Genomic DNA, 71,516 nt, shown 5'->3' with positions numbered 1-71,516 from the left:
TGGAGGAGCTAGGGTGTAACAGGGGGAGGGAGGCAAGGAAGCTAAGGGTACTTGCAACCTAAGCATAATAAATGGGCCATGGACTCTAGGCCGAGTGGGGACGGGGGCAGAAGGAAAGGCAGCATCAGTATGACGTGACCCTGTGCACCAGGCCTATTGGCAAGACTTGCTGGGACCACTGAGGACCGTGTGCCCCATCCAAGTGCAATAAGCCAGTTCCTCACCTGAGCACTGTCAAGGCCACCCTCCTACCTGCTTCCTGGAGGGGGAAGGGGACAGGCGAAAGCAAGCAACTGTGTGTCATGATCATAGGGGAGATTTTTACAAGTCATTTGTGGCTAATAATGAAAAATTGAAGCCTGGGAATGAATTTCCTTTCATTGAGCCTATTGGAGGTTATTCCTATCAGGTCACTTTATCTCACTTACATTCAGCTAAGCTTTCTTGAACAGGAGAGAAATGACTGGAGTTACAGCCAGCACTCCAGATAGTGCACAAAATCTGCAGTGTAGCTTCACAGGCAGAGCTCGCCCGGAGCGACATCCAAGTGACTCTGGGGCTTTTGTCCTTGTGAATGGCAATGCTTTAGGGGCCTTTGTGCCTGGCAAACGACTCTTGTTTGCTGCTCCTGCTGCCGAGTTTTGTGGGGCATGGAGTTAGGGCCACACAAATTCATAATTAGAGGTTGTCATGGAGACTCCTGACTGTCCACCACCATCTCTTTTCCGCTTCTTCCGAAGTAGGAGTTACTGCCTGGTGTGGCTGCCCGGCTGCATGCTACTTCCCAGCATCCCTGGGGTGGTGTGTCGCCATGTGACTAAGTTTAAGAGACTTAGTGGCGTGGCGGACGTGAGGCATGCCCTTCCAGGCTGGTGGTGGAAGGCACTCGAGCCTCCTCCTTCACGTTCTCTTTCCAGTTCCTACAAACTGGAGCATGGAGAGGCCTGCAGCTCGGCTTCTGCCAAAGGCAAAGCCAAGGGGATGGTAAAGAAACAAGATGGAAAGAACCTGCCCACCAGGAATGCTCGCCTCGGACGGTGTCTCAGGAACAGATTCTGCTCTGGAGGTTACTGGGGTGCACTGTCAGGGACAGCACCAGCCAGTGGCAGAGCAGAAGCTGAATGGCAATGAAGTGAGATGAGAGGCCTCAGCTGGCCCAGCAGGGAGCTCTGGAGCTAGATGGCCCTTCAGAGTTGTCCTAGACTGGGACAGGCGGACGGGACTCTGTCCTCCATATCTACCAGTCCTTCTGACATGCAAGCTGCCCCTGCAAGGGGTGTAGCTTGCATGAGGCAGCTTCCTTTGACCAAGGGCAATTCTCAGAGAGGGACCTATGAGCCCTCAACAACCAATGCCTCCTCAGGAAACTGGGGAAATGGCACCTCAGTCCTGAAGGAGGGGTTGGATGCCCCACAGCACCCACTGCAGCTGTCACGATGGGAGAAATGTCTGTGTTCTTTACGCCATTGATTTCTCCTTGGGTCTCTTTATCACAGCAGCCTCTTCTTACCCCCATCTAACAAAGCTCTCTATGCTCCTTTACAGGTGCATAGCCTGTCCCGAGACACACAGTAGGTCAGTGGTTTGCAAAGTGAGGTCCGTATACCAGCAGCAGCAGCAGCAGCAGCAGCAGCAGCTGGGAACTTGTTTTAATTACAAATCTCATGCCTCATCCCAAACCTACTGAGTCAGAAACTGTGGGGATGGGGCCCAGCAACCTGTGCTTCAACAAGCCCTTGAGGCACATCCAAGATGGAGAATCACTGCTCTAGATTTTTTTCCTTCTATTTTCAGAGCACCAACCACTGTGCAGCACACATGAGGCCTGGAGGGTAAATTGGAGCAGCTTCTCTGTCAAATCCTGGGGCTGCTCACAGCCTAATGATGTTACACCTGCTATCTGAGTCCTCCCACCCTCCCTCTGACACTATTGGCCCCCTTCTCTCCTCTGCCTTGGATCCTCACAGCTTCTGGTCCAGTCCAATCTGGCTTCCAGTCCCAGCTGTGTCTGCTACTGGCTGACTGACTTTAGACAAACTGTTTGCTGGGCATCACTTTCCTCATCTGTACAATGGGGGTAAGACCCACTCTACATAGTAGTTATTGTGAGATCAACATAAGAAAACATATCTGGGTAAACACCGGAGACTGCCGCCGTGGACAACCACTTCAAAAATACAACTAAAAGTCGGAGCGGACATCAACCAGAACCACGGGAAGGCTGGCTGAGGAGAGTCTCTTCAACTAGAAGCAAAAACAACAGCATTCCACGCTCAGCGGAGGCGCAGTGTAGAAAATTTAAAGGTACGGCGGTGCGGTGGTGAGGGTGCGCGCGCAAAGCGGGCTGGCGGCTGAGGGCGCGATTGTCGTTTTCAATCAGGAGCGAGTCTCAGACTCTGGGCTACAGATCCGGGCGAGTCTCTAGGGACCCAGACTCAAACGGGAGAAGCGGGACTGTCTGGCTACGGCCCCTCCGAGGTTTGCAGCGATTGCTGGGACAGAGAGGCAGAGCCCCTGGGGACGGACTGAGAGCGGCCATAGCTGCTCCCTCCCCCCCCCCCCCCCCCGCCCTGTTGAGCCCGCCCCGCCCAAACCCTGCGCAGAGCCATTTGCCTATCGCCTCAGGCAAGGGCTGGACTAGCACCTCCCCTGAGGACTGAAGTTTTCCCACAGCTGATTTCCACCGCCAGTCGGCCTGGTGGTCAAATCCCTCTAGTGTTAACTACAACAATTAAGGCTTCGCTAGAACAAGACTGCGCACAGAGACCACAAGGGGGTGCACCAAGAAAGCATAAAAGATGCGGAGACAAAAAAACATGACGGAAATGGAGGATATGGAGCTAAGAATCGCAATTTTGAGGGCTTGCCATAAATTTGTGCAGAGCCTCATGAAAACTAATGAGACCCTCGATGCTACGATAAAGAAATTAGAAAGTAAGCATACACGGACTGAAATAAAGAATATTATACCCAATAGCAGACCAGAGGAGTGCAAGAATCAAACCAAAGATTCGACAAAAAACACCCAATTGGAAAAGCATATTGAAAAAAGAATCCGAAAGTGTGAAGATAGTGTAAGGAGCCTCTGGGACAGCTTTAAGCAGACTAATATCAGAGTCATTGGAGTCCCAGAAGATGAGAGACAGCAAGATATTGAAAACCTATTTCAAGAAATAATGGCAGAAAACTTCCCCCACCTGGAGAAAGAAATGGACTTACAGGTCCAAGAAGCGCAGAGAACCCCAAACAAAAGGAATCCAAAGAGGACCACACCAAGACACATCATCATTAAAATGCCAAGAGCAAAAGACAAAGAGAAAATCTTAAAAGCAGCAAGAGAAAGAGGCTCAATTACCTACAAGGGAATACCCATACGACTGTCAGCTGATTTCTCAACAGAAACTTTGCAGGCCAGAAGGGAATGGCAAGAAATATTCAAAGTGCTGAATACCAAGAACCTACAACCAAGATTACTTTATCCAGCAAAGCTATCATTCAGAATTGAAGGTCAGATAAAGAGCTTCACAGATAAGGAAAAACTAAAGGAGTTCATCACCGCCAAACCAGTATTATATGAAATGCTGAAAGGTATCCTTTAAGAAGAGGAGGAAGAAGAAAAAGGTAAAGATACAAATTATGAACAACAAATATGCATCTATCAACAAATGAATCTAAGAATCAAGTGAATAAATAACCTGATGTACAGAATGAACTGGTGACTATAATGAATCAGGGACATAGAAAGGGGATGGACTGACTATTCTTGGGGGGGAAAGGAGAATGGGAGATTCGGGAAGAGACTGGACAAAAATCATGCACCTATGGATGAACTCAGTGGGTGGGGAGTGAGGGTGGAGGGTGGGGTGGGAGCTGGAAGGAGGGGAGTTATGGGGGAAAAAAGAGGAACAAATGTAATAATCTGAACAATAAAGATTTAAAAAAAAAAAAAAAAATCAACTGGTATAAATACAGATGTAACAAGACAACAGAACACAGAACCTAGAGAGAGAACCTAGCAAGAGAGCATGGCAGGGGATCCTGGACAGAACCTGGCAACAGAACTTGGCTGGAGAACCTAGACAGAACATGGCACCAGAACTTGGTTGGAGATCCAAACCAGAACTTCGCTGGAGATCCTGACCAGAACTTGGCTGGAGTTCCTGGCTAGAGATCCTGGCTAGGCTGCTGATCAACTGAATGCTGTCTTCATGTCATTCCTTCTTCGCCAACTCCGTCCACACCTTTGGGGACCTCTGGACCCCCTGGGGCTGGACCCCAACAGTTGGGGGAGAGCAGGCCGGCAGGCAGAGTGGTTAAGGGCAATTAGGCAGGCAGGCAGGTGAGCAGTTAGGAGCCAGCAGTCCTGGATTTCAAGAGGGATGTCCGACTGCCGGTGTAGGCCCAATCCCTGTGAGATCAGGCCTAAACCAGCAGTCGGACATCCCCCGAGGGATCCCAGATTGGAGAGGGTGCAGGACAGACTGAGGGACACATCCCCTCCCCCCGTACATGAATTTCGTGCACCAGGCTACTAGTTGGTATATAAAAATGCTACTGATTTTTTAATATTAATTTTGTGTCCTGCTGCTTTGCTGAATTCCTTTATTAGATCTAGTGGTTTTTTGGTGGCATCTTTAGGGTTTTCTATGTACAATATCATGTCATCTGCAAATAATGACTGTTTTACTTCCTCCTTTCCAATTTAGATGCCTTTTATTTCTTCATCTTTTCTGATCGCTGTAGCTAAGACTTCCAGTACTATCTAATCTAATAAAAGAGAAATATGGTAATTAGCATACGAAAAAAAAAAAAAAAACATATCTGTATCTTGTTAGCTATTATCAAACCTTATTTTTTTTTAATATATTTTATTGATTTTTCACAGAGAGGAAGGGAGAGAGACAGAGAGTTAGAAACATCGATGAGAGAGAAACATCGATCAGCTGCCTCCTGCACATCTCCCACTGGGGATGTGCCCGCAACCCAGGTACATGCCCCTGACCGGAATCGAACCCGGGACCTTTCAGTCTGCAGGCCGACGCTCTATCCACTGAGCCAAACCAGCTTCGGCTTATCAAACCTTATTGAAACAACATGTATAGTGGACAAAGACTTCATTTTGCTTGCATGTAGGACCATGAGTTAAAAAAAAGTGGTTGATTTAAAATATATATATATTTTACTGATTTTTTACATAGAGAAAGGGAGAGGGATAGAGAGTTAGAAACATCGGATCAGCTACCTCCTGCATACCCCCTACTGAGGATGTACCCGCAACCAAGGTACATGCCCTTGACCGGAATTGAACCTGGGACCTTTCAGTCTGCAGGTTGACGCTCTATCTACTGAGCCAAACCAGTTAGGGCAAAAGTGATTGATTTTTCGCTTATGTCGGATCAAAAGGAGTCATGGTTGAGTAACAGTATGATTTAAGGGAGGGTCACTGGTCCATCCCTTCAGTGGTCAGAGACCATCGGATTTAAGAGATGGACATGCCAGGTCAGGCCAGCTCTTGGTTACAAATGAGCCTCTAGCTGATCTTAGGTTCACATTTTCTGTCACTTCGTGTTCCTTGAAAGACTGAGATGCCTGTGATCACATGAGATAAGGGACAGAGATATAATCCACCTCGACTTCTGATCCATCGGTTGTTTGTATTATTATCCTGAAACAGCACTTCTCAGAGTTCCTAGACCTACTCTTAGGAGTTTCTGTGCACCCCTTCCCCAACTTCCATGTGCCTTTACTTGAACAGCCCCCACCAGTGACTATCTTAGGCAGACAGCCCTGGTCCTTACTTTTCCCAGCTGAAAGTTTGCATCCCCCTGGGGTAGCCCATAGCCAACGACAGACCCGTGCAGAAATGGGTAAGATTACAGTTTCCAAAAACAGTCATAGCAACATCTCTGGTCCCACATGGTCTTCGGGAACCGTATGGCTGCTCCGAGAGCTGGAGTCTATTTCCCCTCCCCTGCCTTTGAAATCGGGTGGGCCTCAGTGAGGACCTCATCACAGAATGTGGAGAAAGTGACACTGTGATGGATGAGACTAGGCCAGGAAAGGCAATGTTGCTTCCATCCGCCTCTCTCTCTGTTCACTGGCCTTGGAACTCGCCACCATGTTGTAAGGAAGCCCAGGCCACAGGGAGATGGTATGGATGAATTAGTGGGGATGCATTGCAGCCGGGATGGGATGCATTGCCAGACATGAGAGCGAGTAAGTCTGCAGGGGGTTTCATGTCAGCCTTCAGCTGACACAAAGTGCAGAGGAGATGTGCTGTCCCTCCAAGCCCGGCCTACATTAAAGACTCATGAGAAAAATGTGTGGTCATTGCTTTAAACTACTATGTTTACAGATGGTTTACTGTGCAGCAATAGCTACCTGATTTAGATTAAGGTGCCTGCGTGAAAGGTGCTACATAATAAAAGCCTAAAAATGGAACGTTGGCACTGGGTGACGGATGGAGGCTGGAAGGACCTGGAGGAAATAGCTAATAAAAACCTAAATAGCTTCAAAGGGACTGTCAGGGCAAGCTGGCGGCCCACAGCAGCGCTTCCAGTCCCACGCGCTCCTCCCCTTGAAATGAGCACCACCCCCCCCCCCTTGTTCGCCTGATGGAAGAGGGCAACATTAACACTGTCACTGTTTTAAAGCTACTGCAGGGGAGGGGCAGGGGAAGATTGACTCATGGGCTAATCTATCAGTACGCTAAGCAAACACTTTAAAAACCAAACAAAAAGTGGTTGATTTTTAGTTTATGTTGGGTCCCGGGTTCAATTCTGGTCAGGGGCATACGTCCCGGTTGTGGCTCAATCCCCGGGGCGGAGTGTGTAGGAGGCAGCTGATTAATGATTCTCATTATTGATGTTTCTATCTTTTCCTCTCCCTTCCTCTCTGAAATCAATAAAAATATATTAAAAACAAACAAACAAACAAAAGAAACCCACAAATATACATAGGCCAGGGGTGGGCAACTCCTGGCACGCGTGCCAAACATGGCACGCCAGTAACTTTTGCTGGCATGCGAAACCCTCTCTTAAAATCTTCCATTTACAATTTTTTTCTTAATATCGACTTTTTTATTTTTCAGATAAATTCAGTGTAGGTGCATCTTAGATAAATAAATAATTTTACATAACAAGTTATCTTAAAGACCATAGACATGGATTGATGAGAGAGGGGAAGAGCAATTTCTATGCCTCTGCCTTAACTCTCCCTGCCTTCCTAGATCCAACCAGTGTTTTGGTTTCATCCACATAGGCTTGTGAATCTTTGTTCTCAGTGATGAATTTTGTTAAGTCTCATAATAGGAGTAGCCTGACGGATGAAAGTAGTAGCTCGTGCATATCTCTGAAGGTCACGAAATATAAACCTGATGTAAAATCTCTGTCATCAGTGATGCAGCAGCAAAAGTCCCACTGATAATATCAAACGGAGTCATAAAGTTTTCTGTCGGACTATCAGTATACATTAAAAAATAAATGTATTTTTCATCATCATATACTGTGTTTTTGTCACTCGAAAGAATTTTATTATTTCTTCAAGGTTCTTCACATATGTACACCTTAAGAGATATCAAGCAGGCGTAACATGTTCTCAAAAAATTAGGGTTGGCACGCAGAAGAATTTTGAGTCAGAGATTTTGCTGGCTTTGGCACACACTCACAAAACGGTTGCCCACCCCTGACACAGGCTATGTCTAAACTTTATAATAAAAGAAGCTTACTAATACATGATTTTGATTTGCTTTTTCATGGTCATACTTAATTCTAAGAATTTCCTGGGTTGGAAACTCCAAGTCACTAAGGGAACAATGATTTTGCCATTCCATGCAAACTGGGGTGGCTTTCTTGCTAGGCTGAGGTTACCCCTAGACCACATTTGGGGCTGGAACATGAGATCTGGAGCTATAAACTCCTAAGGAGATTTTTCTCATGATAATAGGGACAATTTGAGCCCAATTATACAGTAGCTTTGCTTAAACTGCGATTCCCAGTTCACACTCTCCTAATGGGGTGGTCTCAGCTTGTGGGCCCTGGATTACACCTTCCCTAATTATCAAGTTTGGTTTGAGCCCCCACCCCCATTCCTTCCTCATTCCGCTGAAACTCCTGTAATGCTATTTTGAATTCTTTTCATGCTCTTCCAAACTGGCAGGGCCACATCTCTCGAATATATTTAAATTCAGTTGGATTCTGAACATCCCTCCTGTCTTTGTCTGGCTCCCACTAAGGCCATTTCAAAGACAGACAGCATGCACAAAGATGACCCTTGCTGCATCATTCATAATAATAGTGTAAGAATTAGAAACAAATGAAACGCCCAGTAAAGACACTTGACTCTCAGGTCACACTCAGGGCGAGGCAGCAGGGAGGAAGCATGCCAGTAGCTCTTCCAGGCCGGGAGACCACAGGCCAAATGCAGCACTTGGCATCTATCACCCACACAGCTCCTTAAGCCAGTGCCAGATGCACGATGCAAAGTCTACCAGCTGCCCGAGAGGGGCGAACAGCGGTGGCCTGCGGCTGTTCATTGCACACCTGCTCCCAGGTACACAGAAGCTCAGGACATAGGTGACGAACTTAACATCACCTCTGTGTCCAGAGCTTGAGATGCAGAAACCCAGCAACTAGAACAGGCCTGCAACCTGTCTCCCACCCAGGGAAAGGCCAGATAAACTTATGTACACTGAGGTTTGGAGGTGGCTCAGGGATATCTACATAGAAGGGCTTAGGAAGAGCCATCTGGTTGAAGAGGAAGCTGGTGGACTTGGGCGGAGCTGTGTCAGTGTTTTTATTTGTAAATGGAGATTTTAGCTCACCACCCTCACAGCTACCAGTAGGCACTTAGACCAGGAGCATACAGAGGGCAGTGCCTTACTCTACCAAAAAGACCTGCTGCCCTCTCATTGGGGGGGTTCAGGTGACAGAGTTATTGGACTTGATGTGGGAGGCCCTTTAAGAGCAGAAAATCATGCTCAAATCCCTCATAACAAAATATGTTCTCTGGCTTAGTGCGTGAATAGGTTGGCAAGAATGGCTGGGGATTGCTTTCCAGGTAGGAAAGCTGAAAGGGGGGCTCACACCTGGGCGGGCAGTGCTCTCCAGAAGATCCGAGGCTGTCACCTGCTCCTCCGGTGTCGAGTCGGCAGAGGACGGCAGGCCTCATTTAATCCAGTATCACCTAGCCGCGGTGCTGTATCAGCACCAGCCCCAGACTTAATCAGCCTTCGCACCTATGGCTGACACTTTTCGCATGGGAGTTCAGGAATCAAAAGAGAGTAGGAGGAAAATTCAAGCAGCTTCTTACAGCTTCACACTCAGAGAAAACCCCAGTCCAGGCAGTACCACCTTGGAGAGGGTGCAAGCCCAACCCCCGCAGAGCCTGCATATGGGAAGCTACACGCGCTCAATTTGCTGATGGCTTGACCTGCAGAAGGCTGAGCAGGGCCTGCGGCTGGGGCGATAGAGTCAGCCCGAGCCCTGTCTACTGATCTTTAAGGAAAGATGAGATTTGGGCAGTTGAGTGTAGGGACAGGCAGGACAGGCACACATGAGCAAAGGCTTAGAGGTGGGAGCATGCCGGCACCAGTGAGAACACTGGTCTAGCTAGAACAGAGTATTTGGGGCACATGGGGAAGGACCAGATGTTGGGCTTCCTTGACTACCAGGCCAAGAAGTTTGGCCCTTACCCTGAGGGTACTGGGGAGTCACAGATGGTTCGTGAGCAGAAGATCAATTTCATGCATATAGTGAAGTATAAGGATAAACCCAGCCCACTCCATGCAGAAATTATTTTCAGTTGAGAGTCTAAAAGCAAGGAGGGCAGCCTGGCATCTATGGCTTTAACCCAGCATGAGCTGATGGGGCCTGGGTGAGGGGAACTAATTCATCTTAGAAACATCCGGTGGAAGAATCCCCAGAAGTTCTTCTGGGCTCCAGACTCGCTCTGACACCACTACTTCTTGGCTTTTGGCATCAACGGCACTGGTCTGGCTATTTCTCATCTGTGGGTGTTTTCCTGGAAAAACGTAGCGTCGTCTCTAAGAAAATGACTCAGTGGACACATGCAGATCTGAGGTGACGAGCCCGTATCAGGAAAGATGTGCACAAAGCTGACTGAGAGGAAGGCGCAGGCTTTCTGCAAGACAGGCTCAGCCCTGCTTCCGGGGATCTGAGTGCCAGGCTTGGGTTGGGGATGAAGCTCCAAGGAATTTAGGCTGATCTTGCAGTTCTGCAGGATGGCAGCCAGAAAGGCTCATCAATCCCCAAGCGGCAGCCCCAGGGTGCTCTCTGGCAAGGAAAATGGGCAGTTGCTGATATCACATGTTTATTCCTAGCAGGTGGCCCCAGAGGTGTTCTGCTCTATCAGTCAGCCAGAATGACGATTGCTACAGACCTGGAGCTTACCTAGTCGGTGACCATCCCATGTTAAGACATGTGAGAGCACAGATACCCTGCAGAGACCTGCACATTGAAAACTACAAAACATGGTTGAGAGCAATCAAAGACCCAAACGAATGGAGGGACATACTGTGTTCATGGCTCATAGGACTCAGTGTTGTTAAGATGTCAATTCTCCCAAATTTTTTTTATAGAGTCAATGAAATTCCAATCAAAATCCTAGGAGGTTCTTTTGTAGAAATAGACAAGCTAATTCTAAAATTTACATGGAATAACCAAAACAACTTTGAGAAAGTTGGAGGAAAGCTGCCTGACTTCAAGTTCACTATAAAGTTAATCTGGACAGGGTGGTATTGGCATAAAGATAGACAAATAGGTCGATGGCACAGAATAGGAAGTCCGGAAATAAACCTAAATGTATAAGGACAAGCGATTTTTAACGAAGGTGCAAAGGTAATGCAGAGGAGAAAGAACCGTTTTTTCAACAAATGGCGCAAAAGAATGAACTTCACTCCATACCTCCCACCATATAAGACACACACCAACTAACTCAAAGTTGATCACACACTTAAATGTACATCGAAAACTAGAAACTTTGTAGAAGAAAACAAGAGAAAATCTCATGCCTTGGGTTAGGCAAAGTTTTCTGTAACACCAAAAACATGACGCAAAAAAGAAAGAAACAAAAGAATTAAATTCCATCAAAATAAAAATTTTCCTCTGTTTGAAAGACATGCAAAAGAATGAAAAGATAAGCCACAGGTTGGGAGAAAATATTTATATATATCTGATAAAAGCCTTATATCTGGTATATAAAATGAACTTTCAAAACTTAATAGTAAGAAAACAAGCGACCCATTTTTTTTTTAATTGGCAAAAGATTTGAACAGCCTTGGCCGTTTTGGCTCAGTGGATAGAACTTTGGCCTATGGACTGAAGGGTCCTTGGTTCAATTCTGCTCAAGGGCCCGTACCCAGTTGAAGGCTCAATCCCCCGCCCTCTTCCTTCCTGTCACTCTTTGTAAAAATCAGTGGAAAAATATCCTCAGGTGAGGAATAAAAAAAAAAAAATTAAAAAAAGATTTGAACAGACACTTCTCCAAAGAAGACACAGATGGCAAATAAACACATAAAAAGATGCTCAACATCACTAGCCTTTGAGAAATTCAAATTAAAACCCCTAAGAGCTATCATTACATCCCTACTAGAATGGGTAAAAGAGACTGACCATCCCAAGTGTTGGAAAGGATGTGAAGTGATTGGACCGCTCATACGCTGCTGGTGGGGGTGTAGGGAATGGTAGAATCACTTTAGAAAACTGCTTGTTAGTTTCTGGTAAGTTAAACTATAAGATCCAGTCCACTCCTAGGTGTTTACTCTAGAGAAACGAAAGCATATGTCCATTCAAAGACTTGTGCGCTCACACACACACAAATATTCATATATTCATAGCAGCCTTATTTTGTGCACATATGGTCATAGCAGCCTTATTTATAATAGCTCCAAACTGGAAATACCCCAAATGTCCATCAACTGGGGATGGATAAACAAATTGTCATACATTCTTTCAATGGACAAGCCATATATATCCAGCAATAAAAAAGCATAAACTATTAGTACAAACAATAATATAAATTAACCTCAAAATAATTATGCTAAGTGAAAGAAGCCACACTAAAGAGCACACTGTTTCATTCTAGAAAATGTGTCTAATTTGTAGCTTGATCAGTGGTTGCCTGGGGATGGGTGGGGAGGAAGGGAAAGGAGGGAGGAATTACAAAGGGGCACAGGGAAACTGGGGGATGACGCTCACTATCTGTGGTGATCATGTCATGGGCACATACACATGTTAGATGTAGTGACGTTGTACACTTTATATGTGTACAGTTTGTTGTTTGTAAATTACACCTCAATATAACTTTTTTTGGGGGGAAACCCCCAAGTCCTCTATATTCCATTCAGAGTAATAGCCAAAGTCCTTACAGTGGCAAAGCTCCCACTGACCTCTGCTCAGTGCTGTTTCCCCAGCTTCCAGAACAGTGCTCGGAACAGAGAAAAAGCCAAATAAGTATTTCTTGAATGATTGCTTAGCAGGCCCTCATTTAACCATGGACAACAGTTGTTAAGAACATGGTGGGGTTCCCTAAACAATTGAACATAAAGTTGCCACCTGACCCAGTAATTCCACACCTGGATATATTGCCAAGAAAAATAAAAACACATGTCCACGCACAAAAAGAATTGATCATAATAGCCAAAAGGTAGAGACAACCTAATTGTCCATCAAGTGACAAATTAAACAAAATGTAGTGTATCCGGCAATGGAATATCATTTGGCCGTAGGAAGGAATGAAGCACTGACACATGCTACCACATAGATGAACCTTGAAAACTTATTGCAGGTGAAGGAAGCCAGGCAGAAAGACCACACATTATACAATTCCATTCACACAAAATGCCCATATTAGGCAAATCTATAGAGATAGTGCTGCGGAGATGGGGGGTGGGGGTGGGTGGCAGGTAAAAGCTAAAAGGTACAATGTTTCTTTTTGGGGTGATAAAATGTTTTAAAATTGTGGTGATGGTTGCATGTATTTGTGAATATACTAAAAAACGTTGAATCATAAACTTAAATGGGTGAGTTGCATGGTTTGTAGATTATATCTCAATAAAGCTATTTAAAATCTAGAACATGGCCCTAGTTGGTTTGTCTCAGGGGCTAGAGCCTCGGCCTAGGGACTGAAGGTCCTGGGTTTGATTCCGGTCAAGGGCACATGTCCAGGTTGTGGGCTTGAACCCCAGCAAGGGGCGTTCAGGAGGCAGCCGATCAATGATTCTCATCACTGATGTTTCTCTCTCTCTCCCCCTCTCCCTTCCTCTCTGAAATCAGTAAAAATTATATTAAAACTAACTAAATAAATAACTATAGAACACGGTGGCGTGTCAGGGGAGGCACTCTTGTTCAGGGTTTGAGTGGAGAGTGCTAATCTCTGATTCCTGTCAGTTCACAGGCAGGGGTAGAACCCTATCAAGTGCCCCCTGAGAATGCAGGTGGCACAATGTGCCCAGCAGAGAAGGGGCTAAGGGCCCAGAGAGGGTGCTGGGCTTGCTTGGGCCCCTGGTGGTGAGCCCTGAATGGAGGAAGGGCTCTTTCTTTTGGGACAAGCAAGTGAAAGCAGTAACTCGCAGCCCTGCAGCCCACGGCTGGGCTCCAGACTGCCTTGAGCTCTGCTGAGTGACAGGACGTCCCCCCACTGCCTGGCAGAGATAATACCTTCTATTTATAACAAACACCTCTCCTCCCAGGAGAGCACTGTGTTTCCCCAACATTGATTCAATAAGCCAGCTAAACGGAATTGAATTAAAATTCACAGCAGCCACTCACAACAAGCCTACCGCTTTCCCCTGCCTCTCTGCTCCTCATGCACTGCGGTGCCACTCACAGCAAAATAAGTTAGTCTCCTACAGACCTGTCCCAATCGATCGAGGGGCCTCCACTCCCCCCTGCTCCAGGCCTGGGGATGGGAGATGTATGACTCCAAGAGCCTTTCTTCCCGAGGAGAAACACAATGCCGAAGACAGGGGTCTTCAAGTGTTACACTCTCCTCTTTCCATAACCATTTAAACCATTAAAACCCAAAGGTGAGAGCTGCTACTGATGGGATATCAGGAACAAAAGAGGCATAGACTGAGGGTGGCACAGACCCTTTCCTACGCCTTAATCATACCCCATAGGCAGCCACCGGCTTTGCCTCTGCAGAAGGGCACACAGACTCCTGGTCGGCATGATCGGAGGGTCCTCCACTGGCCAGAGACCCCTGACTCCAGGGAGAGTGGGAAGGAAGGTTCTGATGGACTCTGCTCTCTCTTTCCCCTTCGTACAGACTGACCCTCGTCCGTCCATACCCCTGGCCCGAGGGACAGAGAGCAGTGAGGGGCCAGAGAGGAGGCTGCACGGGTCTGACTGGATTGATGGATGGATGTCCCCAGCCCCTCTCCCCCAACACACACACACACACACACACACACACACACACACACACACACGGAATTCCATCTTCTCTGGGTCTTTATCCTGCCCTGCACCTGGCAGAGTGTTTGGAGGCCAGAGGGAGAAGGGTAATGCTGAGACAGGGGTCTCCTGCACACCTGCCCACTCCTGACACTGACACGCACAATCAATGAACCAATCAAAAGGGGGTCCTCTTTATAGACACTGTGTGCCTGCTGTGGCCCACCTTCTGTAGGGAAGGGCACCTCTGTGGGAAGATACAGGTGTATTTAGAGATGAGAGCCTGAGTGTCTCCAGGGCAGGGGAAGCCACATGGCACAAAACCCTCGGGGCCTGCAGTCCTAAAGAGCTTTTCTTCTTCTTCTGTTTTGTTTTTGTGTTTTTTTAAAATATATTTTTGTTGATTTCAGAAAGGGAGACAGAGGTAGAAACATCAATGATGCAAGAGAATCATTGATCGGCCACCTTCTGCACGCCCCCTACTGGGGATCAAGCCTGCAACCTGGGCATGTGCCCTGACTGGGAATTAAACTGTGACCTCCTGGTTCATAAGTCGAAGCTCAACCACTGAGCCATGTCGCTGGGCCTAAAGAGCTTTTCAGATCAACCAAAGGACTTGTATGTATGCATATGAGCATAACCAATGGATACAAATGGGGGGCAGGTGAGGCATGTGCTGGGGGTGGAGGCAGCCGGGGAGAGGTCAATGGGGGAAAAAGGAGACTTATGTAATACTTTAAACAATAAAGAATTTAAATTAAGAAAAAAGAAAGAAAAAAAAGAGCTTTTTCTCAAAGAGCTCAGGATCTTGGGGTGGGGAACTGCCTGGGGGTCAGGTAGTTGTCCCCCTGCCCCCATCCCAGCCCTCAGCCCCTGGCCAACATCAACAGTATGTAAAGGGCAGTAGTTCCCGTGCCCTTCTTCTGAGCTTCTGAGGAAGTAAGGATGTGGGAATGGGGCTGGAGCAAGGAGAATGTGGGTACCAGGCCTTTGTCTGGGCCCAAGCCAGGCAAGCATGCAACTTACTTGCTGAGTCTCTACAACGCTCTTTTTAAATAATTAGTGCTGACACCTTCCCCCCGACAATCAGGAACCAAGGAAGCCACTGTCTACTTACTTGAAAATTTAATTAACCATCACTGTCTAGCTCTTTGCCTAAGAAACAGGGCACTTCTCTCTAGAGGACAAGGGAGGTGATTTGCAGTCTTTCTGTCATGTGGGAGGAATCTGTCTAGCGTGCTGGTGGAAAGGGCAGGAGGCAGATGAAGACTATAGTTGTATGGGGGCTGGGGTGGGAGTTGAACAGTGAAAACACTAGAAGGTACAGGCATTGAAGACATCACTGTGGCCATTTCAGCAGAGAACAACAAAGACAAGCCCCAGTTAGTGAAGTTGCTTATGTTGACTCCAGTGCCATGTCCTCAATGCCTGTACCTTCACTCTGCCCAGCCCACTAAGCTTCACTCCATTCCCCACCAGCTCCCAACCCTTAACCTGGCCCACCTGGTCAGTTGACAAATGTATGAAAATAGTCCATGCAGACTATCTCCTCTCTGAGGGAAAACATGCAACTGCGCAGCAGAAAACCTTTTACAATCACAAATTAACTTCCTGTGAGATCCTGTTAAATGCAGATTTTCTTCTGTGTGCTGTGTCCCCCACTGGGAATGTTTCAGCCAAAATCGCATGTTCCTATTGATTGCCTGTCTACTAACCACAGCCCCATGGTCCCCATTTGTTGGATGGACTTGAGCCAAGCTATGTAGGTTCAAGTTCTAGCTCAGCCATTTGCTAGTTGTGTAACGTTGGACAAATTGCCTAACCTCTCTGTGCCTTAATCTCCTCATCTATAAAATCTGGGCAACAGGAATATCCACCTTATAGGGCTGTTATAAGGACTAAATGCATTAATCTACATAAAGCTTTTAGAATAGTGCCGGCAATACAGTATGTTCTAAGAGAATGTTAGCTTACACCAAATTATTCACATAATTTGTCTGCAATGCGGTTGAAATTCTCCTTTGTAATATGAGTGAGTGGGGATTTCCTTATTCATCCAGGGGAAATATTTACAGAACTTTTCATAGACTAACTGGTTCCCCAATCCATTTTTGCAAAGCACATCTTAAGTTTCTCAGCTGAGAATTCTCTCATTACAAGGATGTTTGTCACATCTTGGGGTGAAGGAGGTTGCTGTAATTTCCACATAACAGTGTGTCTCACGGGTCTCTTGGGGCTGAAGATGAGAGTTTGAATCAGTTGTCTGAAGTGCAGTCAACATAAGCAATTCCATTAATTGGGGCTTGTCTTGTTATTCTCTGCTGAAATGGCCACAGTGATGTCTTCAATGGCTCTACCTTCTAGTGTTTCCTGATGTTCCCAGGGACGGGGCACTCTACTCAAGAGTAACAAGTACAATCCAAGTAACAAGAGTAATAAATACAACCCACACATTAAAAATAAATGTCCAGCACATTCCCTCTCCCTCACCAGCAGAAATGACCAACAGCTCAGTCCCCTAGGCCACTCACCAGCCGGGCAGGGCACATTTCTCTCTCCACCAAAAGGAAGCCCCTCCCCAGGAGGTTTTTATGATGAACCAATGAGCCTGTGTGCATGACAGGGTTTGAAAATTTATTTTAGTCAGAGTCTAACTATAAACAATCCTAATGGTGACTTTTATTTTTAAAAAATAGATGTATTTTTTAATGATTTCAGAGAGGAAGGGAGAGGAAAAGAGAGAGAGAAATATCAATGATGAGAGAATCATTGATCGGCTGTCTCCTACACAACCCCCACTGGGGATTGAGCCCACAACCCAAGCATGTATCCTTGACCAGAATTGAACCCGAGACCCTTCAGTCCACAGGCTGATGATGCTCTATCCACTGAGCCAAACCAGCTAGGACATGATGACTTTTTTTATTGCTATCAGTTCAAATTTGGTCTTTAGCAAGGCAGATGATGGCTGTATTACAGATGACACACCAGGGCTAGATAGCTTCTCTCTGGCATTCACACACCCCACTCCTGGTCAGTGCCTGTACATCTTGGCCCTGCCCAACTCCCCTATCTGCTTTTTCACAGAACCATGCAGTTCTCCCTCATAGCTATTGTCACATGTTTGTTTATCTTTTATACTTGTGTGATTTTTTTTTTATTCCCAAAAGGCCCAAAGGCCCAAAGCTCTGTGAAGCAGGAACAATTTGGCTCTTATAGCCAGCACCTAGCAGCATATTTGGCACGTGATTGGTGCCCCATAATACTTCTTGGGAAAAGAAATGAGCAAATGAGCCCCTTGAAATATAGTTTCTGTGCAGGGCAAGGAGAAGAGGAGAGAGTCACGGGAATCTTGGCATTTTCATGGGGCCTCCCCAGCCCCGACCTGGGCTTTACTCCTGATAAAATCTGCTCAGGAGAAATGTCAAGGGCAGCCACAGTTCCCCAGGTGAATCCAGCCAGTGCTTCGCTGGCCTTTTACTCTCAGGCTATAGTATATTATGCTTTTTACATATAACATAATGAGGACTCGTATAATGAGAAAACATCTCCCAGATTGTAACCAACCTGCAAGAGGGCATTTATTCAGCACATTCCTCCCTGTTCAACAAGCAGGGAAGAGACTGGAACTATATATATATATATATTGATTTTTACAGAGAGGAAGGGAGAGGGGTAGAGAGTTAGAAACATGGATGAGATTTCTGCTCCTGCACACTCCCTACTGGGTGTGTGCCCGCAACCAAGGAACATGCCCTTGACCGGGATCAAACCTGGGACCCTTGAGTCCGCAGGCTGACGCTCTGTCCACTGAGCCAAACCGGTTAGGGCGAGACTGGAACTTTCTGGCAAACTTTTCTAGAGCTGGTCCCTCCCTTTCCCCTTTTCGTTCTCACTTTTCTCTCACATCTCAATTGTTCTATTATAAGGCAGTGAGCTAAATGCTGAGCAGAAGGGTCTGGAAACTACCACTCCCTGGGGCTGCAGGCCGCCTTCCTCAGGGGCCCTGGAGCTGATGCAGATGCACACTCATGGCTGTACTCCTGAGAGAGCCAAAATCCCAGGTTCCGGGGCCTCCAGGAACCTCCCTGACAACAGGGGAGGAGAGTCTGGGATAAAAAAGATGTTTTCTTCAAACTCTGAAGAGGTGTCTCATTGAGTCAATCATAAGAAAGGTTTTAATGACATCCCCCGTTGCCCCTGAGCTGAGCATCCAGGTTACTTGGTCATAATTATGATTCTGCAGCAAAGAAGGTGGTATTTATTGGTACATCTGGCTCAAGCAATAACCCATAGGTGGCATGAAGGAAGGGAGGGTGGAGGGAGACTAGCCAAGGTCACATAGCAAGTGAGAGGTAAAACGGGCCCTGGACCTCGCTTTGCATTTCATTTACTTTCCTCACAGCACAGGAAAATGGCCAAGTATTTTTTCAGACCCTAACCCTGTAAGGCCCATTTCATTGATCCAAGGGCCCAAGCCCACAAATGCCATGGTGCAGGAGACTCACCTGAGAAGTCTGGTGAGCCTGCAAGTTCCCAGGCCCAGTGCCCAGATATTGGATGCAGAAGGCCTAGGACCATATGGAGGTAGAATACAGTCTACTTCAAGCCCAGCCAGTCCAGTGGGCATTTAGGTTGGTGAAAATTGCAAATGCAAATGCAAAAAAAAAGAAAAAAAGATTGCAAATGCACTGAGGATGTGAGCAGCTCTGACTGCCTCTCTGAGGGGCCTAAGCTTCATTACCTGAGATTCTGACTGTCCTCAATGCACTTCTGCCCTCCTTCCTGCCCCATCCTAAAATAAAGGCAATTTGTAATGAGTCAGGATCCTTAATAGCATATTGCCTGGCACCAAGTAAATGTTTAGAAATATTTGTTGCATAGATGAAATGAAGGAAGGAAGAAAGAAAGGAAGGAAGAAGGAAAGGGAAGGAGGGAGAGAGGGAGAAATCAAAGTGGGCTGACCACACTCTCATGTTTATCTGTAGAGAAGAATTTATCTCCACAAGGAACACTGTTTCCCCAGAACCCCATTTACTTATGTAACACCTGAAAGGGGTCCCCAAGAGTCTTCTCCCCACCCCATCCCCACACCTGTCTCTATTAATCCTATTTCTCTGGACACCACCCTCACTCCCCCCGGCCCTCTAATATCCCTACTGACCAAGGCTCATCTCTGGGCCACAGCAAGGGAAAGAGTTAACACATTTTTCTGTCAGTGCTTTCAGCTCAGTGTGATCTGTACTGTGACCCATCTTCAGCCCAGGGGTTTTAATTGATGTCTAATGAACAAATCTCTTGTCTTTGCCTGTGTTTTGCAACCTGCAGACAAGTTAATAATATGAAGAATGGTTTGGTTATGAGAACAATTGCTTCCAAAAACTGCCTGGTTTCCAATGCCGCCTTCCATTCCTCTCTCCTCTTGGGCTTAGTCCTCTTAGAGTGGCCTAGCTGCAACAAATGCTCTCATCTCGAAAGTTCAGTTCAATATTCTTAGACATCTGACTCATGGGAACAATGAGACATTAGCTGTGGCAACCCCAAAGCATTTTTCTCCTCGTGCCCTCCTTCTCTGCTTTGTTTTTGCTTTTATTTCTGATAACCTGGTGTTTTTGAATTAGAATAGTTGCTGACATTTTAGTTCTCTCAATTGCAAGAACATGGAAGAATCGACTTTACAGCAAAGTCAGCCATAAAGAGACCACAAAGCATAAGATACCTGAGAGAAGAGGGGATATTCAGGGATGGGAGGGGAAAAAGGAAATAGATAGAAGGAATCAGGCCTGTTTCACCACATGTGAAGGTCTAAATTCTTACAGCAGACTGATTTCAAGCTGGAACTTCTGAATATTTGGGATATTAGTGACAACAATGGGTTAAATACATGAAGGTTCGTTTTCTCCCATAAAAGAAGACTAAAGGTGGGCTTTCCTCTGTTATGCAAGCTCATTTCATCAATGTGGCTTCTATCCTCAAAGTCACCTCATGATTATAAAAACACTAGAGATCCAGTGCATGAAATTCTTGCACAGGTAGGGTCCCTAGGTCTGGTGGGTGATCAGGGCCGATCTGTGGGGCAACTGGCGGGGCAATTGTGGGGCCCCTGCTGGCAACCCGCCTTGGCTGACGTGGGGCCTGCAGGCTAGGGGCAGCTCCTGTGTTGAGCGTCTGCCCCCTGGTGGTCAGTGCACGTCACAGTGACCGGTCATTCCACCGGTTGTTCTGCTGTTCAGTCGATTTGCATATTAGGCTTTTACTATATAGGATATGCACCAAATAAGAGAGCCCCAACATATATTAATTGCCCGACCTGTGTGGCTCAGCAGTTGAGCATCTACCTATGAACCAGGAGGTCACGGTTCGATTCCCAGTCAGGACACATGCCCAGATTCTAGGCTTGATCCCCAGTAGGAGGCATGCAGGAGGCAGCCAATCAATGAGTCTCTCATCATTGATGTTTCTATCTCTCCCTTCCTCTCTGAAATCAATAAAAATATGTTTTAAAAAAAAATATCTACACTAATAAAAGAGAAACATGGTAATTAGCGTACGACCGCTACCCTTCCCATTGGCTAATCAGCATATCCTTATACAAATTAACTGTCAGCCAAGATGGCGGCCAGCAGCCATGCACTGAAGTGAACAGGGAGGCTTGCTTGCTCCAGTGACTGCTGACTCCAACGTTCCTCCCGCCTGACTTGCTGGCCTCTCAGCTGCAACTCTAAGCAACTATGTTGCAAATATAGAAGCTAAACAAAACCCTAGAAACCGGCTTTCAGTCAGCCAGGCTTCAGCCAGCCGGACCGCAACATTGTATCAAATACAGAAGGTAAAGGCCAGAAACCTGCTTTCAGCAGCGAGGCCTCAGAGCTAAAGCTGGCCCAGAATAGAAAAAAAGAAAAGAAAAAAAGGAGCAGTTGGGAGCTTCAGTCACCTGCCAGCCTGAAAACGGCCCTCAGCCCCTCAGCCAGACTGGCCAGGCACCCCAGTGGGGACCCCCACCCTGATCCAGGACACCCTTCAGGGAAAACCAGCCAGCCCCCACCCATGCACCAGGCCTCTATTCTATATAGTAAAAGGGTAATATGCCTCCCGGCACTGGGATCAGCGTGACAGGGGGCGGCGCCCAAACCCCCTGATCGCCCTGCGGCTCTGTGAGTGACAGGGGGCAGGGCCACAACCTCCCTATCCGCCCTGCTCTGTTCGTGACAGGGGAAGGCACCCCAACCCCCTGATCAGCCCTGCTCTGTGCCTGATAAGGGGGAGCTCCCCAATCCCCTGATCGCCCTGCGGCTCTGTGTGTGACAGGGGGGAGCTCCCCAACCCCCTGATCGCCCTGCGGCTCTGTGTTTGACAGGGTGTGGCTCACCAACCTCCTGATTGGCCCTGCTCTGTGTGTGACAGGGTAGAGCCATAACCTCCCCATTGGCCCTGCCCTGAGTGTGACAGGGTGCAGCGCCCCAACCCCCTGATCCGCCCTGCTCTGTGTGTGACAGGGGGTGGTGCCCCAACTCCCCTATTGGCCCTACTCTGTGAGTGACAGGGGGGAGCTCCTCAACCCCCTGATGGGCCCTGCTCTGTGCGTGACGGGGGGAGCTCCCCAACCCCCTGATTGACCCTGCTCTGTGAGTGACAGGGGGCAGTGCCCCAACCCCCTGATTGGCCCTGCTCTGTGCGTGACAGGGGGTAGTGCCGCAACCTCCCCATCGACCCTGCCTTGAGTGTGACAGGGGGCGGTGCCCCAACCCCCCAATCGGCCCTACCCTGAGCGTGACTGAGGGTGGCATCGCAACCTCCCGATCCTTCCTGCTCTGTGCATGACAGGGGGCAGCGCCCCAACTCCCCAATTGGCCTTGCTCTGAGCCTGACCAGGGGCTGTACCTAGGGATTGGGCGTGCCCTCTGCCACCCGGGAGCAGGTCTAAGCCAGCAGGTCGTTATCTCCCGAGGGGTCCCAGACTGCGAGAGGGCACAGGCCGGGCTGGGGGGCCCCCCTCTCCCCCCGAGTGCACAAATTTTTGTGCACCGGGCCTCTAGTATATATATATTAGTCAACACTGAGAGATTTGAAGGGAGATATAGACAGTTTTACAATAATAATTGGAGACTTCCATACCCACTTTTAATAATGTGTAGAACATCTAGATAGAAGATAAGGAAATAGACTTGTATTCAGTCCAAAGGAACCACCTCCTCTAAATGTCAAAAGGAGAGAGAAGGAGCAAGGCCACCCTGTTATAGTAACCGCCTCTGCACTGTTTGTGTCATCGCTTATCTATGGCTGTTCAGATGAACTTTTCCACCAAGGCTGCTCTGCTCTCAGGTCATAAGTCTAGGCTCAGCTCTTGTTTTCAAATCCCACACAGTGCCAGGGAGATGGACCTATGGGCCACCCAGCATGAGTTACATCCTGTGCCACCAAAGTGTGTAGACACTTGTCTGAGCCTCGCTTCAAGTCAGACTCCTCTTTTTCAATAATTTCTTTCCAAGGAACCTTTCTTCCAGCTCTGGGGCTGAGTTAAACACTGCCCATATCTTTCCTCAGCTAAGCGCTCTGACCTCAAAAAAACATATGCACCAATTTGAATTCAAGGAAGACAGATCAGACATCTTTTCCTTCTGTCCCAGAAGGCCCCAGGAAAAGCTGGTTCACTCCTCCTCAGCCACCAGCTCTCAGCTCTGTAAAACATGGTGTTAGGAAATTTTTGCCAAATCACAGAAGACATAAAAGGTCTTATGAAACCCTGATTTCAGGAGAATGGAAAAAAGAGGATTTCTGCATTTGCACAACTAAGAAGGCAACTCAAGTGACCCTTCACAGGATAGAAATAATCAACTTCTCCAGATAGATAGATAGATAGATAGATCTATCTATCTATCTACACACACACACACACACACACACACACACACACACATATACTAGAGGCCCGGTGCATGAAATTTGTGTACCGGAGGGAGATCCCTCAGCCCAGCCTGCACCCTCTTGCAATCTGGGACCCCTTGGGGACCGGCAGTCGGACATCCCTCTCTCAATCTGGGACTGCTGGTTCCTAACTGCTCACTTGCCTGCCTGCCTGATCACCCCTAACCACTAGCCTGCCTGCCTGATTGCCCCTAACTGCTCGCCTGCCTGCCTGATTGCCCCTAACTGCTCACCTGCCTGCCTGATTGCCCCTAACCACTCTGCCTGCCTGCCTGATCACCCCTAACTGCCTCTGCCTTGGCCCCCACTGCTGCGGCTTTGTCGGGAAGGACGTCCGAAATGTCCAGTGTAATTAGCATATCATGCTTTTATTATTATATATATAATATATATGACATTTATATAAATCATTATATCTTGTTACACAACTAATTGCTAATGAGTAATGCAGACAATGAATATTAGTGAAGTTCTGACATATGGAAGATCAAAGAGTTTAGAAGCACTCAGGACATTTTGCATCTGCTACCTGGAATGCATAATTTTCCATCAAAATTTTACCAAGACAGATTAATTTTTGAGAGAAAGTAGTTTCTGGAGCAAAGTCCTTTAGTTTCATTATCAATGTTCTCTTTAGCACAATTAAATTGTTTCTATATTTCTATTTTAAAGAAATCATTTTTGGGGAGATAAATTATTTTCTATTTTCTTTTTTTCCCCAAAAAAAGATTTGCTCACATTTGTATTTGGGTTTTTTTTTTAACATCTTCATTGATATATCATTCACAAACCATACAATTCATCCATTTAGTAATACAATTTGATGCTTTTTAACATATTCACAGAGCTGTGCAATCATCACCACAATCAATTTTAGAATATTTTTATCACCCTCAAAAGAAAACTCATAACTATTAGTAGTCACTCCCATTCCTCCTTACTCTCCAGCCCTTAGCAATTAATGTTACTTCTATTTTTATGGATTTTCTTATTCTTGACATCGTATACAAAGGAAATCATATAATATGTCATCTTTTGTGACTGGCTTATTTCACTTAGTATAATGCTTTCAAGAGTCACTCATGTTGTAGCATGTATCAGTAAGTACTTCATTCCTTTTTATTGCTGAATATTTTATTATATGGTTATATCAGAGCAATTTTTAACTTTTTCATCTCATGGCACACATAAACTAATTACTAAAATTCTGTGGCACACCAAAAAATATATGACATTTTTTGCCCTGGCCAGTGTGGCTCAGTTGTTTGAACATCATCCCATGTACTGAGAGGTTGCCCATTCAATTCCCTGTCAGGACACATGCCCAGACTGTGGGCTAGATCCCCACTGGGGTGCATGCAGGAGGCAGCCAATTGATGTTTCTCTCTTGATCATGGATATTTCTCTCCCTTAAAAAAAGGTAAATAAAAAACATTAAAAATAAATAAATAAATATACACACATACAGACACACACATATATGTTATATTTTTTGCTGATCTGACCAAAAAAAAAATAGGTATAATTTTGATTCATTCACACCAGATGGCGATTGTTGTGTTGGCTGTTTTAATTTTTTTATTTGACAGTCTAACGGAAAAAGAGGTCAGTGCCCCTAATAGTTGCAAGTTTTAAAAATTCTTGTGGCACACTGGTTGAAAATCGTTGTTATATCACATTGTACTTATCCATTCATCAATTGATGGACATATGGTTGTTTCCACTTTGGGGCAATCTACACTAATAAAAGAGAAACATGGTAATTGGCGTACGACCGCTACCCTTTTCATTGGCTAATCAGTGAGTATATGCAAATTAACTGTCAGCCAAGATGGCGGCTGGCAGCCAGGCAGCTGGAAGCGAACATGAGGCTTGCTTGCTCCAGACTCCAATGTTCCTCGGCTCACTTGCCGGCCTCTCAGTTGCAACTCTAAGCAACTATGTACTATGTTGCAAATAAGAAGATAAACAAAAGCCCAGAAACCGGCTTTCAGTCAGCCGAGCTTTAGCAACATTGTATTGATGTTTTCAGCGCGAGGCCTCAGAGCTAAAGCTGGCCCAGAATAAAAAAAAAAAAAGAAAACAAGGAGCTGTTGGAAGCTTCAGTCACTCGCTTCCGGAAAACAGCCCTCAGCCCCTCACCCAGACTGGCCAGGCACCCCAGTGGGGACCCCCACCCTGATCCAGGACACCCTTCAGGGCAAACCAGCCGGCTCCCACGCGTGCACCAGGCCTCTATCCTATATAGTAAAAGGGTAATATGCCTCCCGGCACTGGGATCAGCGGAGCAGCGAGGCTCCCGGCACCGGGATCAGCGTGACAGGGGGCAGCGCCCAAAACCCCTGATCGCCCTGTGACTCTGTGTGTGACAGGGGGCGGGGCCACAACCTCCCTATCTGCCCTGCTCTGTGCCTGATAGGGGGGAGCTCCCCAATCCCCTGATTGCCCTTCGGCTCTGTGTTTGACAGGGTGCAGCGCACCAACCCCCTGATCGGCCCTGCTCTGTGTGTGACAGGGTGTGGTGCCCCAACCCCCCCCCCCCCCCCCCGGCCCTGCTCTGTGTGACAGGGTAGAGCCATAACCTCTCCATCGGCCCTGCCCCGAGTGTGACAGTGGCGGCGCCCCAACCCCGATCGGCCCTGCTCTGTGGGTGATAGAGGGTGGCGCCCCAACCCCCCTCCATGGGCCTTGCTCTGTGTGTGACAGGGTAGAGCCATAACCTGCCCTGAGTGTGACAGGGTGCAGTGCCCCAACCCCCTGATCCGTCCTGCTCTGTGTGTGACAGGGGGCGGTGCCCCAACTCCCCTATCGGCCCTACTCTGTGAGTGACAGTGGGGAGCTCCTCAACCCCCTGATCAGCCCTGCTCTGTGCGTGACAGGGTACGGAGCCCCAACACCCCTGATGGGCCCTGCTCTGTGCGTGACAGGGGACAGCACCCCAACCCCCTGATGGGCCCTGCTCTGTGCATGACAGGGGGTGGCGCCGCAACCTCCCCATCGACCCTGCCTTGAGTGTGACAGGGGGCGGTGCCCCAACCCCCCAATTGGCCCTACCCTGAGCGTGACTGAGGGTGACATTGCAACCTCCCGATCCACCCTGCTCTGTGCATGATGGGGCGGTGCCCCAACTCCCCAATCGGCCCTGCTCTGAGCCTGACCAGGGGCTGCACTTAGGAATTGGGCGTGCCCTCTGCCACCCGGGAGCAGGCCTAAGCCAGCAGGTCGTTATCTCCCGAGGGGTCCCAGACTTCGAGAGGGCACAGGCCGGGCTGGCGGACGCCCCCCCCCCCCCCGCCCCCCGCCCGCCCCGAGTGCACAAATTTTTGTGCACCGGGCCTCTAGTCCTATATAATAAAAGCCTAATATGCTAAGTGTCCAATTGTTCGACTGGTTGCTATGACACACACCGACCACCAGGGGGCAGATGCTCTGACCTGTAGGTTAGCTTGCTGCTGGGGTCTGGCCAATCAGGACTGGGCAAGATGGGCCGGACACAGCCTGGAGCCCTCCCACGGTTCCTCCCCAGCCCCAATCACGCACCAGTGCGAGGGACCCCACCGGTGCACCAATCTGTGCACCAGGACTCTAGTTATGAATAATGTTGCAATGAACATACATGTATAAATTTTTGTGTGATGTATATTTTGATTTATGTTGGGTATATATCTAGGAGTAAAATTGCCAGTTGAATGCATTTTACCGTACTGTTTTCCTGGTTAAGACTTCTGCCATTGTATTTTCTTTTATGAGAGAGAGAGAGGGAGGCTATAATTTAGGTGTCTTGTCTGAAGTTATTTTTTCTTGGCGCAGGGGGGCGGGGGGGGCGGATACGTTTATTAAAGCTGAAGACAGTGAAACAAGGAAGGGCCTAGGAGAGAAGAAGCAACAGGAGAGAGAGACTAGGCAGGGCTGCTGTGGCTCTAGAAATGTTATGGGAAAGAAGTGAGTCAAGGTGGGGCTGCTGTTGGTTCACTGGAGAGTCAGAGGAAAGGGGACCTTGGGAACAGGTTCAGGGGGTTAGCCTGGAAAGAGCTGCCGCTGCCCATTGCTCCAGATTGCAAGTCTCAGGAGGTCCCTTAGATTTAGGAGATGTGTGCCTGTCGGGGAAGCAGAGGGGGAGGAGAAAGGCATGGGCATGCTCCCCGAGGGAGAACACACATCTTGCCTAAAGTTCTCGAAGGCATGGCAGAATTAAATGGTCTTAGGGTTGCAGTGATGGTATCAAAGTGATTGGGTCAAGATATCCCACAAAGAAAAAGCTTACTGGCAAAAAGGTCTAGCCTAAGTTGAGCTGTATACTTGAAGAGGAGGAGAAAGAAGATGGCATTCTGTCAAGGCCAATAAGAGAAGCAAATGGCCGGTGATTGGGCTGAGTATGGAGTACCTGGGGGATAAGTAAGAGGTAGAAGGTGAAGCTGGAATAATTTGTTGGGAATCACAACCTCAAGTGTTAAAGGACTAAATTTTTTATAGCTTTGGGGGAGCCATTGGAGAGTGTGGTCTAGGGCAGTGGTCGGCAACTGCAGCTCGCGAGCCACATATGGCTCTTTGGCCCCTTGAGTGTGGCTCTTCCACAAAATACCACGTGCGGGCGCGCACGTACAGTACGATTGAAACTTCGTGGCCCATGCATAGAAGTCGGTATTTTGTGGAAGAGCCACACTCAAGGGGCCAAAGAGCCGCATGTGGCTCGCGAGCCGAAGTTTGCCGATCACTGGTCTAGGGACATTAGTCACTTAATCAGATCAAATGGGCATGATCACAGCAAAGACTGGAAGGTGCAGGCAAGATGGACCTATGTGGGGAGAGGCCTGAGGTAGCAAGGCCCTATCCTTAGGAAGCTATAGTAGCAATTCAGGGCTGAAGCAAAGGCATTAGGATAGCCGGCTGGAATCCAGTGACTTAAATGTTGCTTCAGTGGGCAAAAGTGTCATTCATCATGGGGCTGGTTCCCCACAGGACCTATGCTTCTGTGCAGGGAACTCATCATTTTGCTATTATAAAAATTGATTAGGTCATTCAGAGTGGAAATTGATGCCAGAGGTTTGACGCTAATCAGGCTAGAATAACAAGCTGGGGAATGAGACAGGTCCCTGCCAACTGGGCAAGGAGCTGGTCTAGAGGCACAGAGCACTGCAGGGAAGCACTCTGTCCCTGCCCTGGGAGTCTGGGAGGTCTGACAGTGTCCCTCAGCTGCATCAGAGACTCCAGGGCCAGCTCCTAGAATGACATTTCTCAGGGCTTCTGTCAGAGGTTGGCCAGTCAAGTGGAATCTGGCCTCAGAGGTCCATGTCTGGGCCATCCTCCCTGCTGAAGGAGCTTGTAGAGATGGAGTATGCATGGATGGGGGAACTGGCTGGGATGATACCAGTGAGAGCCTAGGAGAGCCAAAGTCTTGGGGTGGGGGAGAGATAGATAAGATAGATAGATAGATGGATAGATAGACAGATACAAGATTGAAGTACATTTTGCCAATAGTAACAATAGTCTGCTGCAGTGGAAATAATTTGTGCTTGTATAAGATGAGATGTTCTCCTCCTCACAAAAAGGTTCCTCTGCCCCTTTCTAAGAAAATCATTGCAAAACTAGCCACATGCCACCCAGTGCCAAGATGCCTGATTCTGCTATGGTGATGGTGGAATCTCTCCCTATTGGTCCCCTCCCTAACACAAGAGCAGTTGGCTCCATCTACACGCTGGAAACACTTCTAGGATGATCCAAGACTCCAGTGTGTCCTGGTTTGAGAAAATCAATGTTCCAAGTCAGATGCCGTTCAGCTTTCTGACAGCTCCTCCTCCCTCTACCCCCGTGTCTGCACTTGGGGCATGGAGTCAGAGGGCCCAGTGAGTGGTGGGACCACTGTGAGCACCCTGATCCTTAGGGGACTGACATTGTTGCCAGTCTGGGTTGACCTTAGCTTGAGTGTTTTTTAGGGTGGAGACCAGACAGCCAGGTATTTGGAGTGGTAGGCCAGGTTTGCATTTTGCCGAAGTTCACCCACCTAGGGTATCTAAGCAGTCACCATTATTATCTTTCTGTTTTGTTTTTGTTAATCCTCACCCAGGAATTTCCATTGATTTTTAGAGAGAGTGGAAGGGAGGGGGAGAGACAGACAGAGAGAAAAACATCAATGTGAGAGAGACACATCCATTGGTTGCCTTCCACATGAGCCTGCAACTGAGGTTCGTGACCTTGACCAGAATTGAACCCGGGGCCCTTCAGTCTGCGGGCGAGCTCTGTCTCTGAGCCAAACCAGCTAGGGCACCATTATTATCTTTTATCTCCTGTCATCTGTGTAGTCTCATCATCACCAGGGTCTCCCTCTCTTGTGGAAGGAGAACGGACAGAAAAGGGGTGTTCCTCACCACAGAATTTTGTGATCCAGCCTGCAACCCACCGGCAGAGAAGCTCTTGCAATAATAGCACAGAGCACCCTCGTTTCTCCAGTAGCCGCAGGGCATAGGGAGCGATGATGCCCCCGCCCCCCTCAACAGCACACCCCTCACCTGCAGGCACAGGGTGAGGGGGGTGAGGGCGGGCAGTTAATGAGTTCTCTGTACACCTCCTCTAACACCCTGCCGCAGCCAGGTTCTTATCCAGGCTCCGACCCCGGGCTGTTGGGTCCTGGGAGCTGGGGTGGGAGAGGAGGGCCAAGCAGCAGGGTGGGCCTGGACGCTTCCTCCTCCGTGGCACCTGGGTCCCCTATTCGTGCTTGACTCCTACCCTGTCTCTATTCCTCAGCATCCCCGCCCTGTCAGCACGCTGCTTCAGTGACTGCACCTGCCCCCGATTGGGGGAGATAAGATGCAGAAAGGAAGAGAGAGCGTTTGGGGAACACAGCGCAGCAGGGTGACTGGCCTCTCCCGGCACCGTGGGTCGCCGCAGCCCTGGAGCCGCCCCGCGGCTGCGGCACCGATGCGCTGTCCGCGGTGCTGACGCTGGCCGCCCCGCTCGGTGGAGAGAGGGAGGAGATGCCCTCATTCCTCGGTCGCTCCGACTCCTTCCCAAACGGGATCATTTCCCCCAAAGGGACCCTCCAAGACCTGGCACTGCGGACGGATCCAGGAAGGAGAAGCGAGCGAGAGGAAACTTAAACTTCGGACTGGAGCCCGAGAGACGCGGTATGAGGAGACCCCTCAGCCCCTGAGACCGCAGGGCATCATCAAATTGAGCAAAGTTTGGCAGCAGCTTGGAGATAAGGGAGGAATTCTGGAGACGAAGCGCCCCCGGCGGGGTGGTAGCAAGCACCGCAGTCGCGACACCTGCTTTGGTGCCCCGCATTAGTGCCTCCAGAGCGACAGGGAGGCGGGAGGCATCGCAGCAGCGCAACTCCCCACCCCTTTCCTCTCTTCCTTACTCCCCCCACCCCCACCCCAACACCCCGCCCCAGGCGCTGGTGACTCCGCCTCTCCGTGCCGGGCGGTTCTCTGGCTGGAGCTGGAAAGGGAGCGCTTCCCAGGACTCAGCTCGGTGCTGAGGCTGAGAAGCCGACGCCGCTAGCTCAGGCCCGGGGGCGGGAGCTGGACTGCCCGCGCCTGGGAGCTCGGACCCGGGAACGCCTGATGGGACGCCCCCAGGGGTTCTGTTCGCGCCCTGCTGCCAAGTCCCAGTCCTAGGCGCCCGGGCGCACAGCCCGCCCCGCCGCAGCCTGATTGGAGGGGAGTATGCGGCCCCGGGCCCCGCGGCCACCGGCCACAGGGCGGCGGGGACCTAGCTGCAGAGCCCTGCGCCCGAGGGCGGCGGGCGAGGAACCGCGGGGGCCAGCGAGTCGTCGGGGCAAGAAGACGAGCGCCCCAGTCCGGGCTCCGGAAGGGCCGCGGGACCTGTGTGCGGCCTGAGCGCCGAGGAGGAGGCGGAGGCGCCCGCCGTCCAGGCTCTGGAGAGACTGTGAGGGGCTCCGCAGCAGCCCCGGACCCCCGGCCACCATCCTCACGTTTCTGCTCCCACGGGGGGGATGCCGCGGCCCGGGCCCCGAGCACCGCCCCGGCCCCGGGGCTGAGCTCCGGACCATGTCCTCCCGCAGCCCCCGGCCCCCGCCCCGCCGCTGCCGCCGCCGCCTGCCCCGTCCCTCCTGCTGCTGCTGCTGTTGCCGCCGCTCGCACCTCAACGAGGACACGGGGCGCTTCGTGCTGCTGGCGGCGCTCATCGGCCTCTACCTGGTGGCGGGCGCCACAGTCTTCTCGGCGCTGGAGAGCCCCGGCGAGGCGGAGGCACGGGCGCGCTGGGGCGCCACCCTGCGCAACTTCAGCGCGGCGCACGGAGTGGCGGAGCCGGAGCTGCGCGCCTTCCTTCGGCACTACGAGGCCGCGCTGGCCGCCGGCGTCCGAGCCGACGCGCTGCGCCCGCGCTGGGACTTCCCCGGCGCTTTCTACTTCGTGGGCACCGTGGTATCCACCATAGGTGAGCAGCACGCCCCGCACGCGTTCCCTCTCCGCGCCTTTCACCTACTGCCCTTTCCAATGCTGGGCGGCTGAGTCCGCGTCCATCAGCTACCCCGTCTCTTCGAATGCCCCATTGCCTACTTTCTTCTCGCCCTCTCTTCTTCGCCCCGTCCCCTCCTTTGGCCTCTTCTGTCTTAACTGGCTTCTGGTGCGGGAGGCCCCTCCCTGGAGCTTACCCAGCGAAGACTCGCCTGGCAGCGTTGGCCGGATGGGGTGGAACCCTCACCCCGGCACTGGCAGACCCGGGGCCGCCTGCGCTCCAGCACCTGCCAGCTCCATGCCTGAACCTCTGTGCGACTGGTTTTTCCTCTATAAAGGACCTGTTAGCACATGGGCCTTCTGCTTCCTTTCTATTTCTCACACCCCCCCCCCCACCCTCCACCGCCTCAGTTTCTTCATATTAATAATTTGGAAAGCCCCTTCTCTCCACTCAGCGTTTTACTCTCCTCTCCCTTTTCCACGCATTCTCCCCTCAGCATCCTCTAGCCCAGCGGTTCTCAACCTGTGGGTCGCCAACCTGTGGGTCGCGACCCCTTTGGGGGTCGAACGACCCTTTCACAGGGGTCGCCTAAGACCATCGGAAAACACATATATAATTACATATTGTTTTTGTGATTAATCACTATGCTTTAATTATGTTCAATTTGTAACAATGAAAATACATCCTGCATATCAGATATTTACATTACGATTCATCACAGTAGCAAAATTATAGTTATGAAGTAGCAACGAAAATAATTTTATGGTTGGGGGTCACCACAACATGAGGAACTGTATTAAAGGGTGGCGGCATTAGGAAGATTGAGAACCACTGCTCTAGCCCTTTTATCCGAGGAATGCGACCACTCTCCCCAGAATCTCTTTCCTAGATCCCCTTCCCACCTGCTTTTCCTAGAGTCCACACTGCCCCCTCCTCACAGAAAAGCTAGGCGACTTGGAGGCCAGACTTCAGCTGCTCTTGTTCTGGGCCACCCTTGGTTTTCTCTCCCTCCTCTGCACGCCCTCTCCCCACCCCCAACTTTCCCTCCAATTTCTCGACTTCTCTTCTTTGCTACCTTGACACCTTTTCCAACCAATAGCAGCACCAAGGGGTAACTTGGGCAGGGTGTTGGGGGGGGGGGGGCGTAGTATCTCTATACTTGCCATCATCCCTTCTCTCTCTCTTTTTTAAAAAAATATTTTTATTGATTTCAGAGAGGGAGAGAGAGATAGAAACATCAATAATGAGAGAGAATCATTGACTGGCTGTCTCCTGCATGCCCCACACTGGGGATCAAGCCCACAACCCCTGCCTGTGCCCTGACCAGGAATCAAACTGAGACCTCCTGGTTCATAGGTCAACGCTCAACCACTGAGCCATGCTGGCCAGGCTCCTTCTTTCTTTTTGGTATAAACAGCTCATGGTTTCACCACCTTACAAAAAATGTTTTGTAAGTACTCCTTGAGGCCCCCTACTTTTCCCACTCCCCCCTCCTCTGAGCTTCTTCTGTAGAGATCGAGGAGCCACCACTGCTCCCCATTCCACCCCACCCTCTCTTCTCCTTTCACCCACTTTCCCCATTTCCCCCCTCTCCCTGGCCCCTGGGTGTCACATGAAACAGACCTCCTTCCCAGTTACTGTACAGGGTGCAGAGTAAACACAAGCTTTCATTTTGGCAAAATTGTGTGTGTGTCCAATCCTGCTTGGAGTCCCAGAGTGGGAGAAGGCACTGGGCTGTTTGGACCTCTAGTAGTTTTGGAGGAGGGGGTTGGATTCACTGGGCTGAGAAGTGAGGGATTTCATAGACACACCTTCCATGGGTGGGTTCTGGTCTGGCTTGGTATGCCAGCCTAGGCTGGGGGGCACGGACTAACTGACCAGCATAAACCATCACTGATGGCTGCTGGGAGGCAGAAAGACGGCATCCATGCGCAGGATGTGAGCAGCTGGAGATGTCGCACTCAGTGTGTATATATCGTTTACTAAAGGGCTTTCTTTCCTTCAATGATTTTTCATGTGTCATGCTTGATCTGATTATTTTAAACTAAAAAAGGCAAATATGGCCCAATTCCAACACACAAATTAGACAAAAATACCCTTTAAAAGCCATATCATGTTGTTATGGAGATTGAAGATATAAAATGACCCCCTCAAAAAAATCCCCTTTAAAGAGCTGCATCAAGTTGCTATAGCAACTAGAGTGTTTTTTAAAATGCTTTAAAAGTACTGAGGTTGCTTCGTCCTGAAGGATGACATCATGTGTTCATAGCTCATTATTGATTTGTGCTCCTCCTTTTGTAAACACACCTTTTGCTCTCCTCCACCTAGACACACACCTGTGCACATATTGAGAGGCCACAGCATTTCTCTCCCAGTGACAAAGGAAAAGGTTAGCAGGATCCTCTTTCCCTATGGGCTGTGAGCTCATACAGATCGGGCCCCATTCCTGGGACCTGCTGTCTCTGGGCTTCTTTGATAAGCTCCCATCAATTTCTTCATTCACTGCCCAGCCATAGCTTCAAAAGCTTCTCTCAGGCTTTCTGCACAAAAAAAATCAAGTCAGTGTTTTGGCAAATTGTTCCAAGCCCCAGCCTTTAATCTACTGGCAGGAATGGCTGTTCTTTAGGCAAGTGGAAAAGAACTATGTTCTCTTTCTCGATTTGTGTTTTTTGGATGTAGGCAAGCAGTGTAGGAGGGCTACACGGAAGCGTGTGGCTGTGTTACGAATGACCCAACACTGTTTTCCAAAATCTGCTACAGGACAACATTCATCTCTGAGAGGAGCTGCACTCAGGGACCAGAACCTGCCTGTGGACAGCTCAGCACTGCATGAGCCCCTTGCAGGGATTGCCAAGATAGCAGCACGAGTAGCATGATCTGGGGCAGTGGTTCACATTGGTCAGATAGGTTCTGCTGAATCCCAAAGTAACATGATTGTCATTTCAGCCTTCTCTTGCAAAATATACTTGGATGCGATTTAAGTAAAGACCTACTTATGTCACTTTCTTTTCTGCTCACATCGTTCCTTCCCCTTAAATGCCCTGAGTCTTCAGAGACAATGATTACTATTACTGGTGCTTTTATGGATTCAGCGGCTCGGGGAGCCAAAACTCAGTCCAAAATGGGCACAGGATTCTCTATCTGCTACCTTGCCCAGTGAAGAGAGAAATTAGCGTGCACTCAGTTTTATTTGATTAGTGACTATCACGGCATGAATGGTCTATGCATCCGTGTGAACATTTTGAGTGTGTGTTGTGCAGACCCAGCTAAATGATTCATCTAGACTTTAGTATAGAAAAACCCTTCCTTCCTTCATTACATAAACATGATGTATTGTGTATGTCAGACCTGGTGCTATGTTTTAAATAATTAAAGCTTATTCTACCAGGCAAAGGTGAAAGCATATTCCAACATGGGCTATTAAATCGATGATTAGAACAAGGAGGGAACCTTTGGTCCAGTCCCATGTAGCCCACAATGTGAGGGCACTTGTCTCAGATCACAGTTAATTGTGTCCAGAATCCAAGTTAAGTAGTGTCTGTTCTACCAATTTCATGCATATCATTGGGTTGCACATTCTTGTTTGAGACTGAAGTATTTAATAATGGGTGTGTGGCCCTGGCCGGTGTGCTCCACGGTTAGAGTGTTGACCCTGGGCACTGAAGGGTCACGGGTTTGATTCCTGATCAAGGGCATATACCTGGATTGCAGGTTCGAACCCCAGCCCCAGTTGGGGCATGTGCAGGAGGCAACCAATCTCCAATCTCTCACATCAATGTATCAATGTCTCTGTCTCTGTCTCTGTCTCTCTCTCTCTCTCTCTCTTTCCCTCTTCCTCTTTCTCTCCCTCTCTCTCCCTCCCTTTCACTTTCTCTAAAATCAATGGAGAAAATATCCTCAGGTGAGGATTAGCAACAACAATAAAAATAATGGATATGTGGGTGTGGGTGTGCCCTTTCTCAGCCATCAGGGCAGGGCTGGGCAGGAGGATGCTCTGTTGATCAGGCAGCCAACTAATTAAGTCCAGAGAAAACTTGAAGGAACAGGCTTATCTTAAAGGTCAGTCTGACTAGAAGCATCTGGCAGGTCTTAGACAGCTGGGAAGGCAAGATCCCACTGAAAAGGTCATCAGAGACTGGAATGCTAACAAGTGGGAAACAATCTAGTAAACTCTGGTCCAAAGTCAGAAGCCACTTGCTCTCAGCATGTGTGTGTGTGTGTGTGTGTGTGTTTGGGGGCAGAATTGGGCCTTCAGCTAGAGGGAGACATAGAAGGAAAGTTCAGGTGTGGCTGTCTGTACCGAGGGTTAAATGGAACATCATGATGAGATAGAATGTTTGTCCTAACATTAGGCATGAACAGGGTCCCATATCCAAAGCTAGGCAGCTTGAAACCATGTAGACACAAACATGTGTCCACACAGCACAGACCCCATGAGAAAATTTTCCTGTGATTGTTCAGTAGTCGCTGAGGCTGTATAGCTCAATCTGAATAGCTCAAGCAAAATAAAACCCAATTTTGTGGTCTAAATTACTCATATTGATCACTTACACTGAAATGAAACCCTAGGTAATTATTATTTATCCCACGTACGCTACGCCACATATTCCGAAGGGGTTGAAATCAAGTTTGTTTTAACTTGAATGTATCCATTTATTCACCCCTCCATTTAACAAAGTAACTTATCATAGATGCATGTGTGGCCATTGGCATGTCGTTATCTGCGTGCCCTGTGACTACATGAACTCCTGAAGATAAAGATGGTGGCTTGTATCTTCTTAGTAGTAAGCAATATTCTTGGAGGCAATGCTCTAGCTCAAAGATATTTAAACAATTCAAAGAGTATTAATCCATCAGTTGACATCCTAAAGGATGTTTTATTGGTTTACTTTGGAAAGATTAAAAAGAAACTCTCCACTGGGGTTCTAATTATGCACCTGCTGTCAGATTTACACATAGGGAGGAACATATTTAAAAGTCTTTCTCAAATGGCAGCTTGATATAAACAGAAATCTTTTTGCTTCCTTTTATTAGGTTTTCTGGCAGCATATTTCAGCTATAAAGCTAAAACCATAGCTCTATAGATGAGATGGTGTAGGTATGAGACTTGTCACTTTCAGCACTGCATAATTTAGCTTGCAGCTTTCAAAATTAGGCACACTTAATTATTCAATTGTGAGATTAGTAACAAGTCCTAACTTTTTTCCTCTTTTTTTTAACATGGATTAAAAAATATATCTTTTGTCTTCAAAGGAAACATTATAAGACCGGAATATCACTACCACATTTGCATTAGACTTTCTTCTAACACGAATGTAATCCAGACAGAAGTGGTTCTGATACCAGGAATGAAATACATTGCCCAGAAGGAGAGCAACACCTTTCCTCGCTTATATTACTCTCATCAACTATTTTTTATTGAAAGACTAGAGGCCCGACGCACAAAATTTGTGCAAGAGTAGGCCTTCCTTCCCTCCAGCTGCCGGCAGACACCCGGGACCTGGGCTTCCCTCACAACCCCGGTTTCGTCCAGAAGGTCATCCGAAAGGATGTCCGGTCTAATTAGCATATTACCCTTTTATTAGTATAGATGATGCTATGACAACTTTGAAAGACACTTAGGGGAAAAGCGGTAGCGTTAGATTTGAAGCTCTAGATGGAGAGCAGGAAATGCATTCTCATTCATTGCTCCATCCTCAGCTCTCAGCACTGGACCCAGCCCATGGTAAACACTCGATAATTATTTATTCAAAGAATAAGACAGCAAGCCACTCGTGATCCAACTGCCCTAACCCAACTCTTCATCTTTGCAGGTTCCTCTGCAGTTCTTTGTCACCCCTTTTGTAGGGAGAAGGAAGGGAACTAACTGATCTGTTCCAACGTGTTATCATCAGTGTTTCCCTGTTTCCACATAGCCTTCACATATCAATGTTAGTGGGTGCGTGATATGTATTCCATTTGGCTGACGTTCTATAATTTACTACCCCTGTTGCTGAGGAGCTGGGTGGTTCCCTGTTTGGGGCTATTTTTAGTAATGCCACAGTGATCATCTTTATGCAGATGGCCTTTTCTTTTTGCAGTATCTCCTTGGGCTGAATTTCCAGCAGTGAAATTGCTGAGTCAATGGAACTGCTCGGTCTCTCTCCCGAACTGAGCCTATACCTTTACAAAGCCTAGCAGAGACTGGACAGTTATGCAGCTAAATGTTTCATAGGTTCTTCATTTTCTTTTTAAGTATTTTTTTTACTGATTTGAGAGAGAGAGGAAGGGAGAGGGATAGAGAGATAGAAACATCAATGATGAGAGAGAAACATCAATCAGCTGCCTCCTGCATACCCACTACTGGGGATTGAGCCCACAACCTAGGTATGTGCCCTGACTGGGAGTCAAACCCACAATCTTTTGGTGTATAGAACAACACTCCAATCAACTGAGCCACCCGGCCAGGGCCTTAGGTCTGTTCAAAGGTGAAGGTCAGTGCCCCCACCACCCCAACAATTATAGTGGGACTCCTTGCCATTGTATGGCTGCCTCAGACTTAGAGGAGCTGGGAGACAGAGCAAAAGGCCATGTGCCCCTGTGGTCACCCCCTGCTCAGGGTCTCCCTCAGACTTCTGGTCCTCCCTTTGCTTCTACCCAGCTCCAATGACTTTCTCAGGATCCAGGGTTGGGACAGGGGCTGCCAGTCAGCAAACCAGACGGGGTGGGTGGGTGGGCACTGAGGTGAGCACCCTGAACAATCTTGACCTCTGACCTCACCCGAGGCAGTGGCAGGATTTTTATGCAAGAAAGGTTGGGAAGGAGAGGGTCTTGAGACTATGAGGTCATAAGACTTTCCACGGGATGGAGAAAACCTTTGCACAGTACAGGGGAGGTGCTGGGAGAAAGGAGAGAGAACTGAAGTCCATTGGCCCACACCTCCAGCCAGCTCTTGGCTGCCACCCTTCCTTTCTGGCTCTGGCCCCAGAAGTTCTATCCTAAACCCTGCCATTCCCTAGCCAGCCACCAGGTCTAGCTCTTCCTTAGGGGAATCTAGGCCTCCTCTGCCAGCCACCTGTGGCTTTGGTGGAGGATGCTCTGGACCCTGTCTGTGAGTGTCACCTCCTCCTTGGGCTTGGGTTCCAGTCCCAACTTGGCCACTTACATGTGCTCCTGTTGAGCGGATGCACCTATAACATGGGTTTCCTCTGTAAAGTAAGGATAACAGTGTTTCCTGCCCCATGGGGTAGCTTTAAGTATGAATGAGCTAATCTGTGCACAGTGCCTGGCAAGCCCTCGGTAAGCGTTAGCTGCTCAGAGCTGGGCTGGCCCCACTGGTGAACCCTGCGCTGCCTCGCTGCACAGGAGGGACCCGGGGCACAGCTCATCCCCTGCGGCTCCCTGGCCACCGCACTCTGTGCCCAGCCCTCTGGGTCTCAGCCATCCCTGCAGTGTGGCATCTGCCTCATTCTGATTGGCCACTGTCTCTGGGGCATGTTGTGTCCTATTCTGTTACATAACTGGCCTGGGAGGGTGCTTTGAAAAATGCATTTTCTTTGGTTCCTCAACTAGAATGTTTTAATAATTCCTCACATGTGTCTCTTTAATCTTTTTAAAGAACATATTTGGCAAATAATGAATGAGTGATGGAGTGGTGGGTTAAACACCTAGTGCTTCTCTGTGCCCCCCACTCCCAAGAACAGCGCCCTGGGAAGCCACCCCTACCCACTGCCTTGGTTTCTGGGTGGGCTGGGGCCTCTTGGCTGTGCTTGGACATAGGGGCAGGTTGTGGAGCTGAGACCAGCAGAGAAGCCCCGCCACACACCTCTGAGGTGGATCTGGTGTCAGGACAGCAGTGGAGGTCGTTGGAGGATGGCACTGCGGCAAACAGCCACATTGTGGTGGGAGCCATGGTGCTGCTCCAGGCCCCCAGGCCCAGGCCTCACCCTGCATACTTCACTCTGGGCTAACACAGCTCCCCTGATGGGTGGAGAAAGCATTCCCAGTCAGAGGTCTCTGGGGGTAGATCAGGTGCCAGCATCTTCCTGCTCCATACTCCATCATGCCAGTGGCAAGGCCTTTGTTTTAGGGTTCAGGAGGGGTGACCGAAGCATCAGTGACCTCACTGATCGTCTCCCCACATGTGTGGGACCTGCTTGCCAGTTTACTGTACTGTGTTTTCACCCATGTTTACTCAGGAACCTCCCCAAAACTAATGAGGATGCTATTATTCCATTTCACAGATGAAGAGAGAGACTCAGAGAGGTTAAGTGACTTGCCTGGGGTCACACAGCAAGTGAGTCAATGCCAAGATAGAGGATTCAGGATGCTCAGCATCCTTTCTGCTGCCCCTGAGCATTACCACAAAGGGAGCAGAATCACATCCCAGTCAGATCTGCTGGGAGAAAGGGTGAAACAAGGGCTCAAGCACAGCTTAGAAACTTGGATTTGGCTGTGCTGTGCTGTGCCCCTTGCAGCCCCAGTGGCTAGATTGAACTGGAGGCTGCCTTCTTTCTATCCTTCACAACCCTCACCTCCCCATGAGGGAGGCCGCCAGGCAGAAGGAGAGGGTGGAAAGGCAGGTGCTCTGTGCAGCTCACTGGAACTCTGGAGCCCGTGTTGGAGCGAGCTTTGGAGGCCCCTTGCACCAAGCTGCAAGAGAGGGGACCCCGTGACTGGAGGGCTTTTAGTCTTGCATCTTGGATAGCAGCAGTGGGCAAGGAGAGGCAGAAACAGAAACCCAAATAAGCCAGGAAAGTCTGGGGACATGGCCAGCTCAGGCCCGGGCCTCCCAACAGCCAGCTGGTTTATGAGAGACTCTGCCCAAGGTCATGTCCTGGAGGCACAACTGCCCGGATGTTAGGGGAATGCATGACACCAAGCACCTGCCAGTGCACTACCCTCTCTAGTCACTTACCTGCTGGCCATCCCCCTTCACCCCCTGCTCCACTTCACCCCAACCCCTCCCAGTCACCACCTCAGTCCCCACCCCTAAACTCCTGGCATTTTAAGCCTCCAGGCCATTGCTCATACTGTTCTCTCCACCTGGAATGCCCTTCCCTCTCTCTCCATCTTCTACTGAGTGAACTTGATCTTCAAGGCCCAGCTCAAATGGGGCCACTAGAATGAGACCATCTGTGAAGTCCCTCTTACTGCCCCCAGACTTAATGCTACGTCTTTGATTCTGTGCCATTTTCCCTGGCCATTATATAAGCCTCTGTTCAGTGGGGTGAGATATGTCAAAAGCTGGCCCAGGACCCCGCACATAGTAAGTGTCAGAAATTCCTTTCCTTTCTTCCTCTTCCAGATCAGGAGCTATGTCTCAGCAGTGTTTATCACTGCCACGATTAATAACAGTAATAGCCATAATGGCAGCAGCTGTGCACTGAATGACTGCTTATGAAGAGGGCCCTGTGTCTGGAGATGCAGATCATGAAAGCAAAGAGGTAGTTTCTGTAAATCATGGGGCATAGTGCTTGGCACGAAGTGGTGATTGATCAACGTAAGTTGAATGGATGGAATAAATAAATGAGTGTGACTGCTGGGGGGTGGGGGTGGGGGATGGAAAAGGCTGGGTCCAGGCCTGGCTCCAAGAACCTCCCAGCTCCTTGCTCTCCCTCCAGGCCCCTGGAGCCAGAGGGGCTGGCTGTGCACCGGCCCCTCTGCTGGACCTGGTTTAACGATCTCTCAACGGCTGGCAGGTGCGCAGCAGGCAGCCAGCTCATTCTGGCTGGGGCTCCCCTGGCGGACACTGCTGTCTCCGTGGCTCTCTGAGTCAGCTTGGTCTTTTTCCCACCCTGCCGGGCCCGGCAGGATCCTGGCAGTGAAACCAAAGCAGAGGATTCTGAGCCTCAGCCCCTATCGCCCAGGAGTGGTGGGAAAGGTCCTGGAAAAGGAGGCCAGGCTTCTGGTCCCAGCTCTCCCACCAACTCAGATTCCCCATCTGGGCCTGGCCTTGGCGGCAGCCCCCGGCCCTAAAGAGCCTGCTGAGGTCTACCTCTTAGCCCAGTAGTTCCGCCTTGTCCCTCACCTGTCCATGGCCCACCCTTTAGAAAACAGATGTTGGCTCACAAATTGGACCAAAGTTTTATCAGTAACTAGACACAGTTCCACAAACCAGGAAAAACCACCACCTCCTCCCACACAACCCAGCACCATCACAATGCCTCCAAAAATACTCGGGGAGGCTTTTATTGGAATTGGGTGTCCCAGCTTTCTGGAAAGTTACAGTTAGAGATAAACACAAACCCTGAATCTCACTCTGTGTGACTTCTCCCTAGTCCTTTCCAAATGGCCACGCTCTCATTCCTGGCTGCCAAGTGTTCTGAATTCTGAGCTCCTAACACCAGGACCTGCCAGAAATGCTGCAGGGGCTGCCCAGGCCCAGAGGGAACGGAAAACACAAACTGCTGCCCATGCTGAGTTGGTTGGCATTTCCTATGGGGGCAGGGCGCATTTTGGAGACCATGCAGGTTTTGATTATTGGACTCTATTTTTAAATGAAGAGGGAGGAAGGAGAGCTGAGATGGCACATGAGCCTGCTCCGAGGGAGGTCTGGAAACCCGGGCAAGCAGGCAGGAAAGAGGACCCTCCTTTGTGGGCCCTGGAGTGGGACTGAGGAACCTGGCCCTCCCAGCATCTGGGAGCCTGGCTCTGCTTTTTTCTGCTGTATCTCCCAGTGCCTGGCGCAGGGCTTGGCACAACCAGGGGGCTCCAGGAATTTTTGTGGAATGAATGTTTGTCTCCCAGATTCCCAATTCTCCCTAGGCTCCAGTTTAAGAAAATCCCCATTTACAAATGATTCACTTTGTAAAAAAAAGCTTCAATTTGCAAAAGAATTCACTCCAGGCTTCTGTAAGTAAGCCAGTACCCGAGTGCATTCAAAGTGAGCTGCAACATGCAACGTGTGTCAGAAAGCCAGCAGCTGCCTGAAGTCCCCTGACTGGCATTGACAGCCTCACACAAACCCCAAATCCCTAAGGCAGCACAGTCCCTAATGACAGGGGATGGTGGTCAAATTAGTAAGCACTACCCCTGACCCAGTGGGCAATTTAGAATCGAGTATGACAGAAGCTCAAGTCGGTAGAGTGCCCTGTACTGGCTGGAGCTGGTAGGGCAGCTGGACTGTGTGCCTAATGTAAAGCGCCTTACAAAGCCTTTTGAATCACATTGTTCAGCCAGGCAGGTGGGTATTGTTCATATCTCCACTTTAAGAATAAATACAGCCCTGGCCGGGTAGCTCAGCTGGTTAGAGGATCGTCCTAACACACCAAAGTTGCAGGTTCGCTCGGGTCAGGGCACATACAAGAAGTCAAACAATGAATGCATAAATAAATGGAACAACACATCGAGGTTTCTCTCCCTGCCACCCTCTCTCTAAAATTAATCAATAAATAATTGTTTAAAGTTTAAATAAATACATCTGCATCATGGAGACAAATTGCCATGTGATGTAGGGGTTGGGAAGAGGTGCTGAGGGCCTGGTCCTGGGTTTGAATTTCAGCTCTGTCATTGATGAGCGGGGTTGCCAGGGCATGTCTGCTGCTCATTCCCTGAAGAAGTCGGGCTCCCTGCCTTCCCCTCCACCGCTCTCCAGCCTCCCAAGCATGGCCCATTGAAGACCCCGAGCTCACATTCCTTGACCATCTCATCCACAATGTTATTCTTGGTGCCACTCCAGGAGGTACTTCCTTCTACCTATGCCCTTGCTATGACCAGTAACTGCACTGCCTTCAAGTCTTTGACTCCAAATGCCTCTCCTTCTGACCGCCCACCCCTCATCCCTCCAGCTCTCCAATGTAATAGCCTTGGGCCACAAGACCTGTGTTTTCCTACTACTATGTTTCCAGCATCTCTGGGTCCTTACTTCTTTTCTAACCCATCTGAGATTTACTGTATTTCCTCTGCAAGGACCCTTACCTTCCTGTGCGATACCTCTGTCCCTACTCTGCCACCATCAGAATGCCAGCTTTCCACCGATTCCTCCCCTGCACTCCAGCCGCTGAATGTGGCTGGAGAAAAACCACACAAAGATGCTGACTGTTCTGAATTTAAATCAGTGACCGCTCCAGCTGTCAGGCCCTCCTTTTACATTTCTTACGGTGTGTCCCCTCTTCCCACTTCCAGCCTCCCATACCCCTCATTCTCTAATCATACTTCATTGAGAAAATAAAGGTAATCAGACAGGGACTCTTATCTTCACCCCCCCCACCCCCCAAATCCACTCATCATGTGGAGGGGTTTCTCTCATGACGACAGATGAATTATCCACTTTCTAATGCCTGCTGCACTGGGTCGCATCCCCTCTAACTTTCTCAAGGACTCTGTTCTTGTCATTGCCCATTCCCATTCGTTGTTCATTTGCCCTATGCAAACATACTGTATTTTCTTTCTTCTTCATGGAACCCTCTCTTGACCTCTGCATCATCCTCCACTACCTCCCCATTTCTCTGCTCTCTTTTACAGAAAATCTTCTCATAGTAGTCAACTTCTCCCTTCCTCCCCTCCCTTCTCTCCTGGATCCGCGTCAATCAAGAGCCCACCCCACCTTGCCACTGAGTCTGCTCCTGTAAGGCCCCTAATGGCCTCCTTCCTGCAAATTCAGGGGTGACTTCCTGATCTTACCTTCTCAGCATCTCAGTAACATTTGATACAACTGACCATCCCTCCTTCTCAAAATTAACTTTTCTCTTGGCTTCTGGGACATCATACTCTGCTTTATCCTCACCAGCTGCTGGCCTCAGTTCCCCTTGCTGGATTCCCTCCTCTGTGTGACCTCATTGTTGAAGGGCCCCATGTTTATTCCTCAGACTCTTTCCTTGGGTAGGAGAGGAAAAACTTTTTTCTCTACCCTCTTAGGTCCTGTTTCTGGGGTCCTGCAAATTAAATTGACAAAAGCCAGAGTAACAGGAGAAAGGGCTTATTATGTATGTATATAGGAAGGGGGGGCCTTTATAGAAAAGAATTGAATACCCAAAGAAGCAATTAGGCCAGGGGCTTATACACCAGCTTAACGAAGAGCAATAAATTGTGCAGAAGTTATAAGACAAAGGAAAAGGGGGTTGGGCTTTTAGGAGTAGTGAATTGTGGAAGATAAATATATAGGGAAGCTAACGGAAGATAAAGGTTATTTTAGTAACATTTGTTTTGCAGACTTAATCTCATGCAGTTTCAGGTGATAGGAGTGTCTCTGGTGATTAAGAGTTTCTGGTACAGTTGAAGGGGGACATCTTCACAAAGGGAAATGTATGCCCTACATTTAGGCAGATAGGGGAAGAGTAGAGAGCTTTTCCTGTGTTTGGTGTTTCTCCACTGCCTTCAGTTCAAAATAATCCTTATGCCAAAGCTGTATATATTAGGTGTACATACCCTGATCCCTTCACCCCCATGACTTTAAATCCCATCTGTCTGCTGATGACCTCGAGGTGAAAAAACTCCGATCTTCCACCACACTAAGCCTCAAGACCACAGGTCCAACTGCCTCCTTGACATCTTCGTGTAGATGTCTAATATGTGTCAAAACTTAAAAGATCAGAATAGAACTCTTGACTCTATCCCATCACAGTCTTCCTCGCCTCAATAAATAGCACATGAGGAACTGTCTTGATTCCTCTTCGTCCCTAATCTCCCATATCTATCATCAAATTCTCTCAGTTCAATCTTCAAAATACATTCCAATTCCATCCACTTGTGCCCATGCCTATGGCGACTGGTCTACTCCAGCCACCACCATCGTCTGTTGCTGGGGCAACTGGGTCAGTCTCTTAATCAACCCCCAGCTTCCTCTCTGCATCTTGATGACCTCTTCTCCACACAGCAGCCTAAACTATCTTTCAAGGTGTCCATCAGATCAAGTCCTTCCTTAACTTGAAACCCTTCCATGACTTCCCATTGCAGGAAATCTGGCTCCTCACCACAGCCTGCAAGATCCTGCATCATCTGGCACTGCTCTGTTACGCTCAACTCACTTCAGCTAAACTGGACTTATTAGACCCCAGGGCATTTGTACTTGCTGTTCTTACTCCTTGGAGCATGGCTCCCTGACTCTTAGACTGACTTCTTAACTGCATTCAAGCCTCAATGTCTATGGCTAAAATGTCACATCTTGAGGAGCCTTCCCTGACCACTATGACTATAGCAATGTCCCCCACTCACCTCCAGCCACTGTCCATCTCACTTACATGAACCATCTGGCTCATGTATTTGTTTATTTGTTTGTTGTCTGATTGGCCACTTCCTGCTCTACCAAAGCAGGATTTTTGTCTCTCTCATTCACTGTTATATTCCCATGGCCTAGCCCAGCACCTGATGTTTGTTGAACAAATGAATGAACTTCCAAAGCTTCCATTTTAACACCTATAAAGTGGGAATAATACGAGTGCCTATCTCACATGGTCGTTGGGAGAATTATGAGACAATGAATGTAGGTGCTTAGTCTGGCCCTGGCATTTCATAAGCACTCTAAAGTGAGCTGGCTTTTATTATTATTATTATTATTAATTAGAAATTTGGCTGAGGCCACAAAGTGAATGGCAAAGCTGGACCCTGAGCTGATGACACGTAAAACTGCTTTGGTAGGTTTAGGTCAGATCAGAGGGCCTTGCAAGCCAGACAGAAACGTTTCAACTTGGCCATTAGGAGCAATAAGGCTTAGCTATTATATGTTCTTGAGCAGAAGTGTAATGTGATGATGAGTGCTTTAGAAGAGCATTCTGGCTGATTAGTCACTATTTAGTTACACCATTAAATTAGGCATCTAGTTAGTCTAAATTGTTGGTCTCTAGACTGCCTGGAAACATCCAGATAATTGTGAAATCTCTTGTTTTGGCTGTTCACCTCGAACATTTAAATCAGCCCACTACCAGCTGTCCCTCTACTTTATGGGGAGCTTACGTGTCTCTCTGGGTAGAAATCCTTAAGGAGCGTGTACTTAGTTTGTATATTCAGCTCTGAACTGCAGTGTGATTCCAAACTCATTCAAAAGGATTGCCAGTGTGTATTATTTCTTCATGAGCTCTAAGTGGCTCAAGATCTATATTTATCATTGTGTTTTATAGCTACTGGCATACACACTTTGAACAAAGAGCAGAATTTGGCATGTTAGCAGCTATATATAACTCTGACCATGACGTCTGCCTCACAGGGTCATGGGGAGGACCCTCATATAATAGGCAGAGGGCCAATAAATGTTTGTTCATTTGTTTATGTGGGAACTCAGGATGCTGAATGTTTATAATGCAGAGTGATTGGGCAGAGCGGGCAGGGATAGGGGCCAGGGATTTCTTTCCCCTGGCTTGCATAGTTCCTGACAAGAAGTCTATGATTTTTTTTTTTTAATATATTTTATTGATTTTTTACAGAGAGAAAGGGAGAGAGATAGAGAGTTAGAAACATCGATGAGAGAGAAACATCGATCAGCTGCCTCCTGCACATCTCCTACTGGGGATGTGCCCGCAACCCAGGTACATGCCCTTGACCGGAATCGAACCTGGGACCTTTCAGTCCGCAGGCCGACGCTCTATCCACTGAGCCAAACCGGTTTCGGCAAGAAGTCTATGATTTTTGTCTTTGTATATAAGTAATGTGCCCCTTTTTCCCCCTCTGGAGAGAGAGAATGAGAGCGAGAAACATCAATTTGTTGTTCTACTCATTCATGCATTCTTTGGTGGATTCTTGTATGTGCCCTGACCAGGAATCAAACCCACAACCTTAGTGTATCAGGATGATGCTCTAATCAACCGAGCTACCCGGTCAAGGCTTTATCTGGTTGCTTTTAAGATTTTCTTTTCATCCTTGATTTTTAGCAATTTGATTTCGATGTTCTTTGGTATTTTCTTTGTGATTATCCTACTGTGAAATTACTGAACTTCTTGGATCTGTGTTTATAAATTTTACCATGTTTTTTTCATATATTTTTATTGTTACACCACCATCTATTTTTGGACTTTAATTACACATATGTTAGACTACCTGATATTGTCTCACAGGTAACTGATGCTCTTTGCTTTCTTTCTTTCTTTTTTTTTTTCTCTTTTTCAGACTTTTTTTCCCCTCACTGTGCTTTATTTTGGATAATTGTTAATGCTATGTCTTCAAATTCAGTCTTTTTTTTCTGCAGTGTCTAAGCTACAGTTAATCTTATCCAGTGACATTTTAATTTCAGATATTGTATTTTTTATCTCTACAAGTTCCACTTAGTTCTTTTTCATTTTGTTCATTTCTTTCCTCATTTTCTTTATCTTTTCCTTTATATCCTTGAGCATATTTAACATATTTGTAACCTCTGTTTAAATGTCTTTGCTGTTAATTTCCTGATCGCTAGCATTTCTGGGTCTGTTTCCATTGACCAATTTTTTTTCCTCTTGTTTGTAAATTACGTCTTCATGCTTCTTTGCTTGTTTGATAATTTATTAGAGACATTGTAAATTTTACATTGTTGGTTCTTGATTATGTTGTACTCCATTAAAAAGGGTTGGACTTTGTTCTGGCAGAAACTTAGGCTACTTATACTAGTAGATAAGTTTGACATTTTCCAGGTTTGTTTTTAAGCTTTTTATAGGCTGGTCTAACGGAGCCTTTCTCTGGAACTAATTTAGCCACACTATTCAGGCATAACCTTTCTGGGGTCTCTACTATTCAGTGTATTTAGTGAAACCTTGGCACCCTGGCAGGTTGAAACTCGGGTGGTTTCTGAATCTGTGAAAGCTCTGGGAATTGTTTGGCTTACAACTCTAGCAATTGTTCTTTCCTGGAAGTTGTTTTTTTCCTTGGTCTTGAGGAGCTTCACCCTGTACCCGCACAGACTGCTATTCAGCCAAAGATTCAAGAGAACCCCTGATGCAAATTTCAGGAGCTCTTTCTCTTGATGGTTCCTTCCTCTCTGGTTACTGCCTTTGCTATAGCTGCCTTGTCCTCCTTGAACTTAAATCTGTCTCCTCAACTCAGTGAAACTGTCCCACTCTGGGTACCCCTCCCTCGATTGCTACCTGAAAATTGTCTCTAGGCATAAAACCAGGGCAATCAAAGGTCTCACATTGTTTCCCTTCTCTCAGGTATCATAATCCTATACTACTAGTTTTCCAGTATCTGAAAATAATTGTTTAGTAGATTTTATCCAATTTCCTAGTTGTTTATGGTAGGAGGGAAGTCTAGACCCAACTATAGCTTCATGGCCTGAAGCAAAAGTAAGTGGTTAGATTCTGGATACGTTTTGAAAGTAGATTGGCAGGATTTGCTAATGGATCAGATATAGGATATGAGGGGAAAAAGACTCTAAAAGGACTCTAAGACTTTTTACATTAGCCACTGGAAGGATGGATTTGCCATTTACTGAGATGAGGAAGACTGTAGTAGAATCAAGGAGGAGGGTGGCTGGGGGAGAGAGATGAGAATCAAGAACTTAGTTTTGAAAATATAATTTTGACATGTTATCCAACTTAGACTTCAAGTTAGATGTCTGTTGGATAGTTAGATATGCAAGTCTAGAACTCAAGGGAGAGGCTGAGATACATATTTGGAACTTATTAGCCTACTAGAGGCCCTGTGCATGAAATTAGTGCGGGGGTGGGGGGGTGGACCCTCAATCTAGCCTGTGCCCTCTCATAGTCTGGGAGCCCTTAGGGGATGTCCAACTGACGGCTTAGGCCCACTCCCTGTGGGGAACGGGCCTAAGCCGTCAGTCACACATCCTTAGCACTTCTGCAGAGGCAGCAGTGAGCTTGGCTTCTGGCTGAGTAGCGCTCCCCCTGTGGGAGCACACTGACCACCAGGGGGCAGCTCCTACATTGAGCGTCTGCCCCCTGGTGGTCAGTGCGTGTCATAGTGACTGGTTGTTTCGCCATTCCGTTAATTTGCATATTAACATTTTATTATATAGGATAAACCACTGGTTATTAACCCTGGCTGCAGTGGTACTACAATCACTTAAGAAACTTTGAGAAAAAAATCAATGTTCAGACTTGACCCTAAGCCTATTCAATCAGAATCTCTGGGGATCAGACCTAGGAATTGATATTTTTTAAAGTTCTTCAGATTATTCTAATGTGCAGGCAGAGGTGAGAACCACTCCTAAGTGTTATTTAAAGCCCTGCCAAAGGTCAGCTAAGACAGTGGTTCTCAACCCTGCCTGCATATTAAAATTACCTGGAGAGTTTTAAAAAGTCTTAATGCCCAGGCTGTTCTCCCCTCCCCTCACCCTCCAACAATCCAATTGCATCATACTCTCTGGTGGTGGGGCTTAGAAACTAGTGTTTTGTTAACTCTTCAGATAACTCCAATGTACAGCCAGGCTGAACCCCTGGTTCCAGGGAGTGATCAGGGGACCCAGAAGAGAAGAGATCTGAAGACTGAACCTTAGTGTCTGAAAGATGAAGGAGTGGATAAGCTACGAGGAGAACAAGGAGAGAGAGGGGTGGCAGGCTTCCCCCAGATGTCTGAACTGTGGCTGTCCATTCCCATTTAAGAATTAAAAATAGAAGATCAGTGTGCATAGGTGGGGCTGTGGACTTGTGTTTCTCTGTAGGTCAGTGGGTGTTTCCCAGGGTTCTTCATCTCCTTCCCTTCCTCAGCTGTCACCTTCCCTGAGCTGCATCCTCCCTCATCACTCACCACTCATTCCCCGGCTGTCCACCTTCCACAAATCATGTTGAAATTCCTTATCCACTGGAAACCTCCCTCCCCATTCTCAGTGTTGTTGCTGGTTTACACATTTATATCCCTTTAGCGTCATTTTCATAGGGTCTGAGAGGGAGAGCAGATAAATTCAGGTGATTAGATGATTATCTTGAACCAGAAATCTACCAACCTTTTAAAATGTGAGGATCACTTTAAATGCTAGAAATGTTTTTACAGAATCCATATGATGGAAGTCACATATACTACTTTCGGTATCCATTAATAGGGAAAATGCATATTGATAGAAAGTCTTCTGAATTAACTCACTACCACTTTTAAATGCATTAATGGTTTTACATTTACATATATTTGGAAACTAATAGCACAGGAATGTAGGAGAAAGTTATTAGGGCTGAGAACAATACTCAGTGAACAAATAGATTCAGACACCTTTGCAATCATTGCAGAGTTGTAGGAGTCCACATTATCACGGCCCCACAGCTCTAGGCCCTGGGAAGCCACTGGAAGTTTTAGAATGGGGGAGGGGATGTTCTGGGGGCACTTGAGTTCATATACATAATTGATTTCAGAGAGGAAGGGAGAGGGAGAGAGAGAGAGAAACATCAATGACGAAAGAGAATCATTGATTGGCTGCCTCCTGCACGCCCCCTACTGGGGATCAAACTCACCCCACCCAGGCATCTGCCCTTGATCAGATTCAAACCTGGGACCCTTCAGTCTGCAGGCCAACACTCTATCCACTGAGCCAAACCAGCCAGGATGGCACTTAAGTTCTTGCTTCTTTTACAGCTTTCCCCTGTCCCTAGTGGTCTCTTTCTCTGGGACATGAATGTGGGGTGGGTTCCTCTTCAAGAGAGCATATAGATAAGCCAGCTGGCCTCCTGAGCAAATTACTTACCCAAAGAAAGCAAAGGAATCTTCATGAAATCGAGGCATTTTTATTCTACCACCTTCCCTTCCTCCCATCTTCCTTATCCCCTATCTTTAGGAATTCTGTTCCTTGTTCTCTCACAGGTCAAGTGGTCAACATGTCCAAGCCCTGTGTGAAGCACTGTACACACTTTATCTCATTTACTCCTCACCATCCTGCGGAAGTAGGTACAATTCATGTCCTTACTTTACATATGAGGTAACTGAGGCAAAGAGACGTTAAAGGGCTTTCTCAGATGGACGAGCTAGTGAGCATGCCACCCCCACCCCACCCCCCACGGCATAGTTGGCGCTGTCTGAATGACGAGAAATTTATAGACATAAAAGGTTCCAAATGACTGAGTTGGAGAAGGACACTGAGCTATATCCAGGCCTCCCACAGGGTCCATCCTCTGGCAGCAGCCTGCCCGGTCTCCTCCAGGATTCTACAGACTGGACCCAGACCCTCCACGGCCGAGTATGGTCAGCACTCCTCTTTGCTGCACCCTCATCTCGAGTCAAACAGAACCTGGTACCGTGCATCTCTGAGTCTTTACTACAGCAGTACCGCCCTCTGCCCAGAATGCCTTCTCCTGTCCTCTCTCCTCCCTCAACCCAAGTCCAGGTAGCGGTCAAGGGCCACTTCCTCTGCAGAGCCCACCCTGACAGTTCAGGCTTCACTGACCCTCCTTCCTCGTTCGGTTCTGCCTTTGATGATCTGACCACACCTGTGTGACTTCCCTCCCCACCAGCCTGTTAGACCCGGCCCTAACAAATAATGACAAAAGGAATCGTCTTTAATTCATTAAAATAATATCTGCTTATTATAGAACACCTGAGAAGAAAGAAGCACAAAGAAGTAAAAGAAAAAACTCCTACATATTTCCACCAGTAAAGTAGAACTACTATGGAGATTTTGCCTTCGAGTCTTTTTATCTGGACAAAATTTGGGATCTTTCTTTTCCTATATATATATATTTAAATATATTCTATTGATTTTTTACAGAGAGGAAGGGAGAGGATTAGAGAGTTAGAAATATCGATGAGAGAGAAACATCGATCAGCTGCCTCCTGCACACACCCTACTGGGGATGTGCCCACAATCAAGGTACATGCCCTTGACCGGAATCGAACCCTGGACCCTTTAGTCCGCAGGCTGACGCTCTATCCACTGAGCCAAACAGGTTAGGGCTCTTTTCCTATATTGACATGTGGTGTACACATAAGCTTTCCCAAGCACCCCTGTGTTTGGAAGCACAGTGGCCTTGGAGATGTGCTGTAGTTTGTCAGGAGGACGACTGCATCCCCCTCAGCCTTAGCCCCGGGACCTCCAAGGAGAGGCCTGGTGAAGACCGTGTGAGTGAGTGAGTCACTGGGTGTCTGGGGGTTGGAAAGAAGGTAGGTTATGTTTGGTGCGTGATACATGTTAGGTCCAGGGGGGCCATTCAGGAAGCTGGAAAATTACAGAGCGCTCATGCTGGACCCATGTCTGCCAACAAACGGCATTTAAAATGTATCTCATGAAATTCTAACTTTTGCAATCTATGAGCTGCGCAGGCAGAAAAGCACACAGGACTGATGTGTTTAGTGAGAACACTTGGGACAATGGCGCTGGCCATCTCAAGGGCCTGGGAAGGTGGGGCTGGAAAGAGAAAGGAGAGTCCCTGACACTCGGAGCTGACAGGTGGAGGCCCGCACAGAGGCGCCAGGGCTCCCCCTGGTTACGAGGCTGAGGCACGGGCTGAGACCACACTAAGAACTGGTACCGTGAGGACTCCTTTGGCCTAGCTGATCCCTGAGACATCATGTGAGTGTTAAGAGGGGTTTGGGGGGTACGGGGCAGTCCAGGGGAGGGCTGGCATGTCTGTGAGCCTGTCGTCAGGGTGAAGGTCAGTCTTTGCTTTCGTCTGAAAAGGGAAAGACAGTCCAAAAGGAGAGGTGAATTAGTGGTGGTGTTTCTAGAATGTTGCGTGGCCTTTCACTGCCACCCAGAGCTGAGGGAAGGCAGGCCCCGGGGACCCGTCACCACATCTGGGGGTCCCCTGCTCCCAGGGGCATCTTCCTGCCTTCGTGGTGGAAAGAACCCCCGCCCCCCTCCCATCATCAGCAGAAGCAGCTCTGAGAATCGAAGCTGGGTGGATGGTGCTTCACCCATTGGCAGAGAGATGGGAAATAAAGACTTTAAAGATCTTACACGCCCTCCTACAGACCCCTAGAATCACAGCCGCAGGGAGGAGCAGGAGGGAGGACCCTCCCCAGCCCAGCCTGCTGGCCCAGCTCCCAGGAGACCAGTCCATGGGCAGCGTCCACAGCCTCATGACCACCCTGATATCCCATGTCCTTTTTTCCCAAAGAGCCAACAGAACCCACACCTGGGGGAACACACCCCATGGCCTTTTGGGGTGTCTGTCCAGCCACGGGGCAGGAGCACGTAGCAGGACAGCTGAGCTTCTGACAGACTTCTACTCTGAGAGCCCTGGACAGTGCTGTCAGAGATCAGAGACCTGCAGAGGGAGGGTCAGCCACTGTGAGGCCACCGCCCAAATTCTGACACCCCCCCCCCCACTTTCTTGCCTTGGACCATGCCATTCAGAGGCTCAGACTGTGCATCTGAAAACTAAAGATAATAGCACCTGCCTCGTAGATAATTGGGAGGAAATAAACTGTGTGTGAAAATTGCCTTTAAAGCCATAAATCCCATAGAAGCCTAGTAAGGAAAGCAACACAGTGTAGCGATCAGAGCTAAAAGCAGTTGTCATCTGTGCTTGTTGTTGGGGTTGCTCTCTGCTGCGGTGGTGGCTGCGACAGGGTCTGCGGCACAGTGCCCCGGCAGCTCCTTCCCACAGTTACATTGACACATCTGCTCAAGGAAGCTAAAGTCCCCACCTCAAGTAATGCCTTTAATGACATCAGATCCACATTTCAGGGTGCAGACTGACCCGAGCATTCACCCGCCCGGGGTATGAAGTGTTTCCAGTAGCCCGCGCTGAAAACCGGCGGGCTTTCTTCTTTTCTGCTGGTCACTGTGGCTTGCACTGCTCCCCCCACACCTGAGTGCTTTGCAGGCAGCAGGAGCCTGGGCGCCGCCCCCTGACGTTGGTGCTCTCAGTTACACGCTGTCCCTGCTGAGGCCCTCAAGAGTCACTGTGCAGCCGTGATTTCTCTGATAAAACGAGAATGTGTGCAATGAGGCCAGGGTCCAGCTGAAACCTCCCGTAGGCTTCTAAAGCTCCGTCCAGCTGCAAGACTCCAGAACAAGCCCAGGGTGGCTGGCCCCACCCCCAGAAGACCCTCCCCTCAGACCTCCCAGGAAGCAGAGCAAGAAGGGAGGACAGTGGCAGAGGCACCTTACAGTTATAAAGGTCTGAGTCTAGACTCTAGTCTAGATTATAGTAGTCCCCCTTATCACGCAGGATAAGTCCCAAGATCCAGGGGATGCCTGAAACAGTAGACAGTACCAACATATGTACACTATGATTTTTCACATACATACATACATACATACATACATATTTTTTCAGTTAAAGGAAGCACTTTACAGCTTCTCTTTGGCAGGTCTGAATTGCCAGCATCACTACTCTTGTACTTCAGGGCCATTATTAAGTAAAATAAGGGTTACTTGAACACAAGCACCTCGATACCATGACAGTCCATCTGGTAACCCAGAGAGCTATGAAGTGGGCAGGTAGCATATACAGCCTGGATATGCTGGACAAAGGGATGATTCACATCCTGGGCCGGACAGAGTAGGATGGTATGACATTTCATCATGCTACTCAGAAGTACATGCAATTTAAAACTTATCTATTATTTCTGGAATTTTCCACTTAATATTTTCAGACTGTGGTTGACTGTGGGTAACTGAAACCACTGGAAGCAAAGCCATGGACAAGGGGAGACTACTATGATTTTATAAAAAACAAACAAACCAACACCACTTATTCTGTTTATTGAGCACCTACTGAATACCCAGGATTGTGTTGGATCTGAGTGAGACTGGAATTGTGACTCGTGTACAAAGGCACTGCTCCTGGGGCCGTGCACATCCTGGAGAGCTTGTGAAAAGCAGTCAGCTCTGGGCAGTCCCCTGTGCTAAGAAGACTAGACTCCACCCCTGGAGCCCAAGCCCCCAGTGGGGGTGAGGAGAGCTGGCATCAGAGACACCTGAGGGGAGGGCACCTGAGGACCAGGGGCCTGAGCAGGGCCTGAGCGTGTGCGCCTGGCTGGAGGAGCCCAGCAGGTCTGGCGGAAGCAGCTGGTTCCTTGGCTGCCCCCATCTTGCCTGGGAGGTTATTTCTCTGTATATAAATAGTCCCCTGCAGTTAGCAGGATAAATATAAACACAGCCTCCTGATCGTAGCTCAGAAACCAAGCTTTGCATCTGAGCTTCTTGCTGCCACCGCTGCTGTAAAACACAGGATGCACAAGGGGCAGCATGCAGGCTTCTGCAGCCAAGCACGGGCGCATCAGTCCGCTCGGCCGCCACGAAGGAGTGCACAGCCCGGGGGCTTCTGGCTCACAATTCTGGAGGCCAGAAGTCCAAGCTCAAGGTGCGGCAGGATTGGGGTGTTTAGGCCTCTCTTCTTGACGTGTAGGTGGCTGTCTTCTCTCTGTGTCTTCACATGGTCTTCCCTCTGTGCGTGTCTGTGTCCTACTCTCCTCTTCTTATGAGGATACCAGGCATAGGCAGGGCCTACTTGCACGACTTCATTTTACCTCAATCACCTCCTTGCAAGCCCTATCAGCTACAGTCACATTCCAAGCTACTGCAGGGTTAGGGCTTCAACTTACGCATTTGGGGGAACAAGAGGCCATGGAGGCCAAACCTCTGCCTTCAGACTGACACATGTCAGAACCTTCCTGGGCAAAGGAGGGTCAGTCTGCATTTTAAAGGCTACCTTGGAGAAAGATTCCATATATTTGGTGGGACTACGCTAACCTGAAGATTTCTGGAAATTGCTGTTGCTTATTACATGTGACTAAAAGCCAGTTTACTTCCACAAAGGATGTGAACAGATTTAAGTGATAAAACTAGAATAAGCCGAACTGTATGCTCTAAGAGGCCAGGGTGGTGACGTAGCCCAGTGCTTGCACATAGCAGGTATTCAACAGATGTTGTGAACAGGAGAAAGAAGGGGGAGGGACGAATTACGGAAGCCAAAAATAATCAAAATTGATGAGAAATGTACCAGCTGCCGGGACACAGTCCGGTAGCAATTGCTCACACTACCTTGGCTCTGGGTGTCCACGGAGCCGGCAAACCCTGGCACTCAGTGTACGGGAGCCAGGGCACAAGTGCACCTAGAAAACCAACACTTCAGATCCTGAATTCAAGAAGAAATGAATCTAGTGCATCTTTAAATAAGGGACATGGGAAATGATTTTTTTCCTTTGGTTTTGCAAAAGATACAGACATCATCTTCAAATGGGTGTTTCCACCATTCCTTCCCAAAGGCAGGAGGTGAAACATTCAATCACAGTGAAAGCATTTCAGTCGCAGTGGAGAGCAAGGATAATAGGGTCCATCATTGCTATTTCCTGATGACCTGACTTAATATAGAGATAGCATCCTTACTGCGGAGGGTCTCCGGACTCTCGTTCATGGCCTTTAATGGGGAGAGCCAGTGCCTGGCATGTAAATATTTGTTGTGTGAAGACATCCCTGGGTCACCTTATCCATATGATCCTAACTCTACATCCCAATCCAGAACCCACAGACCCTCCCCCACCACCTCCACCTGCTTGGCTAAGGCATCTTTATTATTCGGCCAGTGGCACCTCCTCTGGGAAGCCCTCCCAGACCTTTGCTGTTGTGTCTTGGCTTCCTGTGATGTCTCCTATGCTGTTGTTTTCATAGGCTGTCATTCTCTTGAGAACAGGGGCCTTGCTGTATTCATTTTTATTTATAAATTTAAAAAAAATAATAATGCTTGTTGGGGGAGAAGTTTTGGTTTTAAAAGTAGTAACTGCCCCGTTTGCACCACAGGAAGTGTGAAATATTTATAACAACACACAGAAGATAATTAAAATAAGAATCACCTCTATTTCCACAACCTAGAGGCATGCTCCACCTATGAATTAAATACCTGTGTGTTCACACGCATGCACAGTTAGAGCCAAATAAAGTAGAAGATTGGAAGGAGTTTCTTTAAAAAGCAATAATGAGTGGCATCCAATAAAAGGCTGTGCTGGAATGCCAGGCACAGAACCATTTTGAGAAGTTGAAAGCAGCCCCGGAGAGCAGGGCACGGGCCTGGCACTGACAGCGGGGCTGGGGTGCTCAGATGCAGCACGTCACCCCTCCAGCGCATGGGCCACTGCATCAGACAGTGCTGCTTTATGACCATGACCGAGTGAGATGGAAACAAGACCACTCACCCATAACCATCTCTGAACAAAGACCAAAGAAGAACATTTTCCAAACCACACACAAAAATGACCCAGCACCCCTATCTGGTTAAGGTGAGCGACTCCTGTTTCCTCTCCAATCACAGCTTTGGCCTTGTCACCTCCTATCCGTTATTCCCACCTCCTAGGTAAGAAATACCAAGAGACCCAATCCCAGAAATATCCCTGCTCCCTGCAGCACCCAATCCACAGCACAGCCTTGCTTCCTTGAGCCCTCCCCAGAGTGGCCTAACTCAAGCCCAAATTCTGACTAAGTCCTTTCTGCTGCCCGCTGGCTGAGGTGCCCCACAGCTCCCCGGGGTGCCTGGCTCCCTTGTGGTAGTGAGTCCATACACTCAATTTTTCGTTTTGTTTTGTTCATCTTCACCCGAGGATATTTTTCCATTGATTTTTAGAGACAGTGGAAGGGAGGGGAAGGGGAGGGAGAGAGAGAGAGAGAGAGACAGCAATGCAAGAGAGACACACTGATTGGTTTTGAGCCTGCAACCGAAGTATGTGCCCTTGACCAGAATCAAACCTGGGGCCCTTCAGTCCATGGGCCAATGCTCTATCCACTGAGCCAAACTGGCTAGGGCAGTACACCCAATTTTATTCAACGTCAGGTGTGTTCATGTGGCTGCAGGGCATGGACAATATCACACATTACCATGTTCCTTTCCCAGCCCTTTCCTGGCACATTGCAGGCCTTAAGAATATGGTAGGTGAATTCATTAAAACTAAGATGAAACAAGTTTCTGGTACAGTGCCTGCTGGTGACCATTAGACAAACTGCCAGTTCTGTCAGGAATTTAGCAGCTGTCCCCTGGGCGCCTGCATTACAGAGGCTGAAAGGACATCTGAGACCTGGGCTGTGTCCTTATTGACAACACAGAAAAACCGCAAAGGCTTAAATGGTGCCCTGGGACAGTAGTCACTGGTACCGGGCCACCGCGAGCAGCACATGACTAAGTGAACGTACTGCTAGGGGATGAGTGGATGCAGAGAGGAGAAGGCAAAGGATGTCAAGCTGTCGCAGGCCTTGAAAGGTGGGAATGGCAGGTGCACAGGCGTGGAGGAGAGACCGTTCGTGGTACGCGTCTGCTGGACACGGGGCTGTGCAGGCCGGGGCTCTGCCTGTCCTGCTCCCCTCGTCGCCACAGTGCCTGACACACAGCAGGCTTTCAGTTAGTGCCTTCCCTGTCTTCCCTGGCCCTGAATTTAGTCTCCTACCACAGTTCTGGGCTGAGGCTAGGGCTCTGCTCCTTTTGTGAGGGGTGGGGGGCGGGGGGAGGGAGGGCGGTGGTCTCACTTCTGAATTAGTCACAGAGAGACAGGGACACATCTGAGGGAGGAGGGGACAGGGCAAGGCTGGGCTCTGTAAGTGAGTCACCTTCCTGCCAGCTCCAGCTCCCAGGGCTTGACAGCTGCTCCCGGGAGGTCACTCAGGAGGAGCCGCCCCGGAGGCAGGAGTGGTTACCCAGCTTTTAATAACTCATTTTGCTGAATGATTTGTGGGGAGGAGAGAAAGCCTTAATCACAGAGATGAAGTGCAGAGTCTCGGGGCTGGATCAAGTCACCCCTTTGGCGAGGAAAGCAGTGCCAAGGCCCAAAGGCAATTCTCAGGATCACTTGCCCATTGCTCACCGTTTACCCAAACTTTTCTGATGTAAAAACTCACCCGCCTGCAGCCTGTGGGCTTCAGTCTCCTCCTAGATCCCTGCCCTCTCAGCCACCCCCACCCGCCCTCCTGCCCTCCTCAAACAGAGAACGTCCTCCCAAAGGCCCCACCGAACAGCCCAGAAGCAAACAGGAAAATGGGGAGGGCCCTGCTTCCTCCTTGGCCTTGCTGGCCGCTGCCTCTTCAGCCTGAGTCATGGAGCATCCAGTACCAGCCCAGCCCCGCGCCGGCTCTGAGCAAAGGGAACCGCGCAGGCGGCCCTCGGGGAGCTGTCTGTCCATCTCGTGTGCAACTTAGACAAATCCACAAACGCCAACAAACAGAGCAGCCCGGCCTCAACTTTCCCACAAGAGTGCCATTTGCCAGCACCCTGCCTGCTGCCAGTCAGTTTGGGGACCGGAGAAGGTGGTGCCTCCCTCTAGCAGGGCCTCTCCCCCAGCTCAGGGCAAACCCAGAGGGGATGTTGCCACTCACTCACCTGGAACCTCCTGAGGCGAAGGGAGGTGAAAGGGCAGCAAGTCAATGATAGAGTCTGTCTTGGGGGAGTCTTTCCTTGTCGTCCAAAATTCCTCGTCAAGGCCTGTCTGGATCTCGCATCAGGTAAAATCGTGATGCACTTCAGCTGTGATGCAAAGGCCACGCCTCGCACGTGGAGCTTCCTGATTGAGCTTGCTGTGTGTTACGCACCTTTCATGGCCCAGGCGCTGTGGGAAGCATGGGGAAACCAACTCCTCATTTACTCCTCACAGCAGCCTCCCGAGGTAGACGGTCATCAGGCCACTTTCAGAGGGAGAAGTAGCATGTTCACACGGAGGCGCCAGAGGGTGAGGCCACAGCCCCTGCTCCCAGCCTCCTCTGCTCGCACCTCTCCAAGAAAGGCGGCGCCGGTGCCCTTCCCAAGCGGCAGGAATGGCGACTTCCTGAGCTTGGCTTCTGCAGCTGGAGGTTTCAGTGCTTGTCCGTTTCTAGATGCCAGGCTCGGGAGCTGGAGACTCTCCTGGAGGTGAAGCTCAAGTTCAGCCCCAGTGTAAGGTGGGGGAAGTCCCTCCGCCTTGTCCTTCTTCTTGCACAGGCTCACCCACTCCATCAGCAAGAATTGCTGCACATTGTCTGTGGGGCAGGCCCGAGCTGCCCGTGGGGACCAGCCAAGCCGAACCCCCCACACAGCAGCCCTGTGCACCCTCCCAGTGGGGTGCGCCTTTCTCAAACCACCACCCATCCCTCAGGCCTGAAGACAAGTACCTTCTCCTCTCTGTCTTTCCCAATCACTGTACGAAGAGGCTGGTCTGGGTGCACCTGGGCCTTGGGGATAGTTTTGTTTCCCAGGTGATTGTGCAGCCAGAGTAAAAACTGCTGTGCCAGCCAGAAGCAACCTGCTTCTTTTTCTCCCAACTCTTGTGCATTTGGCTTTTCCCTCATCACGTCGCAAGCTCCTTCCTCTACTTTCAAATCTGGGCTCTGCCACTTGCTTATTCTATGATCTGGGCAAGTTACTTAACCTCAGTATCTTTACCTATTAAATGACTGTGTTTATTAATCTCACAATTGGGGATGATAATCATTCTCAGTGGCATTCATCAAATCTAAGACACTATCGATTACAAATGTACCACTACTACATACCATTAAGAATTTTAAATGCTGTCAAATAAACTGTCAGGCCATCGATTGTAAGATCCATTCCGATTTCAGGGATGTTAAAATTCAAGGGGAAAAGCTGTGACTTAGAATGAGTGAGTGCCTCGGATTTGTTGTGAGGATGAAATGCATTGGTACACATGAAGTCTTGGCAAAGTGCCTGGAAATAGTGAGGGCTCAACACCATCGGCTACTATTATCCCCCTCCACATTTTCACTCCTCACTGAATGCTTTAATGACTTTTCCCAGCCATTCTTCCAGCCCCTCTTCTCCCCAAAGGTTCTGGATTTATCCAAGCTGGTTGTCCTCCCCAGGAAAGTGACTTGGATAAGGATGACATGGACAGCCCTGAGGGTCCTAGGGAAGCCTCTCAGGTCCAGCCCTCCTCCATGGAGCATGGCCAGAAGCCTCCCTTTTTCTCCTTGAGAGTCAGTGTCTGAGCTCCAGCCACAGAGCAGCCTGACAGCAGCCCCACCCTCCACCCTCCACCCCACAGCCCACCCACACTCCCTCTGTTCCCTGTTTGGAGAGGGAAGGGCACTGGAAGGCCTGGCTGCTGCCCTGGCCTTGGGTGTGAGCTTCAGGCTGCTTGATTATTAAAGTGAGGCTGTTAATCCCTCCTCTGGGCAGTCAGGAAAGATCAACAAAGCATCATGATGTACACTTTAAATAGCTTACCATTTTATGTCAACGATCTATAATAATCTATAATAATAAAAGCATAATATGCAAATCAACTGAACGGCCAAACAGCAGAATGACCGTCCAGACGTCCTTCCAGACAACCTTCTGGACGAAGCCAAGGCTGCAAGGGCCGAGGCAGCCAGGGCTGTGAAGGCCTACTCTTGTAGGACTTTCGTGCATAGGGCCTCTAGTATCTCAATAAATCTAAAATTAAGAACAGAAATTTCAATCAAAGTATTTGAAATTGGGCAGGTTCCAATCAGAAGGGGCACTGGGGATACCATATAACATTGTTTTTTTAAAGGAAGTGCTTTAGCCCATTTGCATCAGAATCATCAGGGGACATTTGCTAGATGCAAATTCCTGGGTCCCTCTCCTGACCTCCTAAATAAACCTCTGGAGTGGGACCTGCCTTGAAATCTGCATGGCGGGGGAAGGAAGGGGGTTAATCCTCACCTGAGGATATTTTTCCATTGGTTTTTAGGGAGAGTGGAAGAGAAAAGGAAAGACAGAAAAACATTGATGTGAGAGAAACACATTGATTGGTTACCTCCTGCAAGAGCCCCAACCAGGGCCCAGGCCCTAGGGGAGCCTGCAACCAAGGTACCTGCCCTTGACTGGAATTGAACCCGGGACCATTTGGTCCACAGGCTGACGCTCTATCCAAACCGGCTAGGGCAGAATCTGCTTTTTAATCATGAATTCCAGTTGCTTGGAACAGCCCTGATTTATACATGCTGTTCTGGGGTAATTATTAGTAGTGCCTTTTTACTCTCAAAAGTACCCTGGATTGGACTGTCAATTATATTTCTCCTCCTCGGAGCTGATACTATAGAACCAACAGGACAAGGTACCTGAGGTGGTGAGCCAAGACTTCCCGTTTTCTGACACAGTGGGAAGGGCTCCAGGGTCCGCTCAGCCACTTACAAACTATAACATGGGGAGTACCCTCAACTCCCTTGGCCCATGTCCTGGCCTACGTTGTTGGGTTGATGTTCTTCCCTCACAGGGTGGCTGGAGGAATTTGACGTGTCCAGCATCTGGCAAAGAGGCTCCACCTAGAGCCACCGAAACAGATCAGAACTGGCCTCCCCATCTCGATTCCAGATTCCTTGAGCTGAACTCTGGAGGCCCTGTCACTAGGGCCCCATTTGCGAAGGCGGCACCAGACAGGCTGTGCAAATGAGCTTCACAGCTTTTGTCAAAGTAGCACAATAAAGCCCCCAAGTGTCTGCTCTTTGCAAAGTGGGATGGCAGATCAATTGTGGCATAAACAAAATAGCAGGCTTGGTGCAAACCCGGGGACAGATTACGCCTCTGCAGGGTGTGATTGGGGAAGGAGGGGTTCTCAGAATGGCTGGGTTTGTCTTTTCTCTGCCTGAAGCTTCAAGGCCCCTCTCCAGAGCCAGCCTGGCTCCCACAGATTGTCAGAGCTCAGGGGACCACTCCTCCACTCTGAGAAGCGGCATCCAGGCAGGGACCCCACTGCCCTCAGCAGGAAGCCTGACCCCAGGGCCTCAGCTTCCCCAGAGCTCAGACCTCAGGAATTGGGCCAGTGAGAGGGACATTTGCATTGGGTGCCCTCTGTGTTGTCAGAGAACCTTGTGACCTGCCTATCCACTTCTGGGCAGACAGTGCCACAATCACAGCCAATCAAGCATTTGAGATTATTTTAGGCCTGCGGTCACAACCATGAGGAGACCCCAGGACAAGTTCTGGCCCAGCCTCTCTGTGGAGGCAGCAGGGAAAAGCTGTGCCCTGGCTCAGGGATGAGCTGCTGGCAGCAGAGGGGTGAGCATCTGTACAAAACCTCTAAGAAGGCAACCCAGAGACTCTGTGAGTGTAGGCACTGCATCTGTCTGGTTTTCCACCATATCCCTGAGCCCAGTATGAGGCCTGCCAAACTATGTCACCAGTACATGTCTGCTGAGGAATGAATGAATGGGTGGCGGTTGATCTTCCAGCTACATATCTGGTGGTGCTGCCTAGGAGAGGCCCTACCTCGGTAGAGAAGGAGAACAGGGAGTGGAGAAACAGGTCTCGTTCTGGTTCCATCATTCAGGGACATCCAGGAGGACAGATGCTCATGCAATACTGGTTGATGTGATAACCAAGCTGGATACTTAAGTGACTAATGGGCGGGAAGCATATACAGAGTGGATGTGCTGGAAAAAGGGAGGATTCACGTCCTAGGCAGGATGGCATGAAATTGCACCACATTACTCAGAACGGGGGATAATTTAAAACTTATGGATTTTTTTATTTGTGGAATTTTCCATTTAATATTTTCAGACCATGGTTGACCATGGGTAACTGAAACCGTTGAAAGCAAACCTGCACCTAAGAAGTAAATCAGGTGATTTTTTTTTCTAATGAACTTAAGAACTTGAATTTGGCTTTAAAGAGGAGCAAAATTGCTCTATCAAATTCCTGGTTACATTGCTAATTTGGTTTTTCATTCTCTTGTGGCCAAATTCTAAATCTAGGGATATAATCCATCTTCCTCGACGTGAGGGTCATGATCATAAGATTTTCTCCTAACTTGAGTCATTAGGCATAAGATCAAGATCATGGTCAGGCAAGTGGGCATTTCCTCCAGGGAATCTAGAGAATGATTAACACACAGGCTTAAGGAATTATTCTTAAAAAATATTTTCTCAGACCCTTTTAAGGAAATAGTAAGCCCAGGGAGACAAAATTCTACACACACACACACCACACACACACTTCCTGGGGCTGGCCCCACCCCACTAGCAGCACAGGTAGCTCTGCTGACATTGGGTATGAATTCACTTATGACCTCTGCTGCAGAAGTGTTGACGGGTGCCATAGTGCTACTCAGACAGATGATTCATTTTCAGCTCAGACTCCAAGCAGCAGCGACTCTTCCTACAAAGAGATGAAACCCCCTCCTGTAACCAGAGTCAGGCAACCATGAGTCCCACAAAGAGATACAGCCAGCAGCAGGCTGAGAGCTCAGGTTGGAGGCGCAGAGCTGCCATTCTGTGCGGCCCTGCATGGCATGAGCAGAGCCTTCTGCAGAAATCAATTGATAAAGAATCTCCTTTACCGACTGTGCTTTGAATAAGTGGGTAAGTTAAGACTTAATTATAAGAGTTCAAAGCAAATAAGCAGCTGCCCAGGCACAGAACAGACCTGCCAAGACAAAAGCCACCCCAGACACACACAGCACAGGCCCGCACTGGACCAAAACCTTTCCCTTGGCAAGTGTGAGCAAGGTTGACGTGGTCCTTGGGTGAGAAGAAGCTGACGCTCAACGGCAGCCATGTTTACTCTCTGAAGATTGTGGCCTCCTTCTCAAACAATCCTTTTGTCAGTTTCAGAAACCCCTTTTCAGAGACCATCAAATATAGCTACCTGGACTGAACACACTACCTGGTCCCCAGAAATCCCATATGAAATGAAGCATTTATGGCATTCTATCCTAACAAGGCCCAGGTGTGCCACTGTTACATTAAAAAACCGATTGGAGGGGTGGAAGAGCAGATGACACTTGCTTTGCGGCATCTCAGTGGTTTGCATCTGTGCAGTGGTTTCTGTTGTGTCCTGATGGGTCCTTCCTAGTGACCACCTTGCCTCGCCCATTTTGGTTTATAATCCCCAAGAGGAGGGGCCATGTCTCCTCCAACAGTTTATGGGCTGCCAAGATCAGAAACAATGTCTAGTGCCACTAAGGGAGAGAAATGTCTGAATACTGATTCCCCTCCACTTGAGTGATACCACTCGAGACAGGAGCCATGTCATCACCTGCATACACACAGCGCCCACCCCATAGGGCCTCCTGCCCAGCCGGGACCTCCCTGACCCTTGCCCTGTCTCCACAGGTTTCGGCATGACCACCCCCGCCACGGTGGGTGGGAAGGCCTTCCTCATCGCCTATGGGCTGTTTGGCTGCGCTGGGACCATCCTGTTCTTCAACCTCTTCCTGGAGCGCATCATCTCGCTGCTGGCCTTCATCATGCGCGCCTGCCGGGAGCACCAGCTGCGCCGAAGCGGCTTGCTGCCCGCCTCCTTCGGCCGCGGCTCTGCGCTCTCGGAGGCCGACTGCTTGGCGGGCTGGAAGCCCTCGGTGTACCACGTGCTGCTGATTCTGGGCCTGTTCGCCGTGCTGCTGTCCTGCTGCGCCTCGGCCATGTACACCAGCGTGGAGGGCTGGGACTACGTGGACTCGCTCTACTTCTGCTTCGTCACTTTCAGCACCATCGGCTTCGGGGACCTGGTGAGCAGCCAGCACGCCGCCTACCGGAACCAGGGGCTGTACCGCCTGGGGAACTTCCTCTTCATCCTGCTCGGCGTGTGCTGCATCTACTCGCTCTTCAATGTCATCTCCATCCTCATCAAGCAGGTGCTCAACTGGATGCTGCGCAAGCTGAGCTGCCGCTGCTGCGCGCGCTGCTGCCCGGCACCGAGCGCACCCCTGGCCCGGCGCAACGCCATCACCCCGGGCTCCAGGCTGCGCCGCCGCCTGACTGCGCTCGGCGTCGATCCCGGGACCTGCGACAGCGACACCGAGGGCCGCCGCCTGTCGGGCGAGCTCATCTCCATGCGCGACCTCACCGCCTCCAACAAGGTATCGCTGGCGCTGCTGCAGAAGCAGCTGTCCGAGACGGCCAACGGCTACCCGCGCAGCGTGTGCGTCAACACGCGCCAGAACGGCTTCTCGGGCGGCGTGGGCGCGCTGGGCATCATGAACAACCGCCTGGCCGAGACCAGCGCCTCCAGGTAGACCGCCCGCCCGTCCGTCTGCCCGCCTCGCCGCGTGCGCCAGGGACCCCCTCCAGGCTGGCGTGCCACCAGGCGTGGCTTGCTTTCCTTCTCTCAGACGCTGGCGCTTTCTTAATCTTTATCCAATAAAATGAAACCAAAAAAAAATTTTTTTTTTAAAGAAATACTATTTGGACGGGCCTGATGTTAGCAGGGGCAGGTTTTTTGGGAACCCGTTTTCCTTGTGGGTCCCCTCTTGGAGAACCGTGGCCCCCAGCAGATTCTCCTCCAGGGAGAGAAAAAGTGGCACCCAGACCCTCACGCGATGCGTACCGCAGCCAGGAGAGTGCCAGTCCTGGGTTGTGCAGACTGGCATTCAACCCGGTCCCCATGCGCATAAGCAGCCGGCAACCCCAAAACATATGGTGCAACTTTACATGGCTCTGAGTTACCTCCGCAGCATTTAGAATCCTGGCCCAGCCCAGCAGCTTCCTTCTGGTCGTTAGAAGTGATATAGTCACAGTTTTGACAGATGGGGGTGGGGAGAGCCATCTGTTACCTCCTGGCGTGTATATATAGCACAGCCGCTACACACAAGTGGTGTAGTGTTATGCAATGAGATGAAACAAGCACCAACTCGGGGACTGTGGCGTTTCCGAGATTTGGAAATGGCAATGGTAAGGGGCTTGCTTAGCTGGCCTTTCTCAGCCTGTATTTCTCTTAGCACAGTACCCAGGGCAGCTACTTGTAATGAAGGAAATCAGGGTGGCCTGCGGGAGGGGAGCTCTGGGCTGCAGGAGCCCCGCTCTGCGTCAGCTGCCTGATCTCAGAGGCTCCAGGCATATCTCTGAACCCCCCAACCCTCCTTTCTCTCCCCAGCACCACCCACCAGGTCGCTGCTCATCATTAACCAGGAATGTGCGTCTTCTCAGACAAGGTTCTGCTGTTAGTGTGGGTTCTTTTTCCTCCTTAACTCTTGATCAGTTCGACATTTTTCCCTTTTAGAGAGAGCCTGAGGGTGCAGAGCACAGCCCCAGCCCACCCTCCTTCTCTGAATAGGGCTCTGCCAGCTGCACCCTGGGGGCACCAGGAACCCAACGCAGCCATTTCACACATGTCAGAGAATTGGGCTTCAGAGCCCATAGTGTTTTGGGGGCACATCCCATTCTAAACCCTTTTTGGCCCCCACAGATAATCAAGTGAATGTGTTTCCTCCACAGAGTATGTACTGGAGGTGGAGGAAGCCGGGAGGGAGGCGGCTGGGGAACAGGAAGATGGAATCAATTTTAGGATTCCAGTTTTGCTCTGGATGATCCTCAAGCTGAGGAACAGGTTCTCCCAGACACGCCCTCTGCCACACGGGGGTCACTGACCTGGAGGAGGGCCAGATTCCCCTCCTTTATTGAAAGGAAGGGGGTCTTGGACTATGAAGGAACAAAGCTTTCAGCTCCTTTTTCTCATCTGGAAAGATGATGATCCCAAGGACAAATGCCAGAGTCTAGTCAGACATGGTATGACCCCACAGCATATATATAAATACAGCTTCTGACAGGAAGTCTTAGAAAGCACCAGACGCCTCACACCACCGTCTGCCCGAGAGGCATTGAAAGCTGCGAAACCTCCCTCCCTGGCAGTGAGGAAAGCATATGTGTCTGGAACACACACACACACACACACACGCATGCACACACACTATTAAGAGTCACACTTGAATGTCAGCCTCCCCTTTTCCCTTCTAGTTCATGGCAGAAGGGGGAAAAAAATGACTCTCCAGCTACTTTGGGTAATTTCTAATTTGAGCTGAAATAGGTTTTAAACACAAGCCCTAAACGGGGGATGAAGCCAAGGAGGCAGAGTGGCCAGGAGAGAGGCCAGTGTTGCTAAATCCTGAAGGGTTGGCTTCTGGAGAGCCATGTTTCCCAGATCCACTGTGACTGTCAGGCAAGCTCCTGAGCATCCCCCGCCCCCTGCCTCCCCACCCCACACCCACCGGAGTCTGAGTGACGGCTGTGGTCACACTGAAGGGACTGCACACCAGGCACACGTTCTCTAGGGCAGGGCCCTCTCACGGGGCCTAGAAATAAAGTGTCAGATTCATCCCTTTAAAAGAAGGAAAGATTAAAAGGCATCCAATTAGACGTGTCACCTAGGCAACGAGAAATAACTTGGGGATCAGAGCCATCCAGAGGGGGAAGTAGAGTTCCCCATGATAGAGGTATCTAGATCGTGAGGTCTTAATAACTGGCAAATAGCAGCCAACCTAGAGGGAGTGGGCCCCGGGGACAGCACGGAAGGCCTGAGACCCAGCTGGCAAGGCTCTTTGAGGTAGACGGGCCAAGGAGGTGTCCAGGTGGTCCCAGTGACCACACACATGACTGTGCAGGATCCCATCCCCACCGAAGGGAACAGGACCCGCCTCCACAAAAGAACAACTCAGAAGCCCCTTTGGCAGTCTTCTCTGTCAGCAGTGCTTCCTGAAGTCTACCCTACGATGCGCATGCCTTCGCTGTGTTCACTTTTTTTCCTACACTTTGCCTTTGAAAGGAGGCCATTGTGGGAGTTTGGGCAAGCTTCTGAAGGAACCGTAGGTGTGAGGGTGCCGGGAATAACCCTTCCCTCTAAGCCACCTCCAGAAGAACACCAGTCGGCCAACATCCAGGGCAGCTCAGGATCCAGTGGCACGTGTGTGTCTTCGCCCATGTTCTTCTGGCCCCTCCCCCATCTCAGTACATCATTGTCAGTCACCTCAGGCCAAAAGGCTCCCCAGATGCCAGGAAATGCTTCCTGGGAAAAGCCGGGCTCCCAAGTTCAGGGGGATTAATGGAGCTTAGACCACAACTAAAGGGATTGTTTGACACCCTGCTTAAGGGTGGGCACTGAGAACCAGAGTCCTTGCCAAGCAGGGGTGGGGCCTCCCCATCATTCCAGGAACAGTGGCATTGACAGGGACCCCCTTCTTTGGTGCAGGTTCTTCAGAACCTCAGGGTAAGAGAGCGCCCCATTTTCTTAGATGCTGTAGCCTCTCTCACCATGTGGGGTCTCCAGTTTGACCCACAGCTGTCTGCTCACTGCAGTCTACAACTCCCCCAGCACCAGGATCACTTCCTAACCTTAGGCCCACACTCACCCCCTCCAATGCTGGGATGCTGGGGCTGAGGGGCAAAGATGGCATGAGCTCTTAAGGTGCCCTTGCCACCCTCTGTGGCCACTCAGAGGGTCTTGGCGAATAGCGGGTCTTCTGACCCCAGACGGCTCGCCCGGAGGCCCTTGCTTGCTAATCAGGCCGGGAGGTCAAGCCCCTATGTCCTCTGACTGAAGCCAGAGACTCCTGGTCTGGTAAAGGAGGCAGAAGTCTCGGGCAGTTTCAGGCACTCAGCTTGTGGACAATGCCTGACAGTCCTGAGCATTTGCCCAGGAGCCTCACACATCACAGTAACACACACACACACACACACACACACACACACACACACACACACACCAGCCTTACAAAGAGCGATTAGCTCCATTCCCCCAAGGAAAAATCCTAGTCTGTGTCACTTTAAAAGAAAGATTTCCCATTTTTAACTCCCCGGAGATCTACTAGAGCCTGGAAAATTCTTCTCTGCCTGGGGGAGTTCCACGCACACGTTGCATGAATGTGTACTTTACACAGAAGCCAGCGCCCAAACCTAAGTCAAGCCCTGGCAAATAGCTGCTGAATTCACCCAGGCTCCTGCATTCCTCAGTCAGGCCTCCTCTTCCTGTGTGCTGTGGGGTGAGGGAGTGACTGAGTTCTCATGGCCAAAGGAGCCCCGAGGTTCTGGGGAACCGAGGCTGAGGGCAGCCCACAGAGAGCTGTGGGCCAGGTGGTTTCATCTTACTGTAACTTTTTACATTCTTTAAAAAAAGCACAATTCCACATGCACACTGTCTGGAAAGCACATCCAGACAGATTGCTTAGGGCACTGCTGAGTCCAGAAGAGGCTGCTGGGGCCTCTTTGTTGCAGTGGTTATATAACACGCTCACTCCATTCCCTGGGGTGGGGAGGGCTGGAGAGCTGCTGAACCCAGCGTGGACTTGTGGACTCGGGCCTGGACTCTTGCCCCTGGAGCAGCTTGGCACGCACCTTCAGGCTCGCGCAGCATCTCGGCCCGCCCAGCCGGCCTCATTATGCATTGAGGAGCTATGAGATTTCTGCACTAACCTGATCCAAGCCCTCTTCCCCTTTCTTCTAGCCTCTTCCCCTCCCCCTCCTCCTTAGGGAACCTCCCCCTGGCTTTACAAATTATTTTCTATGCTTCATGTTCTCTCAGGAGGGGTGGGTAGAGCATGCGGGGCAGGCCTGCAGGGTTTCTTAAACAATACATTTATTTTTCTGAGCAGCACTCCAAGAGAGGGCTTGAAGGGTATATGAATTACCGATGAATAAAATGTAGCCTGCCACCCCTTGAGCTGTTTGCTTTCTGTCTGTCAGAGCCACCTGCCTCCCTCTCCCTACTCACACCTCCTCTCCGGGCCCCAGGGGACTTCTGTTTGGGTGGCAGCTCCCAGAGGGGTTGGTGGGGGCAACAATGAACCTTGCAGGCAGCTTGGGCAGATGGGCCAAGGCCAGTATCTGATAGCCAGGGCCAGAAAGAAGGCAGGGGTACCCAGGAAACGAGCTGGGGGAGTTGGAGGATGTGGCCCTGGTTTCCAGCTCTGGGGGTGCACTGGTCTTTCCAAAGGCAGCTTTAAAGATGCTGACGCCCAAGCTCCTCCCACCCCCTCCACCCCCTAACCCCCGAGATTCTGATTTCAATGGTGTGAGGAGGAGCACAGGCAGGCACTGGAATTTTGGGGAAGCTGCCAAGGTGATTCCAATGGTCAACCAAGGTCTTGAACCTACACTTTCACACAGAGCACTCACACCGTGGTGTGGAAAGAGCACTCATGTAGGAGTTCAGAGGTCTGATTTCTAGTCCTGCGCCTGGGAGTCACTGTGCTTGCTCAGATCCGCAGTGTCCCCCACCTCCCAGGAGCCTTATGACAAGTAAATGAGAGGCTGGGAACTCTGAAAAGTATGAAGTGCTCCATAAATGCGGTGTCACCATTGTTAGAGGAATTTCATAACAATAAGGGACCAGGCAGCCCCTATCACCT

At 49.3% G+C, this 71,516-nt stretch overlaps 1 protein-coding gene across 2 annotated transcripts; it reads left to right on the top strand.

Moving 5' to 3' along the window:
- The first annotated feature begins 30,784 nt into the window (after positions 1-30,784).
- Positions 30,785-70,810, top strand: KCNK12 (potassium two pore domain channel subfamily K member 12). Of its 2 annotated transcripts, XM_070429163.1 has the most exons (3): positions 51,382-51,466; positions 52,112-52,465; positions 65,515-70,810. In XM_070429163.1, the coding sequence occupies exons 2-3, from the start codon at positions 52,324-52,326 to the stop codon at positions 66,414-66,416; spliced, it is 1,044 nt and encodes a 347-aa protein (XP_070285264.1). In that variant the 5' UTR covers positions 51,382-51,466; positions 52,112-52,323; the 3' UTR covers positions 66,417-70,810. The 2 variants fall into 2 exon arrangements, with proteins under 2 accessions (XP_070285263.1, XP_070285264.1); XM_070429162.1 differs by lacking the exons at positions 51,382-51,466; positions 52,112-52,465 and adding an exon at positions 30,785-31,739.
- Positions 70,811-71,516: the final 706 nt, after the last annotated feature.

The sequence above is a fragment of the Myotis yumanensis genome, unplaced genomic scaffold, assembly GCF_028538775.1.
Source record: "Myotis yumanensis isolate MYYU_CA2020_CCGP unplaced genomic scaffold, mMyoYum1.0.hap1 SCAF_11, whole genome shotgun sequence".
NCBI lineage: Eukaryota > Metazoa > Chordata > Mammalia > Chiroptera > Vespertilionidae > Myotis > Myotis yumanensis.
Note: the sequence above shows the minus strand (reverse complement) of the source record. Positions and strands in the feature narration are given on the sequence as shown.

Excerpts from the sequence above, each read along its gene's own strand:
- KCNK12 (XM_070429162.1), top strand. The coding sequence starts at position 31,349 with ATGTCCTCCCGCAGCCCCCGGCCCCCGCCCCGCCGCTGCCGCCGCCGC. Across the intron at positions 31,740-65,514 it reads CACCGTGGTATCCACCATAG|GTTTCGGCATGACCACCCCC; the intron begins GTGAGCAGCACG and ends CTGTCTCCACAG.